Below are 68,660 nucleotides of genomic sequence, written 5' to 3' on the forward strand. Positions count from 1 at the left end.
ATGAATGAAAAGAAAAATAAAGAAAATGAAATTAGTTTAATTATGTGGTAAAAAGAAGAGGGAAATATTTTTCAGAAAGGGAGGTTAGAGGAGGATGTAAACATAACAAAATAATAGTCAGATATTCGAGCACATCACGGTGGAAAAAACAGAAGGAACAAACTCCAATTTAGATATACTTATTTTTTTTTTTTCGAAAGGAAAGTTTGTGGAGGACGTAAATAAATATATTGAAATTATAGTCATCCGATTCACATTTCAAATGAAGAAAAAATGGTCGTTATTAAGCATATTTTTAAGGCTTAAATAATTTTTTTATCTCTCTTTGCGAATTTTAGATATATGATATTTAATAAAAGAATTATACTGTTAAAAACGGACAAATCTTTTACACTCTCTCATTATTAAATGATCTTAATTTGCTTAAAGATTTTATTTATGTCTAAGAAAACATATTTGATTATTTGTTTTTTTAAGACTTTACTTGTACTGTTAGGTTGTGTTGTGTTTCGTTTTGAAAAAGTCAACATATCATATACTACAACTATAAAAATCGAAGCAAATTACGACTATATAGAAAAAGTCATCATATCATCTCAAATGCTTGGATAGTCCTTCCCTACAATGCCACTGTGAACATAACTCTGAAACAACCATCCCTTCATTGATGTACTCAGAAACAGCTCTGTCTATTTTCTAAGCACATCACCAATGCCAGAGGCATAATCTGAATAAATTACCCTAGCAATCAAGACTGCATGATGAGGAAAGGAATATCATAGGACTCATTGGAAGAAATAACTTTTGAGCTTCTTCCTTGTTATTATTTTTTAATATAATATTGCAAAAGCTTCCTGCTATCAGTTGCGGATGCCTTCAAATGCAAAAGATTTGTATGAGCTTGATGACAAGCTTTTGCATCCAACATTTTGATATGGAAATATTTTGCAAACTTCACGCAGCTAATGTTCTTATTTTATTTGCAATGTTTTTATTCTATTAAAAAAATCAATTTTTAGCAAATATTTTGCTAGATATTTTGGATTATGTGTTAGGTTCACCAACTCTATAAATAGAGTATTTCATTTACTTTAAAACATATTGTAAAAAATCATTCTTCTCTCATTCTTTCCTCTCTTAGTTTCATTCTTTCTTTTTTTTTTCTTTTCTTAAAAATATTCTGAATTTATTTTATTCTTTTTTTAGAAATCCTTTCTAGTTCTGAGATCCTCAGAAATTTTGAGACGAGACATGTAATGAAGCCGAAAAAGATTGCAATGGAGGTAGGATTAGCAACCTGGATGGTGTTATGAAAGTAACGTTATAAAGTCGAGATGAATGGAAGCAAGGAGAGATTTAGCTCTTCAAAACTTGTTTACTCATTAAATGGAAGAGGAAGAAGGTGAAGAAGGTGGGTGTTCCTATTTTTGTCTTGGTCCAAAATTGGTCCCCAAAAAAAATCTAAAATACTTAATAAAAACAGGTATTTGGAAAATATACATTTAAAAAAAAAAAGTTAGAATTCATTTAATTATGCAGTACTACTTTCTGACGGTTTATATATGTGCATTTTAAAATTGCTGTTAATTGAAGAAGTATGAGTGTTAACTACAATTTATAAATATCTCATTAAAAATTTGAGTATTTTAATATATTGCATGGTGGGAATAAATCAGTGTCGAGACTTAAATAAAATATGAAGTATTAAACATAAAAATGGAAAAAACTTGAAAGAGACTAAACGTAGACCTTGAAAGATAGTATCCTAGTAAGTGAGATTCGAGATTATTAGATTAAAAATAGTTTGTCCCAAACTCTATTGGAGAAAGTTCAATCATCTCAAAGATAAATTGATTTATTATGCATCGAATTCAAATCAAAGATTTATTATGCATCGATCCTATTCACTCCTTACTTAAAATATTACTAAATATTTTAATATTTAATAATTTCATTTCGGTATCTATATTTTCAAACTATAAACGAGATTTTAAAATCCAAGAAATTATAAAACCATATTTTGAGATAAAAAAGATTATGGATTTCAAAATACAAGAGATTACAAAATCATATTTTGAAATATCAGATACTCTAAAATGGGATTTCGATTACAAAATTGGATTTTGAAATCCAAGACACTCATAAATCCAGCATTTGATTTAAATTGTATTTCGTGGTTATTGGATATGTTTATTTGTCGGTTTTCGGAATCTGGTTACCATTTCAAAATTCAATACATGCATGAAAAGTGAGAAATAATTACGAAATCCAACAAAATTCTAAAAACAACAGTGTAAATGAAGATCAACGAAATATATATATATATATATATATATATATATATATATATATATATATATATATATATATATATATATATATATATATATATATATATATATATGACAAAAAATTCTGGCGCCCGTACATAAAATTTGCGACGAATAGTTACTATTCACGGATATTTATTACCCACGGGTAACGAGTAGCGGATATTTTAATACCCACTTCTAAACGGGTCGGATGCGGGTACTATACTATCCAACCCGTGGATATTCGTTACCCGAAAAAAAAATTAATTAATATTTTTTAAAAATATTTTTTTTATTACTTTTAGAAAAAGGAAATTTTAATAACAATGACTTAGAATTTCTTTCAATTACCTTTTTTTAAAGAAAAAATGGGTTACATTACTTTTGACCTAAAACATTAATAGAGTATCAGACATATACATATAATCCTATTAGAAAATTCTCTCTTAATAGATGACTCTTTTCTTCGCGCAGGGAATAGGCTTCATTCCCTCTTCCTCTCTCTTGGTTCTGATTGGGGTTTTGTTCCGATTTGGGATTTGAAATTAGAGTTTTATTTGTTCTCTGATTTTTGAGGTTTCTTTTGTACGTTTTGATTCGCGTTTTGGGAGTTCGTTTTCTGATTTCTTCCCTGTTGATTGGTGACACAATTTTGGGTTATTATTCAAATGAATGTTTTGAGTTTTTTTGGATTTTAGTTCATTGATGCAGATTGGATTTTTTAAGACCCTGGTGGTTATCGCGGTTTGGAGATTTATGTGATTGCATTCGTTTTCGGAATTTGGGTTTAGGGTTCCTGTTTGCGTTCTCTTGGAAATTCTTTATCTCTCTGTTTCATACATTAATAGGTATTTGTGGGTTAATCCTGTGACAAATTGAGACTTCAGTTACATGGTGTTTCTTCTTCATATCTTTCTTTTTTCAAAAGGTGTTCAGTATTTGTTTTCTTTAACTTATGTCTTTTTAGTATGTAGCAAATATATTAAATTGTTCTCTTTAACTTGTAATTTAATTTAAACCTTATTTAAAAATTCACAAAATATATTTTTTAAATATTTGGGAGTTGAAAACGGGTATCCGTAGGTTGAAAAAAATTCGCAATTTTTTTTATGCGGATATCCAGCTGGTAGCAGGTCGGGTTGCGGATACAGTTTTTTGCATGCGGGTCGGGTTGCAGGTAGGCACTATCCGTGCCCGACCGACCCGACCAGTTGCCATCCCTATATATATCTCTGTGTGTGTGTCTGTGTGTGTGCTTGTCTGTGTGTCTGTGTTTGTGTCTGTGTGTGTGTCTGTGTGTGTGTCTGTGTGTGTGTATGTGTGTGTGTGCGTGTGTGCCTGTGACCGTGTGTGTGTGTGCTTTAACCAAAATGAACAATGATGAACTCCAATGAAGTCAAAACCGTTTGAAGAAGAAAAAAGCCAGAAAGGAAGAAAAAGAACACTAGAAAAAAAATGTTGTTGATGTTTGGATAAACTTAAATTTTAGAGGTTTATTAATAATTTTGTTTGAATCTTATTTTATTAATTTTAGGTCTAATAATATTTAGTTTCATTTTGATAGAGAAAAAATAAGGATAAGTAGTTATGATTTTCTATTTGTTTAGGAACAATATTATTTTATTTTGTTGATATAAGATAAAGATAGATTAAATAGATTATATTTTGAGTCTATTGATATTTTATTTTCAATTTTTATTATTTGTACTTGGCTCAATGCCCTATTTGCACTCATTTACAGATTTTCAAGGTTTAATGAAAATCAGTGAATTGAAAAGTCCAATTATTTTTGTAGGTCATGTTTGTTTTCTACAAAGTGGTATAGAAAGTGAGTGCTTGAGTTTTTTGGTGAGAAAGATGGCAAAGGTAGTCAACGAAATGAGTGTATCATAGTTGTTAGAAAAGATCCATTACAACATGATGTATGGGACATAGTGGAGGATGAGTACAATGAATCCGCGAAGGATGAGCATTAGAAAGTGAACCAAATTGCTACACTGAAAAAGACACGGGTGAATATAAAATAAAGATAATATATCTAACACTCTCCCTCAAGCTAGTACATACATATGTACCAAACTTGTTACTATAATTCATCAAGTCTTACTGAAAATATATGCTTCTGGCCTCGACTGACACCAAATTGCTCATGTTTTGAAGACAACATAGAAGATGAAATACCAACCCAAAGACTATCCCTGAGCAAAAAATCTGAGGTTGCTCCATGTAACTTGCAAATCATTGTTTAGGAATGTCACCGGTGGATAAAGAGATAATTTTTGGAGAGCCGGCTATAAATAAACTAACAAAAACTATCTTTTCCATTAAATTAACTTTTGTATGGTTATTGGAACCATATAATAAACTTTTTCCAAGAGATCATTTAATGTACTTTAATATACAGATGACTGCATTCCAATGATCTTCACATGGAAAATTAAAAAATTGGCTCACCACAACGACTACAAAGGAAATGTTAGGATGAATAATTGCAAGCCAATTTAATTTTTCAAAAAATCTTCTATACTGCTCAAGATCTGAAATAGACTCTCACTGATTTGGTAGGAGTTTGATATTAGGATCTATAATGTGTTAATAAATTTTGAATTCATCAACTTAGTTTTTTTCAAAATATCCAATGCTTACTTCCTTTGAGATATAAGAATACCATCGTTAGATTGTGTTACTTCAATGCCTAAGAAATTTTGTTAGGAAATAAAATAGAATGAAGAATTTTGTTATCAAAAGTAAAATATGTCATACGATTAATAAGATAACATGTAGTAAGAATAACATCACCCCAAAAATGTTGAGGAACCTCATCATGAATTAAAAGAGTGTGAGTTGTTTCAATAAGATGTTTAAAAGCAAAGAGTTTAAAATGACCTTTAGTCAGGTGACGTTTCGTTCCTACGTATAACTCTTGGCGTTTTTCTATTTGAGTTCAACTGTTTAGTTGTAGCCATGTCAACATCGATTAAAACTATTTCATGCAAATGGAATTTCGTATCGCAGGGAAATCATTGTGACGTTTTAGAAAACCCCTCATTAATGCTTCATAGTCACCAATAAAGTCATCATCAACTTGGTCAAATGAGCAACAGGGCCTGTCTAAGTCGATAACACCTACTAAAGTTGCCGAAGTTGACAACATAAAGTGAGGACTACCCTTATAAGATGACACTCATACAACTCAGCCAAACGATCAATCCACCTGCAAACTCTACAAGTCTGTCATAGCCCGACTAAGAGATGAATCATAACTACAATGAACATCCCTTATATGCTAATCAAACTTCCAAGACGAGAGGGCTTATGTACCTACGCGACCCAATAGACGTACTAAAGAATGCGGTCCAACAATTCACAACTGGAAGATAAGGAATTACTTGTTATCATAAATATATTATGTTTTGTAACAATTGAGAAATTAGATATACTTGATTAGTTTGCAAATGAGAGACAATATATAATTACTCTTCATGATTCTTATTGAATTTTAAAACTGATGGGTTAGAATTCAAGCCTATCTAAAAATTAGGAATAAACAAGTTCTTAAAAATCTCAAAAGATAATTATAATTCTAGTATCAATTGAAAATAGTAAAAGTCAATAAAATCAATTCTCTAACATTTTTTATATTGATTGAGTTTTTGTTACTTTTTTATGTTCATCATTCTATCTAACTTTTCTATTACTCAAAATTACTTAGGTTAATAATGTATTATTCAATTTAATCTTATACTAAAATAAAGGTAATATTTCTATTTGTTTTATCAAACTAAAATGATTAATATGTTCATTGTTGGTTGCAACGAGTGTCAAATTCATTAGTACAAAAACTTTGTATAACATCAGTGTTTTTCGGCCTTTCACGTCGAATTCGAGGCCGACGTCATATCAGAAACGTTACATTGACGTTGAATTTAAAAAATTCGACGTTAATTTATGTTAATTGACGTCGGACATAGAACAATCCTATGTTCTCAGTAAAGCAAATTAAAGTCAGACATTACTTTATGTCTGACGTCAATTAAGGTTAATTAATGTTGAATTTTGTCAATATACTACGTTAATCATTTTTTTTAATTGTGAAACTTTGTGATCTTTTTTACAACTCTACGAGACCTTAAAAGCAAAAAAACAACAAATTCCAGTTTTTGGTATTTTTTAAAGCATGAACTATGAACGTGTAGTGTAGTATCAACAACAAACAACAACAACAAAGAAGTTCAGCCAAACAACAACAACAAACAAGTTCAAAAAATAAGTTCTTCAAAACGAAAACGAAAACTAACCTTCAAAAAGTGGTTTTGTCGGAATAAAGTGTTGCACTAGTGAGAGAGAAAGTAGAATGCACCTATGAAGGACAAGAACATGAAAATAATCAGTCAAAACAAATGAAAATCAGACCTAAAGTAGTTAATTAACATGCATTTGTATCAAATGAAAGAAGGATTACATGTTATGATCGTCAAACTTCGTTCGAGAAAATTTTGAGCAGAGAATAGGGTCTCACGCGCTAAGATAAAGTGAATGAATTTTCATCCGCTCAAATTTTTATTGAATTCATTAACCTTTTGACGTCTAACGCTAAGGTATTTGACGTCATAGGTAAGTACATTTTCACCTTTGGGCTATACATTTTTGCAAAATTTACCCAATAAGACGTCGTCTCATAATTCAATTTATTTACAAAAATGCTACTGGTCATTTTTAATGTTGGCTATTCAGTGGTTAGACGTTGAACGCGTGACATTATACGTTGTTAAGCTGCACAAGCCATTGTGGAACATGATTCCCCGTAGCAACCACGAAAAAATAATTATATTTTGAGAGCAAAATGTAGTCATAATTATAAGAGAATTGTTTGGCTTCATCATAATGGAGAGAAACTACTGGGGAATTTATTAATCGGATTAAGAGTAATTGTATATTATGTTTCATAATTGTAAGATGTGTTGGAAGTCCCACATTGACTAGAGATAAGGTCATTTCATAGTTTACATGTGGGTGCAAACCTCACCTTACAAGCCGATTTTGTGGGGTTGAGTTAGGCTTAAAGTTTACTTTTAACATCATATCAAAGTCATGGTTAGAGCCTATCCTAGCGATATTTGATGTTTGTTGGGCATATTGTTCCACCCACTATCGGACCGCTATCGGACCACCCATTAAAAATGTCTAATCCCACGATTAAGATGTATATACCTCGGTGTGAGAGGAAATCGGTTGTGTGGAGTTAAGTTAGGCTTAAAGTCCACTTCTAACAAGATGTTTTTTGAAAGTAAATTTTTAATAAAAATATTAAGTTTTAAAATAAATATTTTTGCGAAAGTTACTTTGGAATTTGAAACATTCCACCATGGCTTATGAGTTCACACCTAACCACCCACAAATGTGAATTTACTGTTATTGATTGATTTGTAACACTAACATCCTATGCACTCTATTAATGGCATGTGATCTTAAACATTTGTACTTCCATTTCCACCAAAATCTTTCTAATATATTCTAGATTTTGGATACACCTTCTTCATAGGTGATTTTAGAAGATTATTTTTTTAATAAACTAAAATTATCTTATATTTAAATTAATTAATAATATTTTATTTGTATTAATTTTTCTAAACAAAAAAAAAATCTATACACAAGAAATTTAAAAATAATTTATCATCCAGACATAAATTATATATGATAAATTTGTTAAATTTTATAGTATTATTTTAAAATGTGTATTAACAATTATTTATGACAATGAATAATGTAAAAATATTACTCATGGTAGATATTATCAATTTTAATATTATGTATGCGTGTGCGTTTAAAGGGTTTTATGACAATTAATAATGTAAATATATTATTCACGCAGATACTATCAAATCTAAGAAGTTTGTGTTTGTACACGTAAGAATGTGTGCATGCATTTATGCGTACATGTTCGTGTGGGTGTCGAAAAGAAGAACCTTTAAAACCAAATCAGTCATATAAGCTGCACAAAGCCATCATCCAACCCAATAAAATTTTCTGCTCGGGTTGGGTCAAATTTTTTTATTGGAATCAGTCTATAACTTGACTCATTGTTGATTAGGTGATTAAGTCGGGTCAATTGAGTCTTTTCCTTATTTATTTTGTTCAAATTTAAAATTTAAAACTTTTTTTTTACTTTATAATAATATATAATATCAAAACTTAGTTTCGTTCAAATATTCTGATGAAATTTTGCGTGGAATATATTGAGTCATTTCAATATCTGTATAGGAAGTCAAACACAATGGATTTGAGTTGAAGTGGTGATTCCAGTGAATCTGGGCAGAAGATCGATTCAGGTAAAACTACTTATAACTTATATGAAATTTCAATGTCCCTTTTCTTTTAGTGATTTTTAAATTTTATTATTTTAATTATTAGGTTAAATATATTTTTAGTTTTTCATTTTCTATTTCTTTTTATTTTATTATGAAGATTTTATTTTTCATTTATTTCATATCTATCTTATTATCGGAACGATCAACATCTCACCGATGAATATAACTGTAATGTATTAGAGATTTTTATTAATTGTCATGAAAAGAGATAAGATGATGTTAAAGTTTTGGTTCACAAATTTCCGTCCGTTGAAATGTCAAATCCGTGTAATACTCGGAATTAATTATTTGTTTTCCGCGAGATATGAAAATAATAATAAAGAAAAGGAATTTCATTAGATTTATATGGAAGAAAAAAGAAAGTGATATTTTCTTTGAAGAAGGAAACTCGAGGAAGATGTAAAATAAAAAAAAAAACTAAAATCAGATCCGTGGAAAGTAGGTGTGGAAAAAAGGGAAGACTCCAATTTAGATATAATTTTCTTTGGACCGCGATATTCCAACAACAGATTTTTAACACTCTTTTGACAACGCCACGTGTCGCCACCTCATTGGTTTGTTTAAATTTTTTTTTTTTAAAACCTATGACCGTAACCCTTATTTTGAGTGAAAATCCTAAAATACCCCTTTCCCTTTCTTTGTTCCATTGCCTTTCCCTTTCTCTGTTCCATTGCCTTTCCCTTTCTGTGTTCCATTGCAAAAGGTCCGTTCTCTTGAGAGGACTAAGGTCGCGTTTCGTCTCGCTTCGTTCCATTTGCATCCTGTTGTCTCCGGCCAGTTTGGTCTCCTGTTATCGTGCGTAATGGGAAGTTCCGGTGACGATTGTCCGACGACTAAGGTAAGTGGTTTTCCATTCGATGTCGTAGCTTGGTTATTCGGTTTGGGCATCACGTAGCATGGTTATTTGATTTGGGTTAATGTTTGGGGTTCGTATCGTTGTGTTGTGGTGCTTGGGTTATTGGGTTTGGTTGTTTTGATGATTTGATTTTGGTTTATGCAGTTGAGTGTTCGTCACTCTTTTTCGACAAAGTATATATGTACTTTGAACGAACGCTTAACAAAGGAGCATCGATCATTGATTGCGAAAACTCCATTTGCTTGGTTTTTAGATGTCAATGTCAATGTTAAAGTAGGTAGAAATATAGTGAGTGAGTTATTGGGTAAGTGGGACGACTGTAGTAGTGGTTTTATAGTTGGGAATAAAGTATTGAATATAAATGAAAATGATATTTATTTAGGGTTGGGACTGAGTACAGATGGTGCAAACATTAACTTAAAGGAAGAGCTGGGCAATAGTGAATGTGTGAAATACATAGGCAAAGGAACAAAGGAATTGAATTCAATATACAAAATTCTAATGCGAAAACAAAAGAAGAAGATTCCTTGTTCTCATTTTTGTAGCCTTTACCTCCTGGTAGGGATAAGTGAGATTTTATTTCCAAAACGTAGCGGGAAAGTGTTTCCCGTAATGTTTAATGTTGTTGACAACTTAAGTGCTTTGGGTAGTTATTGTTGGGGTAGTCTAGTTTATCGTTTTCTGTTACATAGTTTGTGCAAAGCTTCTCAAGGCTTGAAGAAAGGAAAAGGTATTTCAAACGTTTACGTCAACGGTTGTGTGTACATGCTGCAGGTAATTAATAGTATTTGATGTACTTACTTAAAATGTTATTTGAATTAAGTCTGTTACAAGTTAAGATGATTTATTTGTCGTAGGTATGGTTTTTTGAGCTGTTTGTTCCACCAAAAGGTCCTATTGATAAATTTCCACGAATATTGCATTGGATGAATATAAGTGTTGGAGACAAGTTCGTTAAACGGTGTATGGAGACAGGTTTGGTAAGTTGTTTGTTATCGAAAGTTTTGTTATGTTTTCATATATTGACCAAAGTTGTGTAATGTGTAATGTGTTGTTAAATTTCAGGTTGTTGACGATGTTTATGGTGGTCCTTCAACGAAGGATAAGGAGGAATACAGACCAACACCTAAAAGAAAGGATGCTAAACCAAGAGGAAAGAAGAAACAAAAAAGAGCTCGCAGAGAAACTTTTATGCGTGCCTTAGAGGAACAAGAATTTCTAATTGAAGAACTTAAAAGGAGGGTTGCAACTTTGGAGGCACAATTGGCTGAAGAGAAGGCAAGAAGGCAAAATAAAGATGACGTTGGACAAAGTGTGCCTCGTACAGAACCATCTGTGAACACTGGTTTTGTATCCCCTACTGACATTGACGGAAATAAACAACCTTTGAAGACGTATGTTAGGGTTGGATCACGAAGGCGTTACAAGGGAAGAGCACTTAGGACTCCATACACCGGGACCGTAGCGCTTAGAATAAAAAATGAGTGATCTGTGTATTTAGTTGATTGAAAATGTTATTTGGAAAGTAATGAAAATTGTAATCATTGTAAATAGATTAAGAAAACAATGTTCAATGTATCCGATTTGGTTCAATGAAATAAAATTTGAGTTTTGGTTTGAATTGGTCTCATATTTTATCTATTCAATACCATTGTTATTATGAGTTGTGGGTTTGTCGATTTCAGAATGTCGTAACTTTTTTTGTCTTCTAAGTTGCAGGCTTGTTTGTAACATGGTGTTTGAGTGGACATTTTGAGTAACATGTGATGTGATGTGAGGCCAAGGAGTGTGGGGTGACCCCTCATGAGTTGGAGGAGCAAGCTGTGCAAGGAATGAGTGAGACTGCTGAAAAAAAGCTCTGGTAATCGTTTACAGGACCCCTGTAAACGATTACCCGAGAGAAATTTGGAATTTGTACAGAAAGTCCAACACAGGTACTCAGTCAGGTGAACACAGGTCACCATTGGCAAAAAAAGTGACTTTTAGGCACTTCTGCACCTGTCTGAGGCTGGTGCAGGTGTTGCAGTGGTGGGAGAGGGTGGGTGGTGATGTGATGTGAGTCCAAGGAGGCTGGGGAGACCCCCCATGAGTTGGAGGAGCAAGCTGTGCAAGGAATGAGTGAGACTGCTGAAAAAAAGCTCTGGTAATCGTTTACAGGACCCCTGTAAACGATTACCCGAGAGAAATTTGGAATTTGTACAGAAAGTCCAACACAGGTACTCAGTCAGGTGAACACAGGTCACCATTGGCAAAAAAAGTGACTTTTAGGCACTTCTGCACCTGTCTGAGGCTGGTGCAGGTGTTGCAGTGGTGGGAGAGGGTGGGTGGTGATGTGATGTGAGTCCAAGGAGGCTGGGGAGACCCCCCATGAGTTGGAGGAGCAAGCTGTGCAAGGAATGAGTGAGACTGCTGAAAAAAGCCTCTGGTAATCGTTTACAGCACCCCTGTAAACGATTACCCGAGAGAAATTGGGAATTTGTACAGAAAGTCCAACACAGGTACTCAGTCAGATGAACAAAGGTCACCATTGGAAGAAAAAGTGACTTTTAGGCACTTCTGCAAGTGTCTGAGGCCTGTGCAGGTGTTCCAGTGGTGGGAGAGGGTGGATGGTGATGTGATGTGAGGCCAAGGAGTGTTGGGTGACCCCCCATGAGTTGGTGGAGCAAGCTGTGCAAGGAATGAGTGAGAGTGTTCAAAAAGGGTTCTGGTAATCGTTTACAGCACCCCTGTAAACGATTACCCGAGAGAAATTGCCAATTTGTACAGAAAGTCCAACACAGGTACTCAGTCAGATGAACACAGGTCACCATTGGAAGAAAAAGTGACTTTTAGGCACTTCTGCAAGTGTCTGAGGCCTGTGCAGGTGTTCCAGTGGTGGGAGAGGGTGGATGGTGATGTGATGTGAGGCCAAGGAGTGTGGGTTGACCCCTCATGAGTTGGAGGAGCAAGCTGTGCAAGGAATGAGTGAGACTGCTGAAAAAAGGGGCTGGTAATCGTTTACAGCACCCCTGTAAACGATTACCCGAGAGAAATTGCCAATTTGTACAGAAAGTCCAACACAGGTACTCAGTCAGATGAACACAAGTCACCATTGGAAGAAAAAGTGACTTTTAGTTTTACAGACAACTGCAGTGTTATTAAGTGGTATTGGTTAGTGTTATTGGTTAGTATTAAGTGGTATTGGTTACTGACTTTTACTCACTACTGCCATGGTATTAAGTGTATCATAAATTGAACATTACATAATAAATGTCGAGAATTGAGGAACCATTGTGAAACTAAACAACTTCATTTTATTAAATACTTCAAATGATGAAAGGAGGAACTGGATTACATAGTTCTTTAAAAAGCAGTAAAGAAAGCCTAAACAAGCAATTTTAGGTCTCAGGATTGTTTGCAGAAGCACTTGGCAAGTGTTGCAGTTGTTCTTCAATGTTCCCAACACGCGATTGCAACGCATCAAACCTTGTAGTGATGACCATGTCCATGTTTCCAAATCTTGTTTCAAGGGCATCAAATCGAGTTTCAAAGGCATCAAATCTTGAACCAACAAAGGTTTGCAGTTGTTCTATGCGGTTGATTACATTATCTAGTGTTGTAGATGAACTTCCTTGTTCATCATGTTGTCCTTGATTCTGTTGACCTTCTTGTAAGGGGGGATGGGGGGCATTGCCTTTGGGAACCCATTCTCCTTCATCATTTTGCATATAACCAAATGATGCTAGAACTTCATAACCAATTCTTTGCTTGAACTTCAGTTCTGAAATGGGATAACTTTCAGTAGGCACTTCAAAGTGTTCCATGAAGATGGTTATCAAATGTGGATACGGCAACTTTGCGTTCTCCCTTAATGCTCTTTTCATCTTATATCTAATAAGATGTCCCCAGTTAATTTGAATGGAATTGAAAAATGCCCATAGCAGCATAATATCCTCTTCAGATGCCTGACCAATATTGGTTGCACGAGGAAGTAATACTCTAGTGAGAACGTAATGAAGTATCCTTGGTTGAACCTTCATTTGCCCCGCTAGTATTCTAGATTGTATGGCTGCATCATCTCTACACACTAGTTGCCTTGCAGTGACAGAATCGTATTGTTCTTTCCACTCATCTACAACTTTGCCTTCGTAGCAAACACCCTCAGATGGGAGATTAGTCAGTTGTTGAAAAAGATTAGGGCTGACCCTAATTTTGACCCCTCTAACTTCGCTTCGAATAACACCCGTATCCGATATTGACATGTTGCTATAGAACACTCTGACTAATTGTGGGTGGTAATGTCTTCTTAAACACACAAATTCAGTCAGCCCAGCTTGGTGTAATATGTCATAGAACTGAAAATTTTTTCCTTGAAAGTATTCGTCCTCTAGATACTTACTCTCCAAAATTTCCCGATTTACGAAATGTTGGGCATATTTCTCCTGTTGCTCATCCGACGAGAAGAGATCATTGGTAGGCGTAGGAGGGGATGACGATGGTGATGGGGTTGGACTCCGGCGACGGCGACGTCCACCAACGGAAGAAGATGCCTTTTGTTTCTTCGTTCCACGATCAGCCATTGTATTTCGTTTAGGGTTTTGCACTGAGAGAAGAGAGGTTTTCGAATCGAATATGAGGAAGGATGTGTTGTGGGCGGTTACGAACACGATTGCAAGTTATACACGTTATGCAGTGGGATAATTAGGTTTAATTAACTGAACACAGTAATCGTTTACCAGAGCCTCGTAATCGATTACAATGGCCTCGTAATCGATTACCAGTGCCTCGTAATCGATTACAATAACAAATACTGGTGTGGTCATATGCATCACATACATTCATTAAAGGAATTTCATCGAAGACCATTTTAACTTTGAAAAACATAAAAAAGTTACAAAATAAGCAGCAAACAAGTTGTATATATCAGTTGATGTTGTTATCAAAATTGTTATGTACAGTTGACAACAACGACATAAATCCAAAATGACCCATTTCGGTATCTTGTGATAGTTGGATAGTGTCCGCTTCAAATTGTTCACGGTGATCACATTCAAGAACATTACTTGGTCTTTCGCCCTGAAACAACACAACTACTAAGTTAAACATAATTGATAGACTAAAAACTATGTAATAAATATTTTGACCGTAAATAATGACTCACGCATTGTTCGGTTGGTGGTGTTGAAGTGTTTGTCAATGAAGTTGACTTTTTTCTTTTGGTTTTTTTCTCAACAGTGGACTTCAACCTATTTGTGCGTGGACGTCCTTTTCGCTTAACAGTTGCAGGACTGTGTACAAGGACATCAGATGTTCCAACTGGAGTAAGTGGTATTGACGTGCATGCACCAGTATCGTATCTTAGTTGGCCTGCATCACTGATGATGTTATTTGTCATGGAAGAACTGAATCCAAATTTTGTACCCAAACAACTAAGTTCTTTTTCCAATTCAGTACTAGCTTCCTCAGACTCACATGCAACTTCAGCAATTTCATAAAAACGTTTGCACAACAGTTTGTATCTTTGCATCCGTGGTTCATTTGTCGAATTACTATACGATGCTGTTATTAGTGTGTGTCTTCTTCGAATGTTTTTGCTCCAGCGCCTCAAAATGTATTGTGAGGGAACACTGTAAACATCTTCTTGGCCAAATACCAACAGGGAATGGCGACATATAATTCCTCTAAACTCAAAGAGGTGGCAAGAGCAAGTGGTTGTCTGTGTGATGGGATCAAATTGAACTTTGTAAAATTTATCCGGTACACGATTACCCTCCCACATTCGTTCCTCTTTTACAGTGTAAGTGTTCCACAAGTCCTCCTTTAAGGTGTCTTTGATGAAACAATTCATCCTTGAACGGAATTCTGTTTGGGACCTCCTCAAACTTTGCATGTGTGTATTCCACTTGAAATTGTCTCTCAATTGGTGACTGAGAACCACATGCAATAGTGGTGTTCATGGAGGAGAAGTCGGCTTCTATTTCCTTCTGCGCCTTTACCCTAAGTGCATTGTCGTATTGGACCACAAACTGTTGAAGTGTTGTTGTAGAATTGATAAATCCATCAGAAAAGGCATTCATTCCCTCACTTCTCTGAGTCGTAGACATGCCTGCCCAAAAATCTTTTTTCAAGTAACACGGGACCCATTTATGTCTCTCTTTGTACAAATTACATAGCCATTCATTTTCCTCCAATCCATGTTTGGTAAGTAGTTCCTTCCAACCATTTTCAAATTCTGTTGGACAAACACAATCATATATAAGCGCATGTAGTTCGGTTTTGATAACGGGATTATTTCTATACCCGTGCAATTTTTCAGGCAACTTCTTAAGGATGTGCCATAAACACCACCTGTGCCTCGTATGAGGAAACACTTGTTCAATAGCGTTGGCCATTGCTCTGCATTGGTCAGTAATAATACCTTGAGGAGTCTTATTACGCATGCATCTTAGCCAACATTGGAACAACCAGACAAATGAGACAGTGTCTTCCGAAGACAACAATCCACAACCAAGTAAAATCGAGTATCCATGATGGTTAACTCCAACAAAAGGCGCAAATGGCATGTCGTACTTATTTGTTAAGTAAGTGGTGTCAAAGGAAACAACATCACCGAATTCTTCACATGCAGCACGACTTCTTGCATCAGCCCAAAACACACTACAAATTTTATTCCCTTCATCCAGAGCAATGTCATAGAAGAACTCGTTATTTCTATCTTTCATTGACGAAAAGTGTCGTAGGAGTGCCTGACCATCACCATCCTTACATAAAGATCTTCTGTGTTGGCCAATGTAGTTTCGAGCGTCCCGCTCGACAAAGTCCATGTTTTCATATCCCCCCGCATCGTTCACAATGCTAAGGAAACTCTTATTTAACCTAACTCCAGCATCGTCGTTGACCTGCAACGTGTGTTTTGCATGCATGCTTAACTTTCTATTGGCTGCAAATAGTTTGGAGTTATTTGGACAAAGATCGTGGTTGTGGTCCAGAACAACGGTCCTTATAAACCACTTGTCCTCCTTCTTTGCAATGGTTATCCCAGCAGGACATTGGTTAATTTGACTTGGAAGTGTTTTTACCACTGCTTTCACCGAAGACACATATTTTCCCTCCCTTGAACAAACTATTCTGAGATAGTAGACGTTGTTGTCTTTATCTTTTTTAGAAGTCCTAGTCCGCACGGCAAACCCACGTCTAATGGCGTAGTTTGTGTAAAAAGTTTTAGCTTCAACCATTGAGTCAAAACACATATGCACTGTTGGGTCAATCTCCATTAAACTTTCATTGGGCTCATCAACATTGTCATTATAGTCATTCCCTTGATCCCCATCCATTGTGTGCGTTGACATTAAACCCACCTTTAGAGATAAAACAAATTATATTCACTCTTCACACTTACCACTATGACCACTGGCAACTACAAAAATAATGAAAATAAAATCTTTTCGAAGAACTTATTTAAACGTACCGTGGTGAAAAATGGTGTGCCCTTTATTGAAGCTCAGTGGTCCTAACCAACCTCATCTTCTACATTTAAGTCCACCATAAATGATTCTTATGTGCTTCTCACCAACCCTCCGAACTTCGTTTTGTCCCTTCTCTTTAATGAACACCCTGGTACGTTGTCTGGAAGTGCTTGGTCAATGGAAATAAGTGTGAACGTTGGATTCTAACGTTGGTTGTTGACGCAGCTGTGTATTCCCGCCAAAGGTCCAATTTTTTGCTTGTGAAACACGTATTTGGTTATCCTGTGAAAGCATGCATTGATGGTTGTCAGCATAAAGTTTCTCTCTCCTAACCCCAAATCAATGCTTTTCACTTTTAAAGGCTACCCATACTGTCAGACTATCTCCCCACAATTAATGTAACTTGATTTGAATAAGTTAAGTTAATGGAAATAGATATAATATTAATATTTTTTTGGGTACATTGATTTCATATAATTTCATCGTTCACGTACTTGTATTTCAATTTCGGGGAGAGAAACCAATTGTGTAGGCTTCAATCAGGTGACAGTAACCCGATTACCATTGTTTAGTTGTGAGTGACTTCTTTAATCATCCTAGTCATGTATCGTCCTTAACCTACAATTTTTAGGTGGACAGGAAATTTCTGCATAATCATGGATGCATGGGAAGACCTTGTCTATGATGATGATGTCCTTGAATCGTTTTTGAAAAAATGTGATGCTTCCGCAACGCTTATTCCTGGTCCTGCAGGTAACATCCAAGCAGCTTTCATGAATAGGACGGGAACAGAACAACCGAAATCGACACAAGAATTTGCTCGTGATGTTGCTGACGCAACCTATGAACGAGATTTCAACTCCAATGCTTGGAAATGGGCACAGATGTTTATTGAACACCACGGTACACTGAATCTCATACACGCTTCGAAGAACATTATTACCTTGAATACTTGTAATTTGTTTTAATATTTTTTTATCATAGGTCTCGTAAAGGATGGAAAATTCGAGAACGTTAACTCCCTACAAGAGGCAAAATCAGCTGAGGTCCTTCCATTGGTGGTTTGCATATTGAAAGAGTGCAAGCCCAATGGGTTGGGAGATATGCAGTTGACTCTTAAGGACCCAACTGCCACGATGAAGGCTTCGTTGCATAAGAAAGCTCTTGATGATCCTGAAATTGCAGAAAATATCGCAGTTGGTTCCGTTATCATACTCAATCTTGTAAGCCGTCAAATTTTTACTTAACTACCATAATTATTTTATTGGTATTTAAGTGTTATTCTTCTTACAAATTCCGTTTGTACATTTAGGTCCACCCCTTCACTGCATTTAGGCAAAACCACTACCTCAATATTACGCATCGCTCTATAGTGAAGGTATTTCCAGCTGAAGTTTCTCCTCCTACAATTGACCTTGTTAAGGAGACAACAAAACCTGTCATTCGACTTCCTATGTGGGCAGAGAAGGAACTCAATGTGGATGACATCCTCCGCAAATTTGTCCGTCCATCTGACCAACCATCGACGTCCAATCAAGCAGACAACCAATAGTGGGTTTAGGATAACTGTAATTTGATATGAACATCATTATAAGTATTTCATGGATGACTGTAATATTTGAAACGTACAATGTATCATGTTGTTGTGTATGTTGTGTAACTGAATCTTTATTAATGGTGTGTTATCATGAATTTATTTATGTCAAACAAAATGGTGCCTAAAAGTAAGTTAATTTTCGAATGGTGACCCCTGTTCACCTGCTTCAGTAGCTGTGTTATACTTTATGTACAAATTCCAAATTTCTCTCGGGTAATCGTTTACAGGGGTGCTGTAAACGATTACCAGCCCCTTTTTCAGCACTCTCACTCATTCCTTGCACAGCTTGCTCCGCCAACTCATGGGGTGTCTCCCCACCCTCCTTGGACTCACATCACATCACCATCCACCCTCTCCCACCACTGGAACACCTGCACAAGCCTCAGACAGGTGCAGATTACCATAAAAGTCAGTTTTTTTTCAAATGGTGACCTGTGTTCACCTGACTGATGACCTGTGTTGGACTTTCTGTACACATTCCCAATTTCTCCCGGGTAATCGTTTACAGGGGTGCTGTAAACGATTACCAGCCCCTTTTTTCAGCAGTCTCACTCATTCCTTGCACAGCTTGCTCCTCCAACTCATGAGGGGTCTCCCCACCCTCCTTGGCCTCACATCACATCACCATCCACCCTCTCCCACCACTGCAACACCTGCACCAGCCTCAGACACTTGCAGAAGTGCCTAAAAGTCACTTTTTCTTCCAATGGTGACCTGTGTTCATCTGACTGAGTACCTGTGTTGGACTTTCTGTACAAATTGGCAATTTCTCTCGGGTAATCGTTTACAGGGTTGCTGTAAACGATTACCAGAACCCTTTTTGAACACTCTCACTCATTCCTTGCACAGCTTGCTCCACCAACTCATGGGGGGTCACCCAACACTCCTTGGCCTCACATCACATCACCATCCACCCCCTCCCACCACTGGAACACCTGCACAGGCCTCAGACACTTGCAGAAGTGCCTAAAAGTCACTTTTTCTTCCAATGGTGACCTTTGTTCATCTGACTGAGTACCTGTGTTGGACTTTCTGTACAAATTCCCAATTTCTCTCGGGTAATCGTTTACAGGGGTGCTGTAAACGATTACCAGAGGCTTTTTTCAGTAGTCTCACTCATTCCTTGCACAGCTTGCTCCTCCAACTCATGGGGGGTCTCCCCAGCCTCCTTGGACTCACATCACATCACCACCCACCCTCTCCCACCACTGCAACACCTGCACCAGCCTCAGACAGGTGCAGAAGTGCCTAAAAGTCACTTTTTTTGCCAATGGTGACCTGTGTTCACCTGACTGAGTACCTGTGTTGGACTTTCTGTACAAATTCCAAATTTCTCTCGGGTAATCGTTTACAGGGGTGCTGTAAACGATTACCAGAGGCTTTTTTCAGCAGTCTCACTCATTCCTTGCACAGCTTGCTCCTCCAACTCATGGGGGGTCTCCCCAGCCTCCTTGGACTCACATCACATCACCACCCACCCTCTCCCACCACTGCAACACCTGGACCAGCCTCAGACAGGTGCAGAAGTGCCTAAAAGTCACTTTTTTTGCCAATGGTGACCTGTGTTCACCTGACTGAGTACCTGTGTTGGACTTTCTGTACAAATTCCAAATTTCTCTCGGGTAATCGTTTACAGGGGTGCTGTAAACGATTACCAGAGGCTTTTTTCAGCAGTCTCACTCATTCCTTGCACAGCTTGCTCCTCCAACTCATGGGGGGTCTCCCCAGCCTCCTTGGACTCACATCACATCACCACCCACCCTCTCCCACCACTGCAACACCTGCACCAGCCTCAGACAGGTGCAGAAGTGCCTAAAAGTCACTTTTTTTGCCAATGGTGACCTGTGTTCACCTGACTGAGTACCTGTGTTGGACTTTCTGTACAAATTCCAAATTTCTCTCGGGTAATCGTTTACAGGGGTGCTGTAAACGATTACCAGAGGCTTTTTTCAGCAGTCTCACTCATTCCTTCACAGCTTGCTCCTCCAACTCATGGGGGGTCTCCCTAGCCTCCTTGGACTCACATCACATCACCACCCACCCTCTCCCACCACTGCAACACCTGCACCAGCCTCAGACAGGTGCAGAAGTGCCTAAAAGTCACTTTTTTTGCCAATTGTGACCTGTGTTCACCTGACTGAGTACCTGTGTTGGACTTTCTGTACAAATTCCAAATTTCTCTCGGGTAATCGTTTACAGGGGTGCTGTAAACGATTACCAGAGGCTTTTTTCAGCAGTCTCACTCATTCCTTGCACAGCTTGCTCCTCCAACTCATGGGGGGTCTCCCAGCCTCCTTGGACTCACATCACATCACCACCCATCCTCTCCCACCACTGCAACACCTGCACCAGCCTCAGACAGGTGCAGAAGTGCCTAAAAGTCACTTTTTTTGCCAATGGTGACCTGTGTTCACCTGACTGAGTACCTGTGTTGGACTTTCTGTACAAATTCCAAATTTCTCTCGGGTAATCGTTTACAGGGGTGCTGTAAACGATTACCAGAGGCTTTTTTCAGCAGTCTCACTCATTCCTTGCACAGCTTGCTCCTCCAACTCATGGGGGGTCTCCCCAGCCTCCTTGGACTCACATCACATCACCACCCACCCTCTCCCACCACTGCAATACCTGCACCAGCCTCAGACAGGTGCAGAAGTGCCTAAAAGTCACTTTTTTTGCCAATGGTGACCTGTGTTCACCTGACTGAGTACCTGTGTTGGACTTTCTGTACAAATTCCAAATTTCTCTCGGGTAATCGTTTACAGGGGTCCTGTAAACGATTACCAGAGCTTTTTTTCAGCAGTCTCACTCATTCCTTGCACTACTTAGTCCCCCTACTCATCACGGGTAACTCCAACCTTCTTGCGTTCACATCAATCACCAACACCCATCTCCCCACTCGGAAATTGATCAAATCCTTCGCATTAATTACCATTAATTTTAGTGAAAATGCTCTCGTACTTTTCAAATTTTTATTATAATGCTGCGTTCATTTTTCAATCACTAATTTTGTCATTATAACAAACACAAACGCAAAGTAAAAACAATTCATTTCGAAATCCAACCACTATTCTTATTACAAACACATACTGTACATTGTCAAATAACATTAGGTACATATTTCAACATCTTATACATGTCAAAATTGTCAAATAACATTAGGTACATATTTGAACATCTTATACATGTCAAAATTTGATAATTTCTTAGCAATCCTAGACAATGCCGTATAGATGTAGGGCTTCCATTCTGCTAGTGTTCTCGTTGTCCAGGATCCAGTCACACACATATTGCTTTCTAATCCCAAGCAGCTCCTCCTGAAACCAACATTTTCCACATTACAAACCAGGACATACAACAATATTATCAAACACACAGTTCCAACTTACAGTTGTATATTCAGGCATGCTTTTCCCGTTGTATTTTTCATCTCCATCCCAGATTTCCATTGCTTTCAACATTATTACTCCACAATCATGTCTGAAATAATATACCCACAACATCAGATTACTTTTGCCCATATACATCACAATATCGTCCGGCACTACAGTTCAAGAAACTTACAAGTTTGGTTGGGATGGGATATTTGCTTGTTTAACTGTCAAAGGAGCAATACTACCTTCCGGTATATTCATCAAGATGCAAAAAAACCGTGCCATATTTTCAGCCTACCAGTTAACAAAAACAATAAATACTTAAACAATGCAGGGTTATGTCATAATCACACGGTAATCAACAATGAAAGATGTCGAATCTTACAACGGCTGTGTCTATCCTTTTGCGGTCTCTGATCCCCTTCCCCAATGAATCGATCACAAAAATCTCCATTGACCTCAACTTCACTGAATAACACCACCAGTGATCATCGTGGACAAATGGCAGAAACAACTACAAAAAATATAAACAATTTCAGTAACACATTTACAACCAAAAGTCGACAAGATTTGGAAATTCAAGGTTACTCACAAAGTCCGCCGTGGGTAATTCTTCAAGTCCAAAATGATCGGAACGAAAATAAGTGTTATAGTTATGAAGCGTGAATACATGGCGATTCTGTGGACGTTTCCTATAATCTGTAAGAATATGGTGCTGTGGACAATTTCAAAATCATCAATAAAAATTCGATCAAAAATACTTTCTTCAATCATAAATATGACACAATATCAAATTTTATTTACCGAGTATAACGGACTAAAATGAAACCTCTTAACAACACCGGACAACCTTTTCTTAAAGTACATAAAGACCGTACAAGCAAATAACACCACCTACAGAATAAAAAAATTTCACATTACTAAAATAAACTATAACATGAAACACAACCAAATGTGACAATACTAACCATGTTATCAACGTATTTCAGTGGGGCCAAAGTGTAAATTGAAGTCGTGCTCAAGCTTTGGCCAATTATCTCGCTTACAACCCTAAACATACAAATATTACTCAATCACAAACAATACATATTCCTCAACCACAACTACAATTCATACCACATACCTGTGTACGTTCATCTCTCTGATGCTGACTGCTGTATACAATTGGTTTGCATCAACACTAGTGCTTGGATCACCAACAAAACTCCGCAATGGGGGTATAGCCAATGGCACCACCTCTGGTTCTCCTTCATCAGCATCATCTTCTATTTCAATAAAATTAATGTTACCAACAGTTTCATCATCCCCTCTTACTTCAGCATGTGCACCTAGGGGGTCATCAACTTCATTTCCATAACCTTCTTCTTCTCCCCCAACTTCAGCATTCTCCTCACCTCCAACTCCATGTCCATCACCTTCTTCTTCTCCCCCAACTTCAGCATTATCCTCACCTCCAACTCCACCCCCAACCTCTTCATCAGTGGCACATGCATCTTCTTCGTGAAAGATTGGAGTTTGATAAATTTCAAATAGCTCCCTAGTCAAAACTCCAATCTTGGCATTCAATGCTCTGATATGTTCGTTATTTTTCCTCAATCTCTCCTCCGCACCTGCTTCCCATGCCCCGTCATCAGAGCTTTCTTCTTCATCATCGTCTTTGTCAACCTTGGATCCTTCACCCAAGGATCCTTCGTCATCCAAGTTCAAAGCTGCACGGATTTCCGGCCTATGACGATCTTCATTTCGTATATACCACTCCATATTTAACTGCACCAATAGCACACAACAAATTCAGACAAAATACACAATCCATTTTAACATACAAAATAACGAAAAACAAAACACTTACATCTCCGGTCATAAAAATATTTTCAATTTTTTCGGTCCTTGATTTAAACGGGAACCATCTCATTATGCGCGGGAAAAACCGGTGCGAAGGATGACCATGCAAAGAGAGTCTCTCAACCGCCCAAGCCTAAAATATCATAAAATTATTTCATCAAACATAATTCACAATGTTCTGCACTACATCAAAATAGTGAACTACATATCATATTACCTGCAAGACTGCCACATTGCCACTGAGAGTGACTGACTGGGGGATACCTGCTCCCATAATTTTCTTCTTACATTTATTTAAATTCTCTACAATGTGTTTATGTACACCGGTGCACCAATCATATAGACACAAACGGTCTAAGTCATCTAACACTCCAAAAGGCATGTTACAAACATGCCTTGATTTCCTAGGGAAATAGAAAACAACCAAACAAACTAATATATATAACCTACACACTACATCGACTTCAATGTTTTTATCATGAACAATGACATTAAACATGTCTGTCAAGTCCTTCAAACTGATGGTTTTTGATTTGAACATTTCACCAACCAATCCACCAACTACTTCATCAAAGGGAATCTCTAAACCACCTATTTCTAAACCTAAGCTCATCAACACATCAACAACTCTAAAGGGCACCAACTTTTGACTAACTCTAAAACTGTTATCATTTCCAACCCACCTGCTAACCATAACCTTCAATAATTTTAAATTCACCTCCACAGGGTTATTAATATTCACACACCACATAAATGGTGTCATCCTAATCCGATCCACATGACACTGTCGGAGTAAACGATTCATTTCAATTATGATCGATGAATCCATCGAGATAAGAAGTCGCCACTACAAAAAAAATCATAAAAATTTATTACTAACTACAATCCGTAAGATAATTAAATAATATATAAACAAAAAATTTAATTTTTTTCTTACACTTGCTTTTTTCCCTTCCATTGCAACGGCCCTAAGAAGACAACATTCCACACTCAGTTATATCATTCAACTTAATGAAAAACTAAAACACAGAGTAAAACACAATGTCAGGGCTAGCCCATTTTTACTTACACCAAAATGTAAGGGTTTCAACGCACGTTTTGAAGAAGGAGGAGAGAACGAAACCGAGGATGGAAGCTTCGAACACGGCAAGAGAACGAAGGCTTCAACGAACGAGAAGACGGACACACACCGAGAGAGAAGACGGACGACAGAGAAGGCTTGAACGAACGAGAAGAAGGAAGGCTTCAACGAACGACAAGAAGGAATGCACCCTAAACCGCGAACGAACGAGAAGAAGGAAGGCTTGAACGAACGAGAAGAAGGAAGGCACCCTAAACCGCGAAACCCATATTTTGTCAAAATTTTATTTAGAAAGCCCAAAATACCCCTATGACCGTAACCCCTTCTCTGTTCCATTTTCAAATTACTGAGCCAATAGGAAGCTGCCACGTGCACGTTGTCAAAACTGTGTTAAAAAAGCGTTGTTGGAATAACATTTTCCATTTTCTTTTGAAAGGAAGTTTGTGGAGGATGTTTAGAGATCAATAACTCCTCTTCTTTTATTACAAAATTCAATAAGACTTTCCACGTAGCTATATATATTCATTAAGTTTAACAACTGTTCACGTCTACTTTAGTACAAGTTTTCAATTTTTATTTTAAATGTAAGATTTATACGTTTTCAAAATCTCTAAATACCTAAGTCAAAACTAATCGGAAAAATAATAATTTGACATGCTATTTCAATCTTCCATTCAAATAACATTCCCAGTTTGTTGGAAGTGTCAGATTGATTGATTAGAGATAAAACTAAATTATAATATATAAATAAAGTGTAAATTTCATTCTATAAATTATTTTATAGGGTTAAGAAGGAGAATTCTATTTTTAAGAATGAATTAGTTTAGGGATTTTGAGATTTAGATTTTCAATTTGAAGATTGGTGGGTTTTTGAAAGGTACTTGAAGAGGAATTGCATTACATTTACGATTCATCTTGTGCAGTGTCTTTGAAAAAACATGCACCTCTCAAAATGCAACCCTAAAAAAATTTGAAATCCACTAACCTCACTGCATCTTCCTAACTTTTCCCTCTTTTCGCTTCACCGTCTTCCTTCTATTTCCATCTTCTCACTGCTGTTTACATTTAATTCCATCGTGGCTTATAGTTTCACCTTTTCATTGTCGTCATGTTTTTTATTAAGTTAATTTGTTTGAATTTTGTTTCAATTGTTTCCTATTTTCTATTTTGTTCAGATATCATTAGGGAGTAGAATGTAATTTGGCTATGCAATAAGCTACTGACTGAGTTATAAATAGACATGTTTCGGATGTGTAGGGCTGTGCTATATTTATCCTCCAAGTTCTCCTGCACTCTTGCGTCGATGGCTGATCTTCTCTTCAAGTCTTAATTCTCTTCTTGATCCTGAGGGGTGGAAACCTGCAAAAGATTCTCCGATGCCAAAGTCAGTTTCAGAGCAATGGCTTTTCTCAGGGGATGGTAATAAATGTGCAATCAATGTAACCTATCTACCACTCACCCTGAACTCGTATTTATAGTTTTCGCTATGGGCTTGGGATTAGTGAAAGGTTAATCATGGCCCATGACAGCCCAATAGCTTTTAAACTCTACTTACCTTAAACCAAGACGATTAGCAGTATGGCCGGCCATTGTCCCGAGGTCTAATCATTGGGCGGCCGGCCTTGGGATGTGCTACTCATTCCGTACAACACGGGCGCCGGCCCCTATCGTACTCAAACGTCACTTAGTTATTGGTGATGTAATCTAAAGGACTTCAAGTGTTGAAATGGGCGGATGGTCTTTAACCGATCATATAACGTAATTGTTGAAATGGGCGGACGGTCTTTAACTGCTTTAATGGTACGGGTTGAAATGGGCGTCCTTCCGTAGGGCGCCCGCCCCTTGCTGGTACAAGACATATTTGGAATTGACGGTGAAAGTGGAAAAGAGTATTTCGTTGACAAGGTTCAGGACGAGACATTAAGGTACTAGTTTAAAATGGACTTTATATTTTGTATCCTGTAATGCTAAGTTGGCAAAGTATTTTGTATCTTGTTTATGTTCCATCAGATCTTGCAATTCAAGTTTTAATAATTGTTGTGACAATGATTTTGACTATGCTCTGAACTTATAATTGAGCAATAACCTTATCTTCACATAAAGTAAACATAACATAGCTGATTATAAGTAATACACGTCATATTAATTAAATTAGTTTCTAACTAATTCTCTTATGGTACTTGATTATTTTTATTTGTTGTATATTATATTTTCTTATTTCTAGATTTGTTACTTTTTTTATGTATATATACGTAATCCTCTGTTAGTTCTTCAATGAATAGATTAATCTTTTATTTTTTCTAGTTTCAATTGTTAGTTTATTATGGTATTGGAGTTCTCTTTGAGAGAGCTCTTATGCGCGCACCAATGGCTAACAAAGCCACCTACTACCCTTATACTATGCAAGATGGACAAAATGCATCCCCTATATATCCACCCAAATGAAAGCCCCCTGTCTTGTCTCACCACTACTCATATATAAGAATTATCATAATTGGTCTCGTGCAATGAAAATGAACTTATTAACAAAGAACAAGTTAGGATTCGTTGTCGGCACGATTGTAGAACCACTGAAGAATCATGCAATCTTTATTTATGAGAACAAGGTAACATGCTTGTTCTTAGTTGGCTAATAAAGTCAATGAACGTGGAGATTGCGCAATCCATTCTTTGGAGTGAGAAGGCTTCAGATGGGTGGAGGGAGCTCCGTGAGCGTTTTCCACATACTGATCTATTCATATTGGAGAATTGAGAAGAAGAAAGAATGAATGAAGTGTATATTTTGTATTATTGAATCTGCATAGATGCAGACTATATACAAGCGTGATGACAATTTAGAGAAACTGGTTTTTAAAAACTAACAGAAAACCAGCTTGACTTATTTTTTCAACTCTAATACAGAATCTCAAAAATTCGAAAGGATATCTTCAGCCAAAGACAAGGTGATAACTCTGTATCAAAATTTTACACTACATTGAAAACTTTATGGGATGAATTAGATGTTTTGAATTCCCTTCTTGTTTATACATGCAACCCCAAATGTTCATGTGGTGTAATCCAGAAAATTGAAGAAGAGAGAAATAAGAATCAAGTGGTTAGATTTTTGTGAGGGTTGAATGATCAATATTCAGGTGTTAGATTACAATCGATGCTCCTAGATAATCTGCCCAATATGGACCAAGTTTTTGCACTGATTGCATGATAAGAACGACAATTTACCATTAAGATGTTTCTATGCCAAAGGCTCTTATTACGACTAGCAATGAAGCTTTAGACTCCAAGAAAAATCAAGGGAATGACAATGTTTGGAATAACATATACACTTCCAAGAAATGTTTGTGGTGTGGAAGAATAGGTCACACAATTGACATTTGTTATAGGAAACATGGTTTCCCTGCTGGTTTTAAGTTCAGAAATTCCAAAACCGTTGCTCCAAGGTCTTCAAATATTGTGGTAACTAAAGAAAGTGAGATCAACTCCCAAAAGATTCATCAGGAAAAGACACACAAGGAAGTGCACGGTTTGGTTTTACTACAAGCCAACATCAGAATCTATCGGCTTTACTGCCACGATAGAGAGACTCCACGCCACTCACTTCTCATGTGAATTTTGTACTAATTCAACTCCAACAAGCAATGCTAATCTACTAATCTCTAGATGGATCCTAGACACTTGTGCCATGAATCACATCTTGAATTCCCTTGGTCACTTTACTACATATAGGCATACTACTTGTCAAAGTGTCCCTACCCAATGGTACCTTAGTTTCAGCCATCATTTCTGGCACAATTCACCTTTCATCCAATTTTGTTTTAACTAATGTGTTATATCTCCCTAGCTTAAAATTCAATCTGATATCAGTTACAAAATTAACCCAAACCCTTCATTATAAGTTGACTTGCTTTAATGACATTTTTTTAATACAAGATTCCAGTGCTTGCAAGATGATTGGCACAACTAAAGCAAAAAGAGGTCTTTATATTTTCATCTAGACAATCGACTCTTCTTCACCCTTTATTATTTGCAACACCATTTCATAAAATTTTTCTTTAGTTTTTCTTCTAGTTTTCCCAACTTATGGCACTATAGATTGAGTCATCCTTCTTTTGATAGAGGTCAAACAATTAATAAAGTGTTCCCTTTCATTCATTGTAATAAAAATCATGTTTGTGATATATGTCATATTGCAAGACAAAGAAAGCTTAGTTTTCCCTTAAGTTCTTCATTTACCACTGCAATATTTGAGTTGATTCATTCTGATATTTGGGATCCATTTTATGTGATGTCCATACATGATCAATCTAATTTTCTTACCATAGTTGATGATTACTCTAAACACACTTGGATTTATTTGCTAAAGAATAAAATAGAAGTTAGACCTTTACTTCAAGCCTTTTGTGCATTGGTAGAAAGCTAATTTCAAACAATAGTTAAAACCATTAGAGTTGATAATGGTAAAGAGTTTCAATTTAACCAGTTTTATGCTACAAAAGGCATAGTTCACCAAACAAGTTGTGTAGAAACTCCCCAACAAAACTCTATTGTAGAGAAAACATCATCATATTCTCAATGTTGCTAAAGCCCTATTGTTTCAAGCCGACCTTCCCAAAATATTGTGGTCTTATGAAGTTATGCACTCAGTTTATCTCATCAACAGAATCCCTACATCAATCTTTGATAACAAGTGCCCTTATATGCTATTATATAAATGTCTTCCTACCTCACTCACCTCAAGGTCTTTGATTCACTTTTTTGTTAGTCATAGAACCAAATTTGATCCTATAGCCACAAGGTGTATTTTTCTAGGATATAAGAGTGACAAAAAATGTTATATTGTTTATGACATCAAGACTAGAGAATTGTCAGTATCTCAGAATGTCATCTTCCATGAAAACATTTTCCATACCAACTAAATGATCTACCTATGCTACTTCCAGTTTTAGTATTCCCTTTCCAACCTTTCATACTATGGAACCTTTCGATTACATTATATCAAAAACCGAATTAGAACCTAAAACACCACAAAATCCTTTTCCTGAAAACCAAACAATAGATACAATAGCCATACCACATAATCTTATATTAACACCGCAGTGTTCACCTAAGAGAATTAGAAAGCCTCCTTCGTACTTGCAGGATTATCTTGCAACCTTACTGTTTCCACTCTTGTGCCACATCAATCTTCAAGCAAAGGTAATCTCTATCCTCTTTCTCAAGTACTTTCCTATCATTGTTTGACACCTTTATATCAGTCTTTTGTTATGAATATCACTATCACACCTGAGTCCACCAAATATTATGAGGCCTCCAAACATGAGTGTTGGAGGATATCCATGGATCAAGAACTAGAGGCGCTGGCAAGTAATAATACTTGGGTCCTAGTTTATAAACCATCTAACGAAAACCTTATTGGTTGCAAGTGGGTCTACAAAGTCAAGCACAAACATGATGGGATAATAGAACTATACAAAGCAAGGTTGATTGTGAAGGGTTACACTCCAATAGAAGGTATTGACTTCACGGATACCTTTTCCCCCGTGGCAAAAATGACCACTCTAAGAGTTGTATTGGCTTTGGCCTCCTCCAAAAATTGGTTTTTACACCAATTAGATGTAGATAATGCCTTCTTGCATGCACATCTAGACGAAGAAATCTATATGGCTTTATCGCAAGGTCTCTCAACTTCCAAGCCCAAGCAGGTCTGTTTATTAAAGAATCTTTCTATGGGTTGAAGCAAGCTAGTCGACAATGGTTCCATACTATCTCTCGTGCTCAGAAAATTCTTGGTTATTCACAAAGTCAAGTTGATCACACAATATATACCAAGAAAACAGATAAATCCTTCACAACTTTACTATTTATGTTGATGATGTTTTGTTAACCGGAAATGATATTTCTGAAATCAATAAGGTCAAACAGTCTCTTCATGCACAATTTGGCATTAAGGATCTTGGAGAAGCCAAGTTCTTTTTGGGTTTAGAAATTGCATGGTCTTCCAAGGGCATAGTGGTTAACCAACACAAATATGCCTTGGAACTTTTATTAGATTCTGGTTTTCTATGTTGTAAGGTAGTAACAACACCCATGGATAGCTTTGTTAAGCTCGGAGCTATTACTGGCAAACCAATCTCAGACATCCACTCCTATACAAGATTGATAGGAAGACTTCTTTATCTTACAACTACATGACCAGACATAACTTTTGTGGTGAATCAACTTAGTCAATTCTTATTTTCCCCCACAAATCAACATCAAGCATCTGCTCATAGAGTACTCCGCTATGTTAAGGACTCACTTGAGTGTGGCCTTTTCTGTCCATCATCAAACATTCACAAGCTCACCACATACAATGACTCTGACTGAGCTAGTTGCATTGACTCTAGAATATCGATTACTAGGTATCGTTTATGATAATGCTAATTTTTACCATTATTTAAGCATCAATTTAGTAGCAAAATCAACTCCTTTCTAACTTATAACTTGTTAAATCCTCTTCTTTTGTCTTGTTTTTTGAATAAATGTGTTTTGGGCTACTTTGATGTATTTTCATCAATAATCCCTTATTTTGTAGCTAATTATGAGCTTGGAAGAATCTCCAACAATGTATAGAGATGAACCAAAGCAAGCACACAGCAGAAACGCTCGTCGTCAGCAAACGGACGCTCGTCCTGTGGACACAAGAGAGGACGCTCGTCCAGCTAGAAAACGAACGCTCATCACGGTGTGGACGACAGAGAGTACGCTCGCTCAAAGCGCAGTGGACGCTCGTCCAGCACACAGAAGAGGACGCTCGTCCAAGCCAAGAGCTGTGGACGCTCGTCCAAGCCAGGCAGAAGAGGACGCTCGTCCAAGCCAGGCAGAAGAGGACGCTCGTCCAACTAGGCAGAAGAGGACGCTCGTCCAGCTAGAAGAGAACGCTCGCCTGTGGACGCAAGAGAGGACGCTCGTCCAGCTAGAAGAGGATGCTCGCCCTGTGGTCGCAAGAGAGGACGCTCGCTCAGCGAGCAGAAGAGGACGCTCGTCCAAAAGACACTCAGTGGACGCTCGTCCTCGGCCAGGAGAATAGGACACTCGTCCAATGAAGAGATCAATGGACGCTCGCCCATATCCAGATGGTCCGCGCCCGGGCGCGACAGAGGGGCGCCGGGCGTGATTTTACAGAGAGTTTCATGCCCGGGCGCGATTGAGAGGGCGCCCGGGCGCGACTTTTCCAGAGAGCCTCGCGCCCGGGCGCGGCTGAGAGGGCGTCGGGCGCGACTTTTGCTGATGTGTCTGACAGAGCTTATTTAACCTTGAAACGCGAAGGAGTTTGGGTCTTTGGTTCGTTGGAGGTGCGATTTCACGTTTGGAGCTCATGGAGGGCGCGAGGAGCTTGTGGGAACATCTCCTCCTCTTCCTTTGGGTCTCCTTCTTCTTCCATCTTCCATGTTTGTAAGCTTTAGGGTTCTCCATGTTCATCTTGTTAGGGATTAGTTGTAGCCTCTGAATCTTGTGTAATTTGTGAATGATTTGATTATATATATGCCTTTTCTATCAATTGCTAGTGTTCTTGTTTCCGATCTTAAAGCTTGCATGTAATGGGGACGTTCATGACTTGATTTTGGGGTTTCATGGATTATTGGGACGTAAGATGGAACCCAGAACTGAAATAGAAGTCCTTGTGGTTCATTGATTCTAGGGATGGAAGATGATTCACATGTTGTCTTAAGATCCTAATTCTTAATGCGGGTTTGCTTGTTAGATTGTCCAAGGGGTTGGAGTTTGATAAGGAAAACCTAGGCTCTTTCACCTAAGGGATTAGGGCTAGAGTGTTTTAGTGGATTGACTTTAGTAAATTGATAGAGAGGAGATGAAATTGGTTATACACAAGAGTCCATTGGTGAAACCTAACCTTAACAATGTCATTTCATATCATTTCTAGTCTTTTCCATTTCCAAGTGCCTTCAATACCAAAGTCCAACCTTGTAATTACTTGTGAATTTATGTTTCTGCACTTGTTTGTAAATCGATTTTATGTTCTTGAGTCTATATGAGTTGTTAATCACACAATTCTCTAGTATTACGAGTCTCTTGGGAAAACGATACCTGATCTTACCGGTTTATTACTTGAACGATTCGGTATGCTTGCCGAAATCGCCTAACAGTTTATTCATTGGTTCCTCTTTAATCTCATGGCGATCCAAGAAGCAAACTATTGCAGCACGGTCCTCATGTGAAGCTGAGAATCACGCATTTGCAGTAACATTGTGTGAAGTACAATGGATCTCTTATCTTCTCAAGGATTTACAAGTTGCTAAGCCTTTTCCTGTGACACTTTTTTGTGACAACCGCTCAACAATTCATATTGCTCATAATCCCAACTTCCATGAGCGTACAAAACATATTGAGTTGGATTGTCACATTGTTCGGAAAAAACTCAACCAAGGCTTTATTCATCTTGTGCCTATTCATCTTGCGACAATTTTGCAATGAGAGAGGAATCTCCCCATGTAGTTTATTCTCATGCAAATGGAGCGAGGTGAGATTAGATAAGAAGCCCAGTGATGGAGGTATCTTTCCTGATAGATTATTGCTTCCCAAGTGAACAGCAACCAAAGATTTCCAATTCTTCCAACAATTCGTAAGCCCTCCAGATAGATTATTCAATGATATGTCCAAATACAACAAATTGTTTTTCCCATTCGACACATTATGACCACATAAGAGGGAAGACAATTCTCCTGATAATGAATTATTTGATAATGAGACAAAAACCACATTTGGTGATAATTGAGGCAAGCAACCTTTCAAACCATTTGATGATATGTCAATGACTGTAGAGTTCAACAACACATTTGACATGTCTCCGTCTATCAAATTGCCTTCTAAGTCGAGTTCAATCACTGATGATACCCAATTCCAAAATTTGTCTGGAGCCTCAAATGATGAATTCCATATAGTTAATATTTCAAGTGATCGTTGTGTATAGAACCACGCAGGAAGGTTGGGATTTGAAAACCCAAGTACTAATTCCTCAAGTTGAAAAGGTGGAATCCAATCCGAGTCAAAGTCAAAGATTAACGTGGAATATGAGTATATATACAATAACTTTAATTTTGACAATTTGGCTAAATTTCTCTCAGACACAACTCCTGTCAATGGATTTGAGCTCACATCCAATTCAATCAAGGTTGATAGATTTCCCAAATTTGTGGGAATAGATCCTGAAAACTTGTTTATTCCAAGAATAAGAATTTTTAAATGTTTGAAATCACCTAACCAATCTGGAATGGGTCCATCAAAGTTATTGTCTTGCAAGATCAAGTTTTCTAGTTCTCGAAGATTTAACAAAGCCTTAGGTAGATGTCCTATTAAAGAATTTGACCTAAGGTCTAAATGATAAATACCACAACTAAGATTGAATAACCACTTAGGCAACACTGAGTTAAATTCATTTGCAGAAAGACCAAGATATTCGAGTTTAGTAAAATTAGCATACTGAAGAGACAAACTCAAGTCTTTAAGTTGACAACCACGCATTTTGAGGAATGAAAGTGATGGAAGCATAGTAACTAATTGAAGCCAATTAGATTCCATGCTAAGATCAATCTCATTGAGGTTGAGATATTCTAAGGAGGAGATGTAGGGAAGCCACCGAAGGTTGTTGATGACAAGATTATAGTTATATGATATATCAAGATGATGAAGAGTTGAAGAGTTGACACACTGACTATGAGAAGAAGTAGGTATAGATAGATTATGACAATTATGATTATGAAGATAATCAAATTGTAATGCTAAGAAGTCATTGTTTCCCAAATCCAAGTATTCTAAATATTTCAACTCTGCTAACAATAAGGAGAGGGGAATGGAACCTGTAAGACAATGTGATTTATCTTCTTCGTCCCTATAGCTAGGAAGAGTTGTAGAACAGGGGAGAGTGATTTGAGTGACTCTACTAGTGATGTTGCTACAGATGACTCCTTTCCAATGACAACAATCTAGTTGAGTGGTCCATGAGGAAAGGACAGCTGAGGGATCTGTAACTCCTTGCTTGAAATTTAAGAGAGCATGCATGTCTTGTTGGTTGCAACGAATATTGAAGCTGCAAAAGGCAGTGTTGAACATGATTCCGCATAGCAACCATACAAAAATGATTGCATTTTGAGAGAGAAATTTACTCATGATTTTCGAAAGAAATGAAGGGGACGATGTATTAAATATAATGGAGAGAAACTCTATTTATAGTAATTGGAGTCTATACAAAAGTTTCACATCCGTAATAATAGATTAAGATATAATGAAATTTTGTGTTAAACAAAAAAGTACAATTTATTGGCATTGCAACGACTTGACTAGAGAAACCGATTGTAACATATTGCTTGACAAAACGTCTCCTCACGAAAAGGATTTTGGAAAGACGTATTCATGTCAAACATAAATTATGCATCGATCCTATCATTCCTTATTTTTCTACTCAAGATTAATTTCTTATTTCTAGTTTTAATAATCCTTATTTAATGCTACTTCGGATAAACTAATATCATTGATTATTGTTTATATAAATGATTGGAGAGAAAAAAATAATCACACACCGGGAGAGGATGAGTTTTAGGAATACGTATTCATATTTTAAAAGTAGAGGAAATTATATATATATATATATATATATATATATATTACTTTATAAGGCTTCACGTAGTCATAGTTATTTATGTACACTGTACACATATTCAATATATTATTTATCTTTTATAACTTTGGTATATTTTAGTTTAATTTTATAAATACATGATCTCAAAATAGTACTATTTCAATTTCTCCCTACTCACTCCTATATCATTATATTTTAGTATTCCCTCTTTAAACTATTAAAGAGATAATATTTTAAGAAACATCTATTGTGTTGTGAAAGAATGAAATTTCTTGATATGGTCAATCTTGTCTCGAAATTTTTGGGTGTGTGTATGAGAAGTTTGATGTTCTTCTCGATTTATGCACCTATCAGGATGTCTCATAGAATCTTAGGACTTTACTGTCTATCTTGGCTTAGGTTATGATGTTTGTGTTTGCCGTGATATTGCTTTGAGTAATAAGAAAGTCCACGAGTTTTCATTGTTTTACGCTAGGTTAACCTGCTCCGGTCTCTTTAAGTTTTGTGTTAGGGGATCCGTTGTGGCTTTCATGCGAACCTCGTCGTGTTGGCAGGTTACACTCTGCTCGAAAATTACCTGGACCTTCTTCTCGAGAGTTAGGCCAAGGTCAGGGAGGTGATTTCTCGTTCTCCAGGTCAGTCATCTTTTGTTGGAGTTCTTGAAGGTCCGCCTAATGTTGAGCGTGTACGGCTACAAGCTCGACATAACGCTTGCGTTGTTCTTCGTTCTGCAGCATTAGCGTTTGCATTTAGTATTGAAGGATTGTCAAACTGGGTTGGATTCCATCTTGTGAGTTAGGCTTGACTTTAGGTGATGACTATGGGATGATGAGGCTGGGGAAAGTTTTACTAAAGTCTCACAGTGGGTGCTAAATGTTCTTATCGGAAGTCTTGAACGAGGTCATTTGGACAGGTGATATGATCTAAGCAACTTTGAAGTCCTGACGCGTACTTTTGAAGATTGGAATGTGAGGGAGGATCCACCAGTAAGAGAGTTTTAAGATCTACAAGAATATAGTAGTAAATATAAGTATGATTATTATAGTAATAGAGCATTTTCTCGAGAATACTAGTTGTACTTATAGGTTAACATGAATCATTGACCTATGCTGTAATATCAAATAATAACATTGAAATAATATATATCTCAAGTTGATAATAACAACCAAGTGGTACTTTAGTGTAAATAATAATCACAATGTCAAATTGACGAGATTTGTTTCAATTGCGTAAATATGTGAATATTTCTTCAACACATCCATTTCGGGCTAAGTAAATTTCGTTGAAGTGCATTCTTTAATATATTTATTAGGCTAAATAAGTACAAACTGTTTGAAATTGTAAAATGAATAGATATTTGAAAGTTCTGTTTTTTCAGGATTGTGGAATACGTATATTTCAGATACAGTTTAGTTTTTTCGAAAAAAGTTATATCTTTTAACGATAATTCATATCAGAATAATCGCGACTTATTAGTAGTTAACATTATCGTTGTATAGTGAACTTTTGAATACAATTTTGAACCATCGTTGATTCTTTCAACTTTTTAAGATGTTTAATATAATATAACAATGATTAAAAAGTGTTTTTAAAAGTCTTATTTGACTTTCGTCGAAAACCCTTTCAACGGTAGTAAGAAATTGTTCCCACTCTTAAAAAATATTTTTATTTTGATTTTGAACTTATTTTGAAAAGTATAAAGGTAATATACTTTTATTTGATTTTATCATGAAGATTTTATTTTTCATTTATTTCATATCTATCTTATTATTGGAACGCATCAACATCTCACCGATGAATGTAACTACAATGTATTGGAGATTTTTATTAATTGTAAATTTGAAATGAAAAGAGATAAGATGATGTTAAAGTTTTCGTTCACAAATTTTCGTCCGTTGAAATGTCAAATCCGTGTAATACTCAGAATTAATTGTTTGTTTGTCCGCGAGATATGAATATAGTAATAAGGAAAATGAATTTAATTAGATTTATTTGGCAAAAGGAAGAAAGTGATAATTTCTTTTCAAGAAGGAAATTTTGTGGAAGATATAAAATAACAAAATTAAAGTCAGATCCGTGGAAAGTAGGTGTGGAAAAAAAGAGAAGACACTAACTCCAATTTAGATATAATTTTCTTTCGAAAGGGAAGTTTGTGAATGTAACATCCCAAAATTATACAGTCAGCAACTATATAATAGAATATTCACATATATTAATATAGCAAATCAGTCTTACATAAGAATAATAACGTACGCTCTTGGCCGAACGGCCTTACAAAGTTACGCACAATAAAATGAGTGATCGTTACAAAACACGAACGAACGGTTTACAAAAATAATTACCGAACGTTCAAGTATTTACATAAAGCAAAACACGCTCACTCTGAACGATACACTATCTTAACTAAACTAAACTAATCAGTTAACCGAACGTCCTACTGTTCGGCCTTCACTTCAACTTCTACCAGATTCTCTTCAGCAATTAATCCTTCATCAAGTGTGTCCTCCAGAGAAGCATCTCCCTCTGTTCACATCCACACGGATGATCATTGGAAGGACAAGACGGACATACATATACAGACAACGCAAAGGAGAAACGAAGGGTAAGCTTATTGAATTTAATTCAAGTAAAACATACATTTCATACATATCAAACACATCAAATAAGTTACAACACATACGTTCAATTCATTCGTTAACTCAGTCAAATTCCTGATACTAGACTGACCGTCCGGACTGTATGAATTCTGTGTAGCTACGACGTCCGTGCACCCAGGTGGGATAACTGGAATACTCGTCAGCTGCCACCTGAGGTTAGTCCGTTCTGTCCAAGTTATAGTTATGGACTAAGACCTCCTGCCATTCCCACACATGACATACTCCTCTCTACTTGAGAACGAGCACTCACGGAATATCAGGATGACCCGCCAGCTAAGCTTACCACATTCATACTTTACAAATCTCAATTTTCATCCAAGAGTCGTTCCTCCCTGGAACGCTCGTTCAAAATCCACAAACATAATTTCATCTCTTGAACTGTTCGCACATCATAATACATCCTTTTATTAACATTTTCATTCTTTGTTCCACTTCCATAAAAAGACGAGCGTTCAATCCTCTTCATAACTAGGACGAACGTAAAAAACGAAACCGAAAGATATTGTTTTTCGAAGGGATAAAGCTGACGCATTTTGTGTGACGAACGCTATTACAATTTGAATCAGTTAAAGGAACTGACTCTAGAACAATTCAACTTATACTTAAAATAATTACCTTGCCAAGATTTCAGAGTCAATTCAACTGAATAAAGATACAAAAGACGAGTACTAAATGTACTAAGTACAATTTAGTTAGAATAATCGACTGCCAGTAAATGACCGAACGCGGTACGCGAATTTACTGAAGTTTAGGACGAACGCTATTTAAGTATTCGGACGAACGCTATTTAAGTTTTCGGACGAACGCTATGAAAGTGAGGACGAACGCTATTTCTGTTCGTTGAAAAATATTGGAAAGAACGAGCGTTCGGTATAGGACCGAGCGCTACTTATCACTTACACTTTGGGACGAGCGTTCGGTATAAGACCGAGCGCCACTTAAGACGTACGCTTTGGGTCGAGACCCATCGCTGATTCCATATCATAGAAATAGGATTTTACATAAGTTATAATGGTGAAGTTACGTTTTTAACAATATGACTAAGTGTCTGAATATATATTTTCAGGCTTCTCAAATCTCTCACACAACTCTCAATATATCTCCGTTTGGCCGAACGCTCAAACGTAAGACTAACATAAGAGGGCGTTCGTCCTCCACGAGAATTCTTTCCAAATAAAAGAATTCCTTTTCAATTGAACTTGACAATAACACCGAACGGTCAAAGACCGTTTGATGACGAACGTTCCATATCATATGAAAATTTATATTCAAAGTTTTATTTACATCAAATATATTCTCAGTATATACTTTCATGCATTCATCTCATCATACAGCTCATTTTTCAGTTTAATCAAACCATAGAACATTTCATTATTTCCATACATCAATTCAGGATCATATTCATATATCAAAAAATCTAATATCATAAATCTTACTTCATACAACACATAACGCACATGCAGTATAGTAAAATCATAAGAATTAAATCTAATAAGCTTCCCTTACCCGGATCAGTAGTGACGTTCTAAGAGAATGGTTTCTGCTTCGCCCAACTACAGTTTTCTACCCTCAACGATTTAATCTAACCAAAAGAAAGCATAAGAACTTAGTCTACACCCTTACATGCAGCTGAATTCTAGGTTCACATATAGCTCAGAAACGAGCGTCTAGGTTGGGGAACTTACCGGTTACAGAATCGGAAGTTGTTCGATTCAAGATGGAGCTCACGGTGTAGGGAACGTTCCTACGGTGCTGAAACGTGATCGGAGAAAAGGATGTTAAGTTGCAGAAGAGAGAAGGAGAAGAGTTCTAGAAAGAAGGAGGAGAAATGAAAAGTCTGAGTTTTGGAAGGGGAGAAGGTGCGCGTAAGAGAGTGGGAGATTTTCCAGAAAAATTCACTTTTGTTCAAAATCCCACTGTCAGACGGACGAGCGTCCCTCTAGTCAACACCTGCACCCCCACCACTGACTTCAGAAGTTTCCAAATTGNTTTGCAGCATGAATTACTGCGTGTGCTTTATCCAGTATTTGTCCATTGCTTCATGGATCTTGTGGCAAAAGGGCATCTTCAGGAAGGTATGAAATATTTCTTCACACAGACATTTAACAATAATTATTAATATTACTTTTTATGGATTTTGAAGTTCCTAATGTGGCAATCAATGCATCATTTGTTTTATGCTTCTGTCACATGATTTATGATTCTGTCGGATATACTCAGCTTGGAACTTTTTCAATACCTTTCGTGAGGACCATGAAATGTTGCACTCACGAGACCTTCAGAAATTGGAACTAGTTCTTTCTCCTACTCATTTGGAGGTTAGTTGCTATCTGAAATTGATATCTTTTATATGTTTCTTGAAGTTATTAGACTGCTAGCACTATATATAATCATTCAATATTCTTTTTTCTCAGGAAATGGAATTCGCTCATTCCCTTAGGCAGAGTAAGTTCAACATAAAGATATGTCGGGTAATGCCTTTATTTACCTGGATTAGTTTGTTAATATTCTTTAGTTGAACTGTTTCTCAGTTACTCGTTTCAGTACTCATCAGATTAAGTATATTTTTCAGTTAGTTTCATAATCCATGAGAAGTTGGGCAGAACTTTTGTGCCCTTTTTGGGCCTTGTTTTTCTGTATTTGACTGTTCTCCTGTGATTTTATTTTCAATATACACACATATCCATAGATCTCCACACTGGTAAGATATTGTCCGTTTTGGGCTAAGATCTCACGGATTTGCTTTTAGTACCACTCCAAAAAGCCTCTTACCAAAGGAGGTATCTTATGTGTATATAAACCCATGCCTATTTCGTATTTTATCCGATGTGGGACTTTGTTTGTACCCAACATCCTCCCCTCAAACAAAGGGTTATGGTTCTTCTACCTCCCCTATAGCGGAAGTTTTTTGTTTTTTTTTTTCCGGTCACCAGACCTGAACCATGGGCTCTGATACCAGATGTTATGTAGGTTCAATATACACACATATCCATAGATCTCCACCCTGGTAAGATATTGTCCGTTTTGAGCTAAGACCTCATGGATTTGTTTTTGGTACACTCCAAAAGGCCTCTTACCAAAGGAGGTATCTTATGTGTATATAAACCCATGTCTATTTCGTATTTCATCCGATGTGAGACTTTGTTTGTACCCAACACTCCTGTGATTTTATTTTCTATTAATATTGGTGATGCTTTTCTCTTCGGAAAAATGCTTGGCTATTAGCATTTTGATTTGCAGCTTCTGAATAAAGAAAAGAACCATATACGTAAAAACGAGTTTTGGCTTTATTTATAGTTTTGCTAAGAATTTTCATCACTGAGGTCATTACGTTTACGTTCTCTATACATTTAAAAATCTGATGGTTAATGTGTTGGACGTCTGGCAGTATTCCTATGAGCTTCTATTGCAACATCTACATAGTATGCAATCCACCACAATAATTGGTATTATCAATGAGCATATTAGCTTCCAAGGTACTTTTCCTCGTTTTAAGTGTGTGTGTTAATTCTGTTCATTTACTTTTCAGTTTTGCATAAATTTCATTCTTGTCACACTGCAGTTACAGCTGGGCAACCGAGCTCAATTTCTGATGACCCAGAAGCTGTTACCCTCAGTGGAAGCATCCAGGATGCAGTAAACCAGATAAATCAGAAAGAAATCCTTTGGGGGGTGAGTCCTTCAGTATATTCACAAAGCTAGACAATTTTATAAAATTATCTTCCTCTTTTTTGTTTCAATGCGTTCCAGTTTCTTAGTTTTGCAAGCTTTTGTTATAAAAAGTGTATTATAACAGCATCTATTATACCTAAACTTTCAAAGACTTAAAAATTGCTCACTTTTATCCATTTCACAATTGTAAACAATCAAATGAACTTTGACATCTGTTACATCCTTTGTCATAATTTCATCAGTGTACTTGGGTTCTGGAATACTAAGTTTTAATGAACAGACACTTTGATTGGGTCAGATTTAGAGTCATGACTTGTTTTCCAGAGTGGGAGCAATGACTCCAAAATTTGTAAAACTACACAATTTTTCTTTCCTTTCCTTTATTGTGATGTGTTGAAGGGGATTGAAGTAGCTGTTAGTTTCATTTAATAGTAAACAAAATTACTTGGTAAAAGCAAGGTCCTTTAGGTCGACTGACTTGTTTTTGAGTGATAGTTGATTATTGGATATGTACCCAATATGCTATTCAACCATGTAGAACTATCCATGCAGTGTAGGTGATAGGTTTCCGAAAGAGAAACCTAATCAAGAACGCTCCAAACACCACACGTAACAGGTACACAATAGAGAAAAAAAATTAAACTGAGTATTATTCACAAAAGAATGGTCTGTGCAACTACAGATACAAAGGGCTTAACCCCCTCCACATGACAAAGCCTGTCAACAATCTAACTACCAAAAGTCCCCCCTCCACTAAACAAACAACTATTTATACAACTCCTCTGCCTCCTATCCTACTCCCCTTTCCCATTATATCCACATATCCTATGTCCTAACATTACCCTCCTCTCCTTCAACAACCTTGTCCACAAGGTTGAACTCTGAACGCAGAATATTGATCCTGGATAGTCACCAGGTATAACTCCAATCCTCACAAACCCGAATTGTTGTTCTAGACGAATCCCAATGAATACCAGACTCAACATGTTAGCAAGCAAATGAATAATCCTAGCGTGTAACCAAATGCAAGTGACAAGTCTCCATCCTTGATGCCCGTTCTCAACATTATCCCACCGAAGGGCTCCCATCTTGGTCAATGTTGAAGAAGAAGGACCAAGCAACGGATTCTCCTGCCTAAGTTCGAAGGAGAACCTTCCAAGGAACTTGGCCACGCCGCCACCTTGGGGACCGAGGTTATTCTTGGGACAATTGTTGATGTACATGGAAATAACAAAAACAACAATATTAGCAACCACAAACATAGGAACCAACCATGATGTCCAATGGGTATCAGCTTCGTAAAGATTAGAAGACTCATGCGCATTGTAGTTTTCCTCTGTTCTGTTGTTCTTGGTTCTCCCATCGCCAGTCTCAAGATCTCCTCTGACCATAATTTTTTTCCTCTCGATCAAACCCGATTTCCAAGTCTCAAATTTTATTCTGTAAGGATGCTTTGTATCACGAGGTGGTGGCAGGCTTTCTCTCTCTTGAAACACCCCATAGTGCGCCTGCAACACTGTCTTTAATTCAGCTCGCTGTTCCCCTGTCAAATCCCCAGTCCACTCACCGCACCCCTCTTGCTCCACTAGGCCCAGATCCCACACTAGTACCCATGACTCAGCATCCACTAATTTCCACAAGGCCTTGGGTTCCACCAGCTGTCTGGAAAGCGCTGGATCACCCTTTACTATCACCTTCTTACCCTTCAACATATATTCCATGGACATCTCCCCCTAGTTGATCATAACCTTTCCAAGCTTCGCTAGCCATGCCACCCCCAAGATTACATCTACTCCCCCCAATTCGAACACGTACAATTCCTCCTCCACCGTGGCTTCCCCCAAATTTTTGAATTTTTTCGCAACGTCCACGATATATCCTCTTGTGACCATCCCCAAGGCTCACCGTGTATGGGTTTGTATCAGTTACTGCTAACTTCAATTCCTCCACCACCCTCCGACTAATATAGTTATGGCTGGCTCCACTGTCTATGAGGACCACCACTCTTTTTTCTCCAATTCTCCCTGTTAATTTCATGGTTCTGGTTGGTGTTAACCCCTCTGCTGAGCAAGCAGATAGTTCCATGGGCTTCGCATCCTGGCTCACGTCTTCTGTCCCTTCGTCCTCCTCGTCTTCCGCCAAGAGCAGCACCCGCAAGCTCTTCTCCGAACAACGATGATCTGGTTCAAAAGGACCCCTGCACCGAAAACATCGACCTTCTTCCCGTCTTTTAACAAATTCTGGATAAGGTAAATTTCTTACCATTCTCCCCCGATTGTCGCCTCCTCCGACGGTTCCACCTTTCTCGTTATTCGCCGTCATCGAACCTTCTCTTCGGTTCGACCCACTCGCCTTCGTTCCTCCTGAACGGTTCGCTGGCTGTCGCTCGACCTCTCCTCGAACGATGGTTGTCGAGCCTTGCGTACCCACTGGGTTCACCTTTAAGCTGTTCCAACCTCCTCCCCGCGCTTTGGATATTGCGTCTTCCACGTCCCGCGCGATCCTCACTGCAACCTCCAATTCTTGAGGATCTTGAATGCGGACTTGCCCCTTAATTTCTTCCCGTAGCCCAGCCAGGAAAAACCCTAACGCAAGTTCCTCCGATAAGCCTTTGGTCTGACCCAATAATATCTCGAAGCTCCTGGTGAATTCCTCCACCGACCCTTCTTGTCGCAGCGTCGCCAGCTGCTTGTACACAGTTCCACGAAATCCCCCTCCAAAACGATTTATCAACGCCGCTTTTAAGCCAGACCAAGAACGGTTCTTGGCTTTGTCTTTCCAGATCTTAAACCAATAACTCGCACTACCTTCCATGCTGATGTAGGCGAGCTCTACCTTGTCTTCCTCCGCCACTTTCTGTATATCAAAGAAGCGTTCCGCTCTGTTGATCCAGCTGTGTGGTTCTTGCCCTTCAAACCCCGGTAGGTCTACTCTTTTTCTCCAATTCTGTTGTATCCCCCCATTATCACGTGTCTCGTGATTATCGTTCACCGAACTATTACCCCCTTCAGAGTTCCCATCATGATTATTAGTTCCTCCACCCATTAGCCTCATCAATTGTTGCATGTCGTGTCGTATCGCAGCGGTCTCCGCCTTGATCCCTTCCACCGTGATCTCAAGATTCTCCAATTGTCCCTCCGTCTGGCTCCATCACTATCTCACGCCCTTCTTAATCCGGCAGGTCGGACCAATTGATAGGTTTTCGAAAGAGAAACCTAATCAAGAACGATCCAAACACCACACGTAACAGGTACACAATAGAGAAAAAAGAATTAAACTGAGTATTATTCACAAAAGAATGGTCTGTGCAACTACAAAGGGCTTAACCCCCTCCACAGGACAAAGCCTGTCAACAATCTAACTGCCAAAAGTCCCCCCTCCACTAAACAAACAACTATTTATACAACTCCTCTTCCTCCTATCCTACTCCCCTTTCCCATTATATCCACATACCCTATGTCCTAACAGTAGGTATGCTTACAAAGGAATAAACACTAATTTATTTTAATTGAGATTTGTTAAGAACTGAATTTTAAGCCTAACTCAACTCCACAAAAACCGGCTTGTAAGATGTGGTTTGCACCCACTTATATACTATAAATTGACCTTATATCTAGTCGATTTGGGACTTCCAATACACTCCCCTCACGCCGAGATATATACATCTCGAGCGTGACACTACACATTAATGGGTGGTCTGACAGTGACCCAGTGGTCTGACAGTGACTCAATAGTGGGTGAAGTAATATGTCCACAAAAATATTGCTAGAATAGACTCTAACCTGACTCTGATACCATGTTAAGAAGTGGACTATAAGGCTAACTTAATCCTACAAAACCGGCTTGTAAGATGAAGTTTGCATCCACTTATATACTATAAATTAGTCTTATCTCTAGTCGATGTAGAACTTCCAACAAGATTCATTACATATGCTCATGAAACCTAGAGAACTAACCTTTATATTTATCATAATCTAACTACTTGGTAATGAGGAAACTAATCCTAGAGGATAACCTAAGACATAATAACATATTTTACATATTCTAAAAGTTATCATTCAGTTTATAGACTATGTATGTATATATGCATGTATATATGTGTGTCTTGTGAAAAAGTCAAACTGAGTACACTGGGAGGAAGAAAATAACACATTGTATTTATGGTCGCAGCCTACAATCATAATAGAGGCTCAAAAATAGGAATTGTATAGACATTAAGGAAAATAATATTACATCAAACATAAATCTAACACTCTCCCTTAAACTAGAGTACATAAGTTATATCTCCCAAGCTTGGACATATAAGTTGAATTTAAGGCCCTTTCTAAGACTTGGTCAAGACATGTGCAAGTTGATTGCTTGAGATGATAAATTTGGTAGAAAATTCCAAACACGAATAAAATGCTAGTTAATCTCTATATATGCTTACTTCGTTCATAGAACATTGGATTGAAGGAAACATGAAAAAACTGTTCGATTGTCAAAATACAACTTCAGATGTTGAATATCACAAATTTTAACACTTGAAGTTGTATAATCTAGGAATGACAATGCGGGATGGGTCATGTAGGCCAGCTTGCAAGAAACAGTGCGGGCCAGGCTGAGTATTTTGAGCTGCTGACATACTTAGATCGATCATCATTAGAAACTACATTGAGAATAACTCATTAATGAATGTGATAAAATATCTTGGCCCTAATGTGCATACAGTATGACTAGGACATGGAACATAAAATGGACTAAAGTAGGAGTCACAAAAGAACTACGAAATGTTTTCCTAATTGATACTTGATACAATGGATAATTTGGAGAGAGTTGACATCATTGTCACAAAATAAGGATTACCTAACTGAAATGTGCATAAGGATAGGAGAGTCCATCATTGAACAAGCATGAGTAGAGGTATTGTGTTGATAAAGCCTGTGTGACTCGCATCTAGTGCCAATCATCCACCCCAAACTCCAGTTTAAAAATGTTCTTCATTGGATTCTTTAATAGAAATATTTTTCTGATTTAAATAATTATGGTCTGATTTCAATCTCTATTATTTCCTCATAGATGTTTGAAGATTCTGTGGAAGACCACATAGATAAGGCTGGGGCCTTGCTTTCAGGCACAGAAAAGGGTGAAGGCGAAGGCAAAGAGGGAGACAATGATGAGAGTAAGGTACATCTGTTATTAAAATGCACCCCTGACTCTTTATTTTCATGAATGCTTTTACTGGATGATCTGATATACATTTCTCAGAAGTTATGCACTTGTAAAAAAGTTGAGCATGAGTTCCATTTGAATTCACTTTGATCACCTTAATACTGCAGATTCTTTGATTGTCAAGAAGTGTTAATTGTTTTTCACTTGTTTCTCTTTTAGAAAAGGTCAATTGATGTAGGAAAGCAAGGTAATTCAGTAAAAAAGGTAAAAAAGGACAAGGTCAGCAGTGCAACAGGGAAAAATGCTAAGCCAGAAGCTAACACTATATCTGCAGCACCTCGCATTAAACCAGAGATACCCTTGCCCACAGTGTATTCTCTCAAGTCTTTTTTCTGTATAATTGGCTTTACATATTCTGTGTTGGTTGTTGTTTAAACTAGAAGATCATCCTATCTATATATTTTATTACAGTGAGAACTGCTGAGTCAAAGTTTTGCTCTATTAAATAACATTGAAACCACAGAAAAACATTCATTAAAAATTTGTAGTTCTATTATGTTAAATGTTGTAATGTTATTCTTGCAGTTCAACTGATGTAGAACTGTCTATCCTAGACGATTTAAGGAATCGTGTACAATTGAGTAGTGTTGCTCTCCCTTCAGTGAACTTCTACACATTTGTAAATACACATAATGGGTAATCTTTTACACTTTAGCAGAACAAGTTTATTTATGTTTGGTTTTCTGTTGGGTAACACTTAAGTTTTTGCTCAACTACCCAGTTTAAGCTGTTCATCAATATCCCACGATGGGTCATTGATTGTTGGAGGATTTTCTGACTCTTCCCTAAAGGTTCTTTCTGTTCATCCTCCTCCTCTTTCCAACCTTTTTCCCTTAACAGCTTTATCATACAAGATAATGTGAACTTGGATTTATTATTGTGACTTGTGTCTGCAGGTCTGGGATATGGCAAAACTTGAGCAACAATCCACTGCTCGTAAGTTCGTTGCTTAAATCCTTTTGTTTAGACCAAGCTGAGTAAATTTGTTGCATACTTTGCTTTATAAACTTGAATATGACTATAAACAAGTTTCACTCACTACTATTAATTGAGTATGATGGTTATCTGTAATGTGCTCCAAGGTTCTAATATGACTTATCAAAAAACACACTTTTTTAAGTTTCTTATATGTATATGTATGTGTAAAAGTGTATGCAAAATATACAGTAGCATAGCTTCCTCATGGTGCATTTTCTTTTAGATTTTTTTATATTAAGAATTTGTAAGGGGTCAAAACTTGGTATAAAACGTGAAGTAAAACAGTGGATGCTCTATATTTTTCCCTGTAAGTAATTGGACATTTTCTATTAAAATGTTTGGGGGATTGATGAATCCTTTGGTCTTTTTTTTTTCTGGATTGTGCAGTGGATCTTAAATATCATTTAAGAGAGTGATGTTACTGTAATACACACACATGCATGCAACATATACAGTAGTAGCTTCCTTCATGGTGCGTTTTCTTTTAGATTTTTCCTTAAAAAGTTTTAGGGGAAAAAACTTTTGGCATGAGAATGTGATGTAAAAGAGTGTGGGTGCACTATTTGGCCCCGTAATATCTTTTTATTGGAAATGTTCTCTTGAAGTTTTAGGGGATTTATGTGATTACTCTGGGTCTTTTTTCTGGATTGTGTAGTGGATCTTAAATATTGCTTGAGTGATGCCACTGTAATTTGTATGCAATGAAATCCATCACTAATATGATTATAATCTTGATCAATCTTGTCCACCCACACATAAAACTGGCTTCTTGAACTCAAATATCATGTCTAATGTTAAAACATTGGGGTGTCTAAAAATATAACTGTTGTAGTTGAACGAAGTCTACACTGAGTTCCGGTTTAGCTAAATTTAAACTGATTGAGGCAATCTTTTAAGTCTTTAGGAATTCAATATGCTCAAATATGAGTTTATCTGTTTGCTTGCTATAATAGTTCAGTTTTTCTATCATCAGATTTTTCGCAGGGAGGGAATGACATGTCACAGAATGAACAAATTATTGGGCAAAATAGTGGGAGAAGACAGTATACATTGTATCAAGGTCACTCAGGTCCAGTCTATGCCGCCACTTTTAGTGCTGCCGGGGATTTTCTTCTTTCCTCTTCAGCAGACAAAACAGGTAAGTTAATTTGATCCCATTTGAGTGATCCATTGTTCTTTCAGAATTCTGTCTTCACCTTTGACAGTTTACTTTGTTGTTTCACATTCAAGTACGTGAAAATAGGGTATACTTGACAACTCCTAAAAGTAGTTTTTTATCAATTGACAATGTTAAATAGTTTACATTGGCAGTTTATAGAAATTAAGGTCTCTGTATATTTGTTGTATTTTTAATTCTGCAGTCTTATTTTGAACCATGAACGTTAATGCAGTTCGACTATGGAGTACAAAGCTTAATGCCAATCTTGTTTGTTACAAGGGTCACAATTACCCTATCTGGGATGTTCAGGTAAACTTTTATCATCTAAATCTTTCTAACTTCTATAAACTCGAGGGTAGAGAAATATTGAAACTGTGTTTCTCAAACAGTACGAGTACTTTATTTATATTGAGAAAAAGTAGTCAATACAATAATAGAGGAGATTTGATATTTTTTAATGATAAAGATATGATATGGGAATGACTTAAAACATCCTAATATATAACATTCTCGGTTATCTAGGCTCAACGCCTATAATTGTAATGGATGTCATGACATTGAACAACTCTCCATATACTCTAGGGATAATTAAATGTAATTGACGTGGGGCTGCCATATGATTTTTAGAGAAGTTGTATTGTTACAGAAAAATTATGTAACAACGAGAGATGAGAAAGAGAAGAGAGATACTGTGGGACGAGATGGTTGATGGGATGAAGAGAGAGAAAGTGAAAAAAAAAATGTAAAAGATGTAATATTCTTAAAGTAATATGCAGTGTATTCTCTTCCAAATATACACCCTGCATCTTTGTTCAATACAAGTATGACCGTATCTTTGGGAATTCGTTCTCTCAAGTTTTATTTATGAAGCTTATGAAGATTTTCTTCCCTATCCAATGGATGTTTTGTGTCTCTTCTTTCCTTTTGTCTCACTCTATTTAATTTTGAGCCATTACTGTCTGCATTTACATTCTAGACTACTACATTATTTTTTTTTTCTGGTGCAGTTTAGTCCTGCAGGGCATTATTTTGCCAGCTGTTCACATGACAGAACTGCCAGGATTTGGTCTATGGACAGAACAAAACCTTTAAGAATAATGGCAGGACATTTGTCCGACGTTGATGTAAGTTCTTGCAGTTAATTTTATTCCAATTGTGCCTGTCCTAATTTTCTTCATATTTATATCATCCGCTAGTTGATTTCAATTTTTTTATTTACGCAATGATTGCTCCAGAAGTTCATACACGTACACAAGTTACTTCTGTTACCTTATGTTAATGTGCGACGCACTGCATTTTTAGAGTAACACACCTTATACTAAATTAATGTGCGACGCACTGCATTTTCCTTTACATTTAGCTCCTAGATATTTGAACCAATTGACAATCTTGCATTTATTTATTATTTTCTTTTATAGGGGAAGGGGTTCATGATTGTGCTGACTGTTTACTCATTCCCTTTCCCCTCTTTTGTCTGTAGATGGATTACTTTTTTCCTCAAAAAATCATGTTAAGTCACTTGAAGAATATTTTCAGTTATTGAATCCTTATTAATCATGCATTGTTTACCTGTTCTTCTATCTCGTTTAGTGTGTGCAGTGGCATCCCAACTGCAACTACATTGCTACTGGCTCCAGTGATAAAACAGTTCGACTGTGGGATGTACAGAGCGGGGAATGTGTTCGGGTTTTCATTGGTCATAGAAGTATGATTTTGTCTTTGGCAATGTCCCCTGATGGTCGCTACATGGCATCTGGTGATGAAGATGGCACAATCATGATGTGGGACCTCTCTAGTGGCTGTTGTGTCACACCTCTTGTCAGTCACACTTCATGTGTCTGGTCACTCGCTTTCAGGTGATCCCCACAAACATCCCCACTCAACATTTTTTCTTGATCATAGAAAGGAAATCAACAGGTATTTTAGGTTGCTATCAAAGTCTTAACATCGCTTCTGTTCTTTGTTGTTGGATGTGTCAGTTGTGAAGGTTCTCTTCTAGCATCTGGATCTGCTGATTGCACAGTCAAATTTTGGGATGTAACTACGGGTATAAAGGTTCCAAGGAATGAAGAAAAGTAAGTAGTTTATCTGACGAACCATCTCTTTAGGAATTTTCTTTTCTAATGGAAAAACTGAGCTCGTATTTTTCACATTAGTAGAAGTGGGAATGCTAACAGACTCAGATCATTAAAAAGCCTGCCAACCAAATCTGCTTCAGTTTACTCTCTCCAGGTACATTCACTAATTACCCATTCTTTGTTTCATTACCCATGGTTAGTCTTGATTCAACTTTATAAAGATTTAACTGTGTTGTGCTCCGGAGCAGTTTTCTCGCAGGAATCTTCTTTTTGCAGCAGGAGCTGTTGCAAAAAGTGGTTGTTAGTATGTCAACAAATTTTGAAGTGGCAGTTCTGACGTAACACCAAAAAAACCTAATGTTGTGTTGTACAATATTTTTTATTTGTAAATTTATTAGTAAATTGAACTGATATTATTCCCTCGGCAAGTTCTGATAATACAGGCTATTTGATAATTCCCCATTCATAAATGTATGATATATATTGTAAAATTATTCAGAGATAGGATGAATTACTCTTAATGCTCAATTTGCTGCTTTACATCCTCATATGTGACCTTGTTTAATATTTTGTTGATATTGCTGCCCCTAGCTTTGAATGCTGCTAGGTTCAAAACTAGATATTATTTTGCCGTGATTATTGAAGTAATGTTACCATTATAGCAACATGGAATGGTACCCCTTGTTTATGATTAGTGCTGTCACTAAAACTTGCGACAACGTGTGTTTGCATTCTGATCATGTTATTTTATTATTAAGTTAAAATTATTGTTTATATTAACTTTAGTTTTATATTATTAATAATTAAGCATAGATAAGTGATTTATTTAAACAATGCTATTTTTTTAGCATCTTTAATTTAACGGAAGAATATTTTCAAAATAGTAGAATCTTCTGGTGAAAAAGGTATTATAAAAAAAGTATTATATACACAAAAGAGTAATTTCGGACAAAGTATTATATACCAAAAATTTAACAGTTAAATAATGTCAACATAATGTGAAAAAATGTTCACAAAATTAGATTTGCACCAAACAATGCCATAGGATTTCTATCAATTTTTCTTCCGATTTGAAACTTAAACACATATTTCTTGTGCTGATCTCAACTACATTTTAGTTAAATTCACCACATTAGTTAGTCGTTTTTTTAAATATTTTCTGAATAAAATTTGGTACCACTAAACGGTATTAGTTTTTTTAATTAACGTGATTTTTCATATAGTGCGCATATATATATATATATATATATATATATATATATATATATATATATTACAAAAAGATGTTAAAATTTTGAAACTTGTGCCCTTTACTCAAAGAAATCACTAGCTACAATATTACATGAAAAAGAAACCTTGCATTAGGATTCTACTGTACAAACATTATATGTATTAAGACAGCATAAAACCTTCAATAATTGCATCCACTTCTAGGTTAGAGTGTCATTACACATTGTTTAGTTACTAGATTGCAGCAGGTAATAATAGTTTAATAGTAAAACTAGGAACATAAGTGGTTTATGTCAGGTGTGGAGGAAGCATGTTTGATTAAGGGATGCATATTATGAATAGAAAAAGGAATCAAAGAATCAAATCTCTGCATCAAAAGTGCCCATTATACCCTAATATCCAAAAAATAATCATAACATATATACTCTTTGATGAACTTTTCATACTTTTAGGAGAAAAAATAGTATCATTTGTATAAATTAATTTATATATTAACTAATTTGATTTTGGAAAATTTCCTTATTTTTATTTTTAAAAAGTGTTTATGAAAAAAAAATCAAAGTCAAATTTGATGAGTACTGACAAACGGGTAACTATTTGTCAATATATATGTTAAAACACATTCTTTAGAAGTTAATAAGACATTGCAAACATTATTAATGATTAAGATCATCAAAAATATACATTGTAAATACTTCCTCTTATATGAGTTTTTGTTACTTTTAATAATGGATATTATATTAGAGATGAAAGCATGTATTAAACAGTATTTCGTTAATACTCTTATACACAGCTTAAGATTGTTTGCATAAATTTTTCTACAACTACTCACAAAAGCAAAAATTAATAAAATATGCTTCCTAATAAATTATAATTAATTGATACATGAAATTTTATAACAAAGATTGAATTAGTTTCTCTAAAATAATATTTTTATTTTACACATAAACTTGTAATAACTTATGGCACTTATATTTATACACTCAATCTTGATAATAATGGTTGAACTCGATAATGCCCCCAAGAAGATAAATTGACCACTTTAATTAACAGCCACACATTTTCCAAATGCACAAAAGAATATACCCCACAGATATATAGTTGACTTATATCATGCTATAATCGAACTTTTAAAATAGATTATTATTATTATTATTATTAATTTACTCATTGAAAACTGGAGCTTCCAAAACGTATAAGCATAAGTATTTATAAGTATTTATGCAAGGGAAAAGAGAGAATAATTTGTCCCATAAATAGTAAAATTTGAAAAAATTATCAATACATACTAATCAGTATTAGTTATAATTTAAGCAAAAGTATTAAACTATAAAATAAAATAAAAAAAAATCAACCAAGAACTCCAAAAAAAATTTAACTTGAAGGTTGCTAAAACATCATCTGCAAAATGTTTCCTCCCTTCATCCAAATTCATAAAAACATGTAAAGGTTTTCAGTAACCACATTCCCACCCTGTTCAATCGATTGAGTAATCAAATTATGATGGCAATTCAAATTTGGAGTTTAAATATTCCCCAAATTATATCATAAATTTGTATTCATTTTCAAGTCTAGCACATGAACTCAAAACATTATATGAAAATATATATCACTCCTAGCCATATATTATTAAGGCAGACACTAATACAAAGCATCACAAGCATCTTCCAAAAGCTGTCTGCATTAAAGATGCAAATTTACTATGAAGTTTGCATATCAGCAGGCATAATAATCAAGAATGACCACTAAGATCATATTCTCCAAACATGTAAAACACAATATTTCATATGTAGAGAAAACATTACGGACACAAATTCAAGAGAAAAAAAAACCTCCTTAAAAGATCAAACTACAGTTTGGAAGTTATTCTATATCAAAGTAAAAAAAAAAAAAAAAAGTGTCTTGCATAAAGCAAGTATACCTTGGTGAAAGTCATGTATATGCTCCAAACAAAATAATATACAATTCAAGAAAATTGATATATCCAATATCATACATAAAAACTGCTAACTGTGCTTTCAGTGGAATAAACAATCTCGTCTCCAATACTCATTTCTTTTTTGGCTGTGTACGCATTTATATATGTTGAAATTCTTATCTGGACTGTTTCTAATGTCATGTGTGATGATCCTAATGATCATTAAAAAGCTTATTTTTTTCGTAAGAAAAATGTATATTAAATATAAACTACCATTTCACTGCACAAGATTGCAGAAGAAAGGCATTCACACAACTACAAAAGCAAATATCTCCAAAACAATCGTGAAAAACAAAATGCAACCATGTGAGAAAATAAGAACCCCTGCATAATTTTCTCAGCCTACCCTTTAACATTCTTTCCATTATAATATGGCCTTCTAACATTCGTTTGAGTCAGTACCTCAAAGAAAAACTGCTCTTGAAGACATAGTTATAAGTTATGCAAAACTTTACTCATTATGCAGTCACAACACCTCTGTAGCAGTATTGGAGAAAATTATTCACCTTCATATAAACATTTACAAAGAAGATTCCTGTAAGCACACCAGTGATTACAACAGATTATGTGGTTTTTAGGCATCTGCAAAAGTAAGGGACAAAAGATGAAGAAAGACATTAGAGGAAATTGTCTATAATATACTCAGCCTAAAGCCCTTTGATGCATTGGATGAGACTTTTGTTGTTGTCTTGTTCAGATATATTATAACAGCAGTATACATACATGTTTTTGTAAATACAATAACTTAATCAGTATTCAAAAGTCATAGATATAGTTCTTAAGAACAATCTATTCATCTAAATTATGGTTGTGATTAATCCATAACAACAAATGATCATAATTATTAATCACTTCAAACAAAGTGAAACCTTTCCATTATATACACTATTTACTGCTGCAAATTTATTTTGGGTTGTCTTTGTGCAAACTGGGTGTGTGTATTCATATATATTGTCTCTATCAGTATAACTATAAACTGATATATTACAGAAAGAAGTGCAAAAAGGTAACTACAGAAAAAATATACCAAAATTAGTCTTACGTCATTTAAACTAACGACTACAAATTTATCAGAAAAGTACATAAACCAAACAGAATTATGGACCATCAATCAAATCACAATAATGTAAAAGTTGCACAAATTAGCCAGTATACCTTGACAGAATCAGGAGATTGTGTCATTCATTCGCCAGCATCTAAAATTCTTCCAAGCCTATTAGTATCAACAAGATCGATTTCCAATGAATTCAACCAACTTAAAATCATAAGATAATTTGATGCACTGCTCAAAACTGCAGTAACATTGATAAATGAATATCCAAAATACAAGATACATATTACTGAATGAATATCATTATTTTTCAATATCATTCCGGATACTTAATATAAAACTTGACAAAGCCCCAAATATTTCATTGTGAATTACATATATATATGTGCTAAATCTACTACGGTCTGTAATTTGGTAAAATAAATACTTTCAGGGATTGCAGGGATGGTCTCAGGAAAAATCTACTATAAAGCATCATAAGGACTTGGTCTTTGATATTTGTTTTAAGAATTGGAAACAAAAAATATGAAAACTTGAAATCCAAAAACCAATCAGTGATGGATTTCAACATTATCATGAAGCTAAACTTATCTGAAGAGAATAAGGGTGTGAATGGATAACTTCTCTATAATCACATACAGGAGAAAAAAAGTGAAAGATGGCTAAATTAAAATTAATGCATGTTATAATTTTAACAATTAGATTATGAAGAAGCTGTTTTTTTTTTGTGTTGGAGAAGTAGTATATAGACAGTTTATCCAAACATATCTTTAAGGCTGTTAGTTTTGCAAAGCTGTTATAGCTATACTTTTATATGTTTATGAAGATGTAGGACCAAACAAGCTGAATTTGTCTAACCATTGCACGTACAACTGGAATAAAGAGTTTTGATTGTTAAACCTTTTCAGTAACAAATTGATATGTGCTTCTTGTCCAACACAGCCACGATAGAGAAATACCAGCACTCTTTCAATATCATTGATAAAAAGCAATCACAACAAGTGGATATTTCACTGTTATAAGAAAGGTAATATGCTAGTAATGTCCATATAACAGTGACAACTAAGAAGATTCAGTTTATGCTTCTATCAGCTAAGCATCAAACTCAATAAGAAAAATAAGATTGCAAACTGTTCATATAAAATGCATGTTTATCAGTTTATCAAGATCTAACCAGAACCTTAACACAGTATTAGAATCCATATCAGAAGAAAAAACCAGAAAAAGAAAAGCAAAGTAAAAATTTGACCAAAAAAAAAAGACAAAAAGTGGCTCACTACTGGGTTATTATTCTGACAAGTTTTGGTGGGTAATGATAAACCCTATATTGACGAACCTAAGTATAGGGTTGTTTGCTAAGAATCAGACCACACAATAGTACTGTTTTGGAGATTCTAACTAATTAAGCCAAACACTGTTTCAGGTGAGAACATTACAGCAATGAACAAGTTGATGGCCCGCATACTCTATATACTTAAAATATGAAAGGCTATGGAATCAGAAAAACGATAATAGCTAGCTAGATGCTAGAAAGTGAAAACAACAACAAGTGTGGACCATACTATGTAGCATGTATGGTCCCTCCCACTCGCTAGCATACAAATACACATAAAAAGATAGAAAACGGTGCCCCTCAAGGTCTGCACAATAACCAGGGCACCTTGTGCAAGGTAATGCTATCAAAAGTCACACTTATCCGTTTTGCAAGGACTAATATACTATAAACCATAATAAAGACAATCAAAGAACACGTATGAGCCTGTTTCAACCGATTATAGTAGCAGATAAAATAAAACAAAATACAAACATACATATTAGCAAAACACCAAAGCCATAATATAACTTTTACTCACTGTTGAATAATAGTGAAACAGATAAACAACCATGTAATTGAACTGTTTCAGTGAGTGAGAGAGAGAGAGAGAGAGAGAGAGAGAGAGTGAAGATGATGTGGTTTGGTTTTGGTTGATGGAGCAAGGAGAGTCGGAGAATTTTCTGGCACCGAAAACCGACAGAAAGAGTAGTGAGCACACAAAAGCAGTGATATAGAGTTATATCATGTGCCTCTTTGTGCTCACTCTCTTCTGTCAATTTCTGTCCAAATAGAAGGAATTAAAAGAAACTAAGTACACATACAATAGCATCCCAAATATGGAAAGTTTCACAGACAAAAGGTTTGGAAAAATCTGAAGGGAAAAACAAAAGCCACACAACTGAGTCAGATCTGAGGAGGAAAAATGTGACATCCATATTAAAGGAAAACTTCACGAAATCTGGAGCTAAAAAGGTGGAAAATCTAGGATCTGACATGCATGTTCTCAGAGGAACACAATTCTGAGAATTTAGGGTTTGTCACCAACAACCTCGGTCCGACAAATAAGGGCACAAAGAAGGAAAACAAACCCCAGAAGACGAATCAAGAGATAAGGAAGAAGATGAAATGGTTCTGAGAGAAGATAAAAGAAGAAAGAAAAAGGGTATGAACACCATAAAATAAACTGGAACCAAAACCATGTTGGGAGACACAAAACTCCTTCTCTCTCTCTCTTTCGGTGTCTGACTTTCTGTACATTGAGTCAGAGAGAGTCATGCAAAACGTAGAGATGACAAGTAGCAAGCTTGGGAGATGGGTGTGACAGATCTATATGCATGATGGGGTGTGAGAAACTGAATAAATAGGTGAAAAAGTGATGAGTTGAAATGAAATGAGGAGTGCAATTTGTTTTTGTGTGTAGGAGCAGCAAAAGGGCAAAGATCTTATCCTAACAATGAAAATGGAAATTGAAATGGAGCAGCCTTTTTGGTTTTGGTGTGTGAAGTGTGTGGAAGAGAGTGGTAGATATATAGTAGTTTAATGGTACACTCAGAGAAAATGGGGTTTGAGTTTCCCACTTACGCTAGCAAAATTATCATCATTATCATCACTCTCTACCACTTCAAACCCATTCTCTCTCTCTCACTCTTCTCTTTTTGGGAACACAAATAAAACCAACACAAAGCTTTTGTCCACACATTTCCTCATTTCATTTCCTTTCTTCTTATTTACTCATAAATCATCTTACCCTTTTTCTTTTATCTCTTATTTCATTTTTTTCATTTCTCTCTAACTATTCATTTTTTTCATCCTACCCCACTCTATTTTTGCCCTACATTACCCTTCCTATCGATAACTTTAAATCTTTCTTCAACACACCCTCTCACTACTTCTTTATTTCATTTGTATGGTGAGAATTAAATTCAATATTTTCTATTTCCAACGCACATTTACTCTTTCATTTATTGTCTTCATTTAATGCTCTCTAGCCATACAATAACTCTTCTGTTTCTTTTTGTATCTCATTTAAGGTTTCTATAAAAAAAAATTACCATAGATGTGATAAATTTTTAAATATTTTACTCTGATCTTTCTTTTTACTCGTGCTGTTTACAGTTTAAGTGTATAAATAACAAAAGGGTTATTTTACCTTTTATTATAATTAAAAAATCCGATAAATATGAAGGAAATAGTCGAATATCGTAGAATGAATGAGTTGTGATGTATTTTAATATTGTTTTCCATGGGTCAAAGTGTTAAAATGTTTGTTTACTTTATATATACGTACGCCGTAACTATTATAATCACAATTGACAAAGATAAATAATGAGGTAGACATTAATAAATGTATCATAATCCAATAAGATAATATTGCTTTTATAATTATCTTTGAACTATATGCAAATTCTATTGGAGTTTTTCTTTGTAATTATTATTTTAGTTATATATAAATGTTATCCATGTTTTTTAAGAGTTATAACTATTGTTTGTTTTGTAATATTAAAGTATGAATATTATATATATATATATATATATATATATATATATATATATATTATAATTAAAAATATTTTTAGTTTTTAAATTTTGATGTAATATTAAAATTTTTCTATTCTAAATTTTAAAATTGAATAAATACATTTTTATTCAATTGTGAAAATACCTTTAAACTATCAAATGGTGTTTCAGGATGTTGTCCTTTTTTATTATACCTTTTCACATATTTCATTTTGAATTTCAATCTAAATTATTGTTTAACAAAAAAAACAAAAATTATTGAGTTAGAAGGATTATATTTGTATAGTATGAAATATTAACCGAGCGGTTACAAACAATCAACCGGATATTTAGGTAATCTGTTTATATCTTATTCTGTTTATATTTTATTGGGCTTATATTAACTCAGGATCCATGAGGAAAATAATAAATACAAAGCTAGGGCCAAGAGCCAGGTACGTTCCACTTACGCATTATTCACTCTACGCTACTCTCAAATACTCAATAGTGATAATCATTCACTAAATATTCAACCAAGAGCCGAGGCTCTTCAAATCACACGCCTAACTTGGGCGTCGGAGTACCTTTTGCAGGTACATCCTCCCTCGTCAAGAAGGGGACCGATCGGTTTGCGCCAACACCGATCGGCCAACAGGAGGAGTTTGGAAGCGAGCGAGCGGCCCAGACGCGTCAGCAGGTTAGTCTCTCGGTCCCTAAAAGTATCTACCGAAACATTTTGGCGCCCACCGTGGGGCCGAGCGGCAAACCCAACGGCGACTACAAGGAGCATGGAGGAACAACAAAGCTGAACGGTAAAGCCCGTTCCCTATGAAGCACTCTACGTGAATCATCATCTCTACGTGAGACGTCATCCACAAGATAAGTATTTTTTGAAATATGAATATTTCATAAAATATCTAATTGATAATAGATATTATAACAACTATTTTTATGTTAAATATATAGTATAATCCATAATATATTATATGATATATGATATATAATATAGTACATAACTATAAATATAGTTATCTAATTATTATAACCGAAACATTTTCTGGCGTGATTCAAATAGTCAAATAAATTATTGTGTTAGAGATAACTATCAACAACAATATTATAAAATCTCGAAACGGTTTTGATACCTTGTTTATTATCTATGTTATTTATTCGGTGCAATTCATAATATCTGGTAACCGAATCATTTATTATACGGTTATATACCATAATATATATCATCATGAGAATTTCAGCAATGAACATCTTGAACAAATATATATCGAAATCCACGCCATCAACTATGCAAGTGCAGACTAAGATCTAGTCATAAACGAACTTCATGCTTAAAGTATCATGGAATTCAATTAACGAAGGGGAAGTCTCTTATTGCAAGCACTGATTGCCAATTTTGTCAGCAAAGTTCATAATTAACGATCAAGTCCAAGACCGAGCGGTAAATCCCTCTCGGGAGAGAGGTAAAGCCCTCTCAAAGACGAACGGTAAATCCCGTTCACTAGGAAACAATCCTAGCTCAAAACAGAGGTAAAACCCTCTCAAAGCCGAACGGTAAAGCCCGTTCCCTAGGAAGCACTCCTAGGTCGAAGACCGAGCGGTAAATCCCCCTCGGGAGAGAGGTAAAGCCCTCTCAAAGACGAACGGTAAATCCCGTTCACTAGGAAACAATCCTAGCTCAAAACAGAGGTAAAACCCTCTCAAAGCCGAACGGTAAAGCCCGTTCCCTAGGAAGCACTCCTAGGTCGAAGACCGAGCGGTAAATCCCCCTCGGGAGAGAGGTAAAGCCCTCTCAAAGACGAACGGTAAATCCCGTTCACTAGGAAACAATCCTAGCCCAAAACAGAGGTAAAACCCTCTCAAAGCCGAACGGTAAAGCCCGTTCCCTAGGAAGCACTCCTAGGTCGAAGACCGAGCGGTAAATCCCTCTCGGTTCATGTTGAAGGACGAGCGGTAAATCCCGCTCGGTTAATGTCAAAGGCCGAGAGGTAAATCCCTCTCGGTTCATGTTGAAGGACGAGCGGTAAATCCCGCTCGGTTAATGTCGAAGCCCGAGAGGTAAATCCCTCTCGGTTCATGTTGAAAGACGAGCGGTAAATCCCGCTCGGCTAATGAGGTAAACCCCTCTCGGTTAAAGTCGAAGGTCGAGAGGTAAATCCCTCTCGGTTGATGTTGAAGGTCGAGAGGTAAATCCCTCTCGGTTAATGTGGAAGGTCGAGAGGTAAATCCCTCTCGGTTAATGTCGAAGGTCGAGAGGTAAACCCCTCTCGGTTAAAGTCGAAGGTCGAGAGGTAAACCCCTCTCGGTTAAAGTCGAAGGTCGAGAGGTAAACCCCTCTCGATTAAAGTCGAAGGTCGAGAGGTAAATCCCTCTCGGTTAAAGTCGAAGGTCGAGAGGTAAATCCCTCTCGGTTAAAGTCGAAGGTCGAGAGGTAAACCCCTCTCGGTTAAAGTCGAAGGTCGAGAGGTAAACCCCTCTCGGTTAAAGTCGAAGGTCGAGAGGTAAATCCCTCTCGGTTAAAGTCGAAGGTCGAGAGGTAAACCCCTCTCGGTTAAAGTCGAAGGTCGAGAGGTAAACCCCTCTCGGTTAAAGTCGAAGGTCGAGAGGTAAACCCCTCTCGATTAAAGTCGAAGGTCGAGAGGTAAATCCCTCTCGGTTAAAGTAGAAGGTCGAGAGGTAAAGCCCTCTCGGTTAATGTCGAAGGTCGAGAGGTAAACCCCTCTCGGTTAAAGACGAAGGTCAAGAGGTAAACCCCTCTCGATTAAAGTCGAAGGTCGAGAGGTAAATCCCTCTCGGTTAAAGTAGAAGGTCGAGAGGTAAAGCCCTCGGTAAAGCCCTCTCGGTTAATGTCGAAGACCGAGAGGTAAACTCCTCTCGGTTCCTGTTGAAGGACGAGCTGTAAATCCAGCTCGGTTAGTGTCGATCGTCGAGCGTCGATCGTCGAGCGGTAAAACCCGCTCGCTTATTATCGAAGACCGAGAGGTAAACTCCTCTCAGTACCTGTTGAAGGACGAGCTCTAAATCCAGCTCGGTTAGTGTCGATCGTCGAGCGGTAAAATCCGCTCGCTTATTGTCGAAGACCGAGAGGTAAAATTCTTCTCGGTTCCTGTTGAAGGGCGAGAGGTAAATTCCTCTCGGTTCATGTTGAAGGACGAGCGGTAAAACGCCATCGGTCTGTCTTTACATGGAGAAAGTTCTAAAAAGAACTCTCTTCAACCACCGACAAGAGCGGCAGAAGCTCACCAATACCACAAACACACCCTCCCTCAAACTCATAAGTCCTATAGTTAACCACGGCTAAAGCCAAACGCTTAACTCGGACTTGGGGGGCATAATGTATAGTATGAAATATTAACCGAGCGGTTACAAACAACCAACCGGATATTTAGGTAATCTGTTTATATCTTATTCTGTTTATATTTTATTGGGCTTATATTAACTCAGGATCCATGAGGAAAATAATAAATACAAAGCTAGGGCCAAGAGCCAGGTACGTTCCACTTACGCATTATTCACTCTACGCTACTCTCAAATACTCAATAGTGATAATCATTCACTAAATATTCAACCAAGAGCCGAGGCTCTTCAAATCACACGCCTAACTTGGGCGTCGGAGTACCTTTTGCAGGTACATCCTCCCTCGTCAAGAAGGAGACCGATCGGTTTGCGCCAACACCGATCGGCCAACAGGAGGAGTTTGGAAGCGAGCGAGCGGCCCAGACGCGTCAGCAGGTTAGTCTCTCGGTCCCTAAAAGTATCTACCGAAACAATATTCATTTATTTTTAAGTTTAGGATCAAAATTAGTTTAGTATCTTAATAATCTTGCATCATGTCGAGACTAATTGTAGTTTAAATATCATTTTTTTTCTTTGAGGTGTTTTTTAAAGATAAAATCATGATAGAGTTTAAGGTTCTAAAAGAAACAATATCTTATATGTAGTGATTGATCTTGACAATGTCATTAGACGGACTTAAGATCGTAATATTGACGTTGTCTATGGATGAAAAACTCTTCTAACCCTCAGCTATGGAAGCTTGTTTTAATACACCAGATAATTTCACATTGCTAAAAAGTCAAGCCTAATGGCAGTCTAAATACATCTTCTTCTCTCCATCTTTTTATAAACATTTTAAGGACAAAGTCATGATAAAACTTTAGATTCCAAATTGATTAACAACTCAAATGCGATTATTGATCTTCTTGATGTCATAAAGGATAAAATTATTAAAAATTGTGGCACAAAGGATAAATTTGTAAAATAATTATTTTATTAAAAAGACTACATCAAGAATAAAACTAGAAAACAATTGTGTCCACAAAAAGAAGAATCTCTTTATATATATATATATATATATATATATATATATATATATATATATATATATAAATTATGTTATTAGTTAAAAATATATAATTTCTTATAATACCTTGTGTTTTAAGTGTTAAGTGATAGAAGTTATAAGAGCCAAAAACGAAAAGAATAGTAAAAGTAAAATTTTTTGAATCAAAAGAAAAAAAGAGAGTAGAGAGTGATTTATTATTTAATTACTATAATAAAAAAATATAAATATTATTAACATAATTTATTATACTAAATTTGTAACCAATTAAATAATATAAACATAAAAAATATTAATAAAATATTATCAGCGTCTTTGATATAATATATAAATAAATAATTATATCTTGAAAATATAACTTATTATATAATTTCCATCTCTTTCTTTTTACACATATATGTATTCTATGATTTTTCTCTACTTATTTATTCATTACTTACTTTCTTCGCCTAGAAAAAAATTTATATAACTCATTATTTATTCTATGAAGGTGAGTTGTTATGATTTGAACAAAAAGAGTTTCTGAAGAAAGAGTGAAGCATGAGATGAGTAGAAAATATTTTATTCGTGGTGAACTACTAATTTACCCTTATATGTAATATATATTTTTTACATACTTTCATTTATTTGATTTTTTTTTTAAATTTCTCGTTATAAATATCATTGAAAATTAATAAATAATATTTTTAAGGAATAATTTATTTTTATCTACTCAATGGTTTTTTTATCCAAAATAAAAAAAAAAAGTTGAAAAAATATATCTAACGACAAATTTGAAATTACATTAAGAAAAAACTTACCAACCTTCGTTAATTCAATCAAATTAATATCATATGCCCATAGATTTTTTTAATCAAATTTACTTTCTTTCCATTAAATCAAACCACTTCATTTTCCATCCGCTTATAAATCATTCCATAATTCATCTCCTCAACTAAACATAATATTAATGAAACTTGTTGAAGAGTCAATAATTGAAATGCTTACCTACTTCATGAAAGATATGTCTCCAACCTTACAAAGTCGATCCTTATTAAGTAATATTCAAAGTTTACTATCATTTATTTGAAAAATTAAATTACCTAAGTTTGTCGCCTTTTAATTAAATATTAATTTGTCAACTAATTTAATCTCAAATTAATTTTTTAATCGAAATAATACATTAATTTAAAAAATATAACTATGTTGGCAAAAATGTCTTAAAAAAGTGGCATATTTATCGTTATATGAAAAAAATATTAAATTGTGTTTATGGTAGAATCGAGGAAAAGTGTAATATGGCTAAAATAATATATATTCTTTGTAACGCAAATTTAGTAAGAAAAAAAATATAACAAGTGACTAATATTATTATTAATTTACTAAATTATTTACTTTAATTTTTCTTTTTATTCATATCTTAAAAATTGATGTTAAGATATAAGGTATGAACACTATTGTATATTTATTTACAAGAAAATAGTATTCTATCAACAATTTAATATTAATGGTAATAAATTCGTTAGTAAGCTTAAATATATCATATTTTCATTGCTAATTAATTTATCAGTAATATTTTCATTGCTAATTAATAGAAAGATGTAGAAGAAAAGAAAAAAAAATTACCTAATCACATGTTTTATTGATTAATTTTACTTGATGTAATTTTCAAATTATACTTATTGATAAATATTTATAAGAAATCAACTGTTACCAATAATTATTAATAAATTTAATCATTCATAAAAAAAGTTTATTGACAATTAATTTATCAACAAATTTTTTACTGTCAATAATATACTAATAAATTTGAACTACGACAAATTATTGTTATTAACAACGGATTGAACTAACTTTTTTTTAGTATTTTTTCAAATTTTAATTTCTTTTATTTTAGTTCAATTTGGTCTTTTATCTTTTAATTAATTTCACTACACTTTTTAAGTTTTAAAATTATTCAAAATGGTTCTTCCATTTACAAGTGACAAAGTTACTAATTCAACTTAGTAACAACATTGACACTTAAAAACAGTAAAAAAAAATATTTTTTTATTGAAATAATTTGTATTGTCATTAAAATTCTCACTATAATATTCAAAAAAATTCAAAACAAAAAAAACCTCTCAGTCTTTTTCTGCTTTTTGACCGTGACACTCATGATCACATTCTAAAAAAGGGAAAACTGAAAAACATCCATGGCCAAATGTCAGAACACCAGTCAAGAATGACAAAACATAGATATAATAAAATGAAAAATAAAAAAGCTCTAAAAGCTCTATCGAAGAACAAAAATAACAATTTTTTGTCGAAGAAAATGTCCAAAGATTTGTTACCTCCATCACCAGTAATCACATTCACCATTAGTAATCAAAGATGAAAGGAGAAAATAAGAAGAAGAAAGAAAAGAAACATTTTCACGTACTAAAGGACAAAACCTGTTCCGAGAACCTCGTTGTTGCCAAAGTCACGAGCTTACGTTATTTTATCCTGGTCATGGCCTCCATGTTGCATGTGAACAGGATATGAAGGAAATGAACAGGATAAATAAATTGGAATAAAAGCCAGGCAGTCCTCTGATCCATCCAAATTATCCTATCAATTTGTTTATCTCAGCTATTTCAGTTATTTTGACTACTTTGATCCATCTGATTATCATGTCAGATCGCTCCTTAGTTTGTAATCAACTTAGTCCGATCAATTAATTCAGATGAAAGGAAAACTGTCCAATCACTAAACTCACAACATGTTAAATAAGTAGATATTTAAGACTATGAAATTAAAGTATTATTTTCCAATTTTTTAAAAACATACAATACAAATTATAATCTAAAAAACTATGTTATTTGTGTATATTATTTAATAAATTTTAAAAAGAATTTGTGTTAGTCAGGAAAAATAAATCGTCGAGGGTTTAAAAAAGTCAGGAAGAAGAGTTAGTAATAAATGGCAGAAGCAGTTGTATAATCTCGAATAATCTCCGAAAGTACAAGAAACACGATGTGTTCGTTATCTCTTATGAACAGTTCTTAGATATGTCTTTATCCAAAGATGGTGCAAGAAATTTCCCAGATCTATTCAAGATATGCTTATAATAGATCTGCTTATTTTTTAATATTCATCTGAAACAATTTATTTATTTATTTTATGTGTAATTAACATTTTTATCAACTTATATATTTCAAAATATTATATAACATGATATCATTTTATATTCAGTTATTTTATTCAATTATAATAAAAATCATACCAATTTAATTTCATTTTTATGCGGCTATAATTCTAAAATATATTATACAAAGGAACAATGATATCTTAATATGTCGATAATAAAATTGTGTGATTATTTAACATTCATTATTCTATCATTATTATTATAAAAAATTACTTTTTTTATTTTGATGGAAGAGATAATTTGGACGTGTTTGTATTGATGTAGAAATAGAAATAGGTGTGAAGAAGAAAAGAGAATCTGTGATTGTGTGCGCCTTTAGTGCAGACAGACAGAGTGTCCAATCACAGACGCATATGTGGCCATTGATTGAAGATATTTCAAGTGTTCGACACATCCAAACAAATCTGAACCGTTGATGTCAATCAGACGGAGAACCCTCCTCAACCCTTCGATCTTGAAGTGACTCACTCATCCACTCATAAGACAAATGGATTGCTCCAGAGACAATGATTGGTTCCGTATTAATTTAACTATTTCTTTTATCTTTTCCTTTATCTTTCATCACTCTCATGCCAAATATTTAAAAATACTTTTCTCATTCAAAATATCTTTACTTTATTTATATTATTTATTTTGTTAATATCATACACTGATTTTTTAAACCCTGTAGATTCGCTCTATTAGATTGGGAGAATTTCCAGGCTGCTCCAAATTTGTGGACTATGCTGCTTCACACGGAAAAGTAACTAATTAAAAAAGTTATTTTAATTTGGTATAATTTAGTTAGATAGAAGTTAACTTAACCATTTCTTAAAAATTGAATACTTTTTCATTTATATATTCTTGCAAGCTAAATAAAAACTTAAACGAGATAATTTAATATGTAACTCCAACTTTCAAATATAAGTTTTACAAATCCAACTCTCTTTGAATTTGAATATGAATTTTACAGAGTAGAAAAGAATGAAAATGAGATAACAAGGAGAGAATAATGAAGAGATTAAGAAAAAAAGAGTGGATCGTGAAGAGAAATGAAGGAGAAAAAATTATTTATTGAGTGATTTGACATACAGATAAAAAAATATTTTAATCAATAAAATTGTAAGATTTTAATTCTACTTTAATTTAAACCAAAATTTAATTAGTTTAAATGAATTTAAAATAAAATATGGGTTATTATTTAAAATAAAAAATAATTGATGAAATTAATTTAAAATAAAATATAATTAATTAAAATTAAATTTAAATAGAATATGAGTAATCAGTTCAAAAAAAATATTTTAATTTATAAAATTGTTTTATTTAATTATTAAATTGTAATATTAGTATTATATTATATTTTATTATTTATATTATATATATATATATATATATAATCAACACATAATAATGTAATTATTATAAAAATAAATTAAAGTACTTTGTGATATTGAAAATGATTTTACTTTGTAAGTGTATAATTTCAAAGCCGAAGGACTTTATAGTTTTTGTATTAGAAAAAAGTTACATCTATATTTTTTAAGAAACTGTAAAACAAATTTTATCTCACATTCAAATACATTAATGTAACAATTAACTCACCTTCATCACAGTGAAACTATAAATGTAATTACCTATAAAATAATTTAAGAATAGAATTTGTATATCTAAGATGAAATATGAATATTTTAATATTAAAGTTTTTAATATTAAAGTTAAAAACTTATAAATAGAAAAAATCTGACTATTCAAACTTTAATTTAGAAAATCTATCATCTTTCTAAGTTTTTTTTCTATTTTGTTTCCCTGACTTTTCTCATTTTGAACATAGTCCATCATTAGAATC

General features: G+C 35.4%; 6 protein-coding genes, 2 long non-coding RNA genes and 1 pseudogene across 10 annotated transcripts; 2 read left to right on the forward strand and 7 right to left on the reverse strand.

Annotated features, from left to right (window-relative positions):
* Positions 1-9,499: 9,499 nt before the first annotated feature.
* On the forward strand, positions 9,500-11,039 carry LOC148204877 (uncharacterized). The gene is made up of 3 exons (XM_088108663.1): positions 9,500-10,310; positions 10,394-10,516; positions 10,602-11,039. Exons 1-3 carry the CDS (start codon positions 9,675-9,677, stop codon positions 11,022-11,024), a joined length of 1,182 nt encoding a protein of 393 aa, XP_087964789.1. The 5' UTR covers positions 9,500-9,674; the 3' UTR covers positions 11,025-11,039.
* Positions 11,040-14,438: 3,399 nt separating this feature from the next.
* On the reverse strand, positions 14,439-15,363 carry LOC124819549 (uncharacterized). Its single transcript, XM_047291099.2, has 2 exons — positions 14,677-15,363; positions 14,439-14,591 (listed from the first exon to the last, which is right to left on the reverse strand). The coding sequence occupies exons 1-2, from the start codon at positions 15,361-15,363 to the stop codon at positions 14,439-14,441; spliced, it is 840 nt and encodes a 279-aa protein (XP_047147055.2).
* Positions 15,364-15,596: 233 nt separating this feature from the next.
* Positions 15,597-16,849, reverse strand: LOC148204878 (protein FAR1-RELATED SEQUENCE 5-like). The gene is made up of 2 exons (XM_088093699.1): positions 15,816-16,849; positions 15,597-15,621 (listed from the first exon to the last, which is right to left on the reverse strand). Exons 1-2 carry the CDS (start codon positions 16,847-16,849, stop codon positions 15,597-15,599), a joined length of 1,059 nt encoding a protein of 352 aa, XP_087949825.1.
* Positions 16,850-21,608: 4,759 nt separating this feature from the next.
* Positions 21,609-29,389, reverse strand: LOC148204879 (uncharacterized). Its single transcript, XM_088099863.1, has 12 exons — positions 24,861-29,389; positions 24,729-24,759; positions 24,009-24,638; positions 23,799-23,924; positions 23,073-23,716; positions 22,918-22,999; positions 22,754-22,843; positions 22,542-22,664; positions 22,335-22,463; positions 22,140-22,243; positions 21,965-22,055; positions 21,609-21,892 (listed from the first exon to the last, which is right to left on the reverse strand). Exons 2-12 carry the CDS (start codon positions 24,747-24,749, stop codon positions 21,791-21,793), a joined length of 2,142 nt encoding a protein of 713 aa, XP_087955989.1. The 5' UTR covers positions 24,750-24,759; positions 24,861-29,389; the 3' UTR covers positions 21,609-21,790.
* Positions 29,390-32,423: 3,034 nt separating this feature from the next.
* Positions 32,424-35,050, reverse strand: LOC148204880 (receptor-like protein EIX2). The gene has a single exon (XM_088099868.1). The coding sequence runs from the start codon at positions 35,034-35,036 to the stop codon at positions 33,204-33,206; it is 1,833 nt and encodes a 610-aa protein (XP_087955994.1). The 5' UTR covers positions 35,037-35,050; the 3' UTR covers positions 32,424-33,203.
* Positions 35,051-37,703: 2,653 nt separating this feature from the next.
* LOC148204881 (uncharacterized) lies at positions 37,704-40,059 on the reverse strand. Its single transcript, XR_015786900.1, has 3 exons — positions 39,848-40,059; positions 39,669-39,744; positions 37,704-38,028 (listed from the first exon to the last, which is right to left on the reverse strand). It is a non-coding gene; the product is annotated as an uncharacterized LOC148204881 (long non-coding RNA).
* Positions 40,060-40,162: 103 nt separating this feature from the next.
* Positions 40,163-51,808, forward strand: LOC148204882 (transcription initiation factor TFIID subunit 5-like). Of its 3 annotated transcripts, none has more exons than XM_088099877.1 (17): positions 40,163-40,237; positions 40,383-40,480; positions 40,577-40,633; positions 41,551-41,638; positions 41,725-41,834; positions 46,893-47,000; positions 47,205-47,356; positions 47,571-47,681; positions 47,767-47,836; positions 47,942-47,981; positions 48,997-49,161; positions 49,415-49,491; positions 50,190-50,306; positions 50,773-51,038; positions 51,162-51,257; positions 51,339-51,414; positions 51,509-51,808. In XM_088099877.1, the coding sequence occupies exons 1-17, from the start codon at positions 40,204-40,206 to the stop codon at positions 51,563-51,565; spliced, it is 1,722 nt and encodes a 573-aa protein (XP_087956003.1). In that variant the 5' UTR covers positions 40,163-40,203; the 3' UTR covers positions 51,566-51,808. The 3 variants fall into 3 exon arrangements, with proteins under 3 accessions (XP_087956003.1, XP_087956009.1, XP_087956013.1); XM_088099883.1 differs by having other exon boundaries at positions 51,342-51,414; XM_088099887.1 differs by lacking the exon at positions 40,163-40,237 and having other exon boundaries at positions 40,384-40,480; positions 40,577-40,607.
* On the reverse strand, positions 42,312-44,879 carry LOC148204883 (uncharacterized; annotated as a pseudogene).
* Positions 51,809-54,431: 2,623 nt separating the features above from the next.
* On the reverse strand, positions 54,432-58,406 carry LOC148204884 (uncharacterized). Its single transcript, XR_015782484.1, has 3 exons — positions 57,373-58,406; positions 55,624-55,760; positions 54,432-55,050 (listed from the first exon to the last, which is right to left on the reverse strand). It is a non-coding gene; the product is annotated as an uncharacterized LOC148204884 (long non-coding RNA).
* Positions 58,407-68,660: the final 10,254 nt, after the last annotated feature.

Source organism: Vigna umbellata, chromosome 1, assembly GCF_029865625.1.
Source record: "Vigna umbellata cultivar VRB3 chromosome 1, Vumbellata_1.0, whole genome shotgun sequence".
Lineage (NCBI taxonomy): Eukaryota > Viridiplantae > Streptophyta > Magnoliopsida > Fabales > Fabaceae > Vigna > Vigna umbellata.

Coding starts and splice junctions, on each gene's coding strand:
- LOC148204882 (XM_088099877.1), top strand. CDS start 40,204: ATGGATCTTGTGGCAAAAGGGCATCTTCAGGAAG. Junction 40,238..40,382: donor AAAAGGGCATCTTCAGGAAG/GTATGAAATATT, acceptor GGATATACTCAG/CTTGGAACTTTTTCAATACC. Junction 47,001..47,204: donor GAGACAATGATGAGAGTAAG/GTACATCTGTTA, acceptor TTTCTCTTTTAG/AAAAGGTCAATTGATGTAGG.
- LOC148204877 (XM_088108663.1), top strand. CDS start 9,675: ATGCAGTTGAGTGTTCGTCACTCTTTTTCGACAAAGTATATATGTACT. Junction 10,311..10,393: donor GTTGTGTGTACATGCTGCAG/GTAATTAATAGT, acceptor TATTTGTCGTAG/GTATGGTTTTTTGAGCTGTT. Junction 10,517..10,601: donor GGTGTATGGAGACAGGTTTG/GTAAGTTGTTTG, acceptor GTTAAATTTCAG/GTTGTTGACGATGTTTATGG.
- LOC148204878 (XM_088093699.1), bottom strand. CDS start 16,849: ATGGATGGGGATCAAGGGAATGACTATAATGACAATGTTGATGAGCCC. Junction 15,622..15,815: donor TTGCCTGAAAAATTGCACGG/GTATAGAAATAA, acceptor ATTTTTGGGCAG/GCATGTCTACGACTCAGAGA.
- LOC148204880 (XM_088099868.1), bottom strand. CDS start 35,036: ATGAGTAAATTTCTCTCTCAAAATGCAATCATTTTTGTATGGTTGCTA.
- LOC124819549 (XM_047291099.2), bottom strand. CDS start 15,363: ATGAATTGTTTCATCAAAGACACCTTAAAGGAGGACTTGTGGAACACT. Junction 14,592..14,676: donor CACCACCAACCGAACAATGC/GTGAGTCATTAT, acceptor GTGTTGTTTCAG/GGCGAAAGACCAAGTAATGT.
- LOC148204879 (XM_088099863.1), bottom strand. CDS start 24,749: ATGGAAGGGAAAAAAGCAAGT. Junction 23,925..24,008: donor GCAATGTGGCAGTCTTGCAG/GTAATATGATAT, acceptor ATGATATTTTAG/GCTTGGGCGGTTGAGAGACT. Junction 22,244..22,334: donor AAAGGATAGACACAGCCGTT/GTAAGATTCGAC, acceptor GTTAACTGGTAG/GCTGAAAATATGGCACGGTT.